This window comes from Lotus japonicus, chromosome 1 (genome assembly GCF_012489685.1).
Source record: "Lotus japonicus ecotype B-129 chromosome 1, LjGifu_v1.2".
Classification (NCBI taxonomy): domain Eukaryota; kingdom Viridiplantae; phylum Streptophyta; class Magnoliopsida; order Fabales; family Fabaceae; genus Lotus; species Lotus japonicus.
Window position 1 is genome coordinate 56,861,732 of NC_080041.1, and position 71,783 is coordinate 56,933,514.

The window sequence follows — 71,783 nt, forward strand, 5'->3', positions numbered from 1 at the left end:
TGGTGATATTCGCACCACTTTGTCCGGCCTTCCACCCCTCGCCATGAATCAATTCCGTTCTTGCCATTCTCGATTGCTTGCGTCACCTCCACCTCATGTAGCAACTTTGCCAATTCTTCGTTCGAGCACCTCTTTGGCCTCCCACGCCGGCGAGGACCGGTTGTCCGCCGCGGGCGTAGTCGTTCAATGTCCTCCTTTCTCGAACAAGGTTGCTTCCCTTCAAATTTCTCAACAAATGGCACGACCTCCTTGTCCTTTCGCGTACTATTTGCTTCATTTCTCCGTATCCGTTTTCCCGCCAGCGACACATTCCTTCGACCGCTTACCTTTTCTACCTTTACACGTTTCCTCTTGAATGCATCGTCCTCCTCTTCTAGAATGTAGGCACTCGCCCGGGCGCGAGCCTCTGTCATCGAGTGCGCTGGTTTCCGACTCAGCTTGCTGTTAAGCTTTCCCGGCAGCAATCCATTTTTGAAAGAGCGCGCGCATGCCTAAGGCTCCGACTCCTCGATTTTCACGGACGCATCACTGTACCGCTTCACGTATTGCTTCAAAGTTTCTCGCTCCATCTGTCGAACGTCATACAGATCCTCAACTGTAACCTGCTCGATCTTGCTTGTAGAGAACTGAATAAGGAATTGCGACGAGAAGTCGCGGAACTTTGCTATGGATCCCCGTGACAAAGTCATAAACCAAGCCATCGCTGCGCCCTTAAATGTAAATGGGAACATCCTGCACTTCACCGCGTCGGAAGCTGCGCTTATTGCCATCTTCATATTGAAATAAAGCAAATGATCCTTTGGATCAGTTTGCCCGCTGTACGCTGCCAACACAAGGCTCCTCATGTCATCCGGTATGGCCGCCTCTCTCACCGCCGCTGAGAACGGCTTGAACTTTGTGACGGCTTCAGCTTCCCTCACTTCTTCACCCCACTGCTTGAGGCGATAGTGCTCTAATTCCTCCTGTAAACAATCGCTTTGTTGTCTTATGTCGCCACCTCGTGCACGGTGCGCCTCTGCGCGGCGCAACCTCCTTCTTACGCGACGCGGTGGGAAACCGTGCCTCTGCTCTAGCTCCTCGTTGCGCCGTCGGCGACGTAACTCCATCAAGTTCCGTTAGATGACTAGAGTTTAACCGAAAATCCAAAAATCGAAGTAAAATTGCACATAAAATTAGATTTCTCTCAACCAAATCACAATCCACGTAGTCCGGGAATCGAAATCTACTGATCCCCACAGACGGCGCTAAATGTTCTATCCAAGAACATAGAGATGAGGTACGGTACCTAGAGTGAAAGGATCGTGATGTGAGAATCTAGAGAGAGTAAGAGCATAGCCGCTTAGAGAGAAAACAACTGAATTTCAATCTTCTTATTTATCAAATGAGCTAAAAGTCTTTTACATTTTGTAACCGTCGCCTATTTATAGATTTGGGGAATGGGCTTGGCGCCCCTATCTTCTCTTAATGGGCCAGTTGGACCTCCCGGGAGAAGGCTCAATTTCCTGGCTTGCACGTCGCCCTGGGCTGGCGCGCCTAGGCAAGGGACCCTAGGGTCTCGCCCAGTCCAGTTACTTTAGCTTATAATGAAAATCTATGATGATAGATGAGAGGAGATAAAAAAAAAGTGATTTTAATTAGAGTAGTCAAACATGAATCAACTTATGCTTTTCTCAAAATCTCTTAAAAAAAATTATAGTTAAAAATCAATATTTTTTAATCTAAACAAACGCACTTAAAATAGCTTAAATAGATAATTAGGTTTCTGCTTTTTCAATAGCATACTGAAACAACTTAAACAATATATAAGTGATTATTTTAAAGAAATAAGTGATTATTTCATGAAGTAAGCAATAACAAACAGTTTCTATGCAAAATGTTCAATTGAGTTCAATTTGTTTTCCTCAATCAAATATTAAACATACATGGTTATATATGTAATTAAAATCATGGTTCTGTTATATTAACTTGGAGTTACCAAACAAAACACACAGAACATTATTGTCCTGTTCCATCCTGTTCTGTCCCGTTTTGTTCTGTTTCGTTCCGTCACCAAACACTACTTTAGTGTTGGTGGAAGGGGAACAAAACGATGAGACAAAGAAACACAGTGGTGAGGAAACCACAAGTATCTGCAAGTGTAAGGACGATGGGTGAGGATGGGAAAGGCAAATCGATTTGTAGAACCAACACCTGAACCGCCGTCAATGGAGGAGGAGAGGCGATTAAGAGTCTACGACGTCATCGATGAGGCATGTTGGACGGAAAGATGAGCAATGAAGGAGAAGACATGGTTGGAGGCTGGCGACGCAAGAGAGGAAAAGCAGTAGAGTGGTGAAATGATTTTGTGAGCTAAAACTAAATTTGTGTTAGTGATATATCTAGTAGAAAAAGTACAAAGGCAGGTATATTATTTTTTAAAATTAATACTCGGGCCGGGTGACCCTAAGGTCAACCCTAACCCGACCCTACCCGACTCCGGGTAAGTAGGTGGACAATCGGTTTGAGTCCCTTTTTGAGTTTCGGGTCAGGTCCAACCCGACCATAAACGTTCAGGTCAGGCCGGGTCATCGGGTCGGATAGGGTCCTGAACACCCCTACGGTCTTGGACCAAAGAAAACACGATCTTCTTGGAACGACCAAACCTAATAGGCAAACCAAGGTACCTTGAGTGAGATTCCACTGTCTTAACACCCATCCTTTGCTGGATCGAAATTCTGACATTTTCAGCCACGTTTCGACTGAAGGAGATCTTAGATATCTCAAAGCTAACGAACTGACCGGAAGCTCTTTGGTAAGCCAAGAGAAGAGATGAAATAGAATCAGCATCATGAAAAGTATTATAGGTTGTTTGGTGTGATAGAAATATGAGAAGTATACCTCTCAATCTTTTATGTTGGTCCTTTCTCTAAGATGCTCATTCTTTCTCTTCTATCTCTCTTATCTTTCTATCACACCAAACAACCTATAATACTTCTCATATCTTTTTCCCTAGTCATCTTTTATCTTTTCTACTTATCTTCTTTATGTCTCTCTTATCTCTCTTTTTTTTTGCTAAACAAAACGTTACAAAACACATACCAACATAAAAGCGAAAGGTAGCTAAGTAGAGTCCAATCTAGATATACTGGGCCCATTAACTCCTTCCCCTCCCAAATAAACATGTTTCAAAAATTTGACCAAAAAAATAAAACACACATGTTTCAAAAAGAACACCAACATTCTCACCAAAATAAAATAAACGAACACCAACATTCAAAACAACCACAAGGACGCGGCGAGAAAGTGAAACACTTCCATGGCACCACACGATCTCCGCCGCCCGTTCAAGCGACCGGCGATCTCCGACCAAGAGAGGCGCAGGCAGCACTCTCTCCTCCGCCAGGCACAGAATCGCCTCGACGCTCAGCGCCACGCTCGCTTCCTTGCCTCCACCGTCTTCTCCCTCTCATCCCAAACCCCCGATTCCTCCGAAATCGAACTCGACCTCGTACCCGAACCCGAAAACCAACCAGAGCCTTCACACAAAGAACTCGACGTCCTCGAAGCCTCGAAGCTGAAGGGCTCAGAAGCTCGCAAATGGTTCTCCAAACAGCTCATGCACCCTGAATGGATGATCGATATCCCTGACTCGCTCTCACCTAACTGGTTCGCTCTCTTACCCTCAATTCAATTCACTCCTTCACACACAACGTTCTTACCCACTTCACTTCACTTCACTTCACTTCACTCAAATTTCAACATTTTTTTGGTTTGCATTTTCAGGTTCGTGTTTGCAAGGCCTTCTGGGAAACGCTGTTTTGTTGTTTCCTGCAATGGAACAACGATAAGCCGGTTGAGGAACGGTTCGGTGCTGCACCGTTTCCCTTCCGCGTTACCAAGCGGCGCAAGGAAGAAGGACTCCGGTTCTTCTCAGTCTTACTCTATACTAGACTGCATCTTTCACGAGGTTTGGTTTCCCACTACTTCTGATTCAATGTCGTGTGTTTTATTAGAACCCGGTTTTACTAGAGCTTATCTACTAGAAAATGCACAAATAAGCTCCAATACTCCGATAAGTGCGTTTTGGTTTGCATCCAAAGATAATGTTGGTGTTTTGTTTGGTGTTGCAGTTGGATCAAACTTACTATGTTATTGACATGGTTTGCTGGCGTGACTACTCACTTTACGATTGCACTGCGGAGTTCAGGTTCTTTTGGTTGAACTCCAAGGTTGCCGAGAGTGGTGCTTGTGACCCTCCTTCGCATTATCACAAGTATAGGTTCAGTTTGGTTCCCGTCTATAGTTGTGACAGGGATGGTCTTTATGCGGCTTATACCGCGCCTGTGCCTTATGTCAAAGACGGTCTTCTCTTTTATAACAAGTAATGACTCTTTTCTTTCATTCCAGGATCTCTTAATGCTAGCCATTTTGCCTGCCATTTTTTGTTGTTTTGCACTTTTTTTTTAAAAATTATAAGTAGCCTTTGGTTTGAAACCAAAGAGGATATAGCAGAACATATGGATGGTGTAATATTCATATTAAGAAAAGGGTATATTTTGGTTCAACTAGACAGGATAAAACCAAAGAGAAAAAAACTAAATAGATTAGATTGTTTCGCTATGTTTTGTTTGTATGCCAGATGCTATCATCATCTTGATATTTCAGGAAGAATGTGTAATAAGCAGATAATGTGAAGCCTTGGTCTTTATATTCCATCTTCCTTTTATGTCTAATGAAGCTTTCAGACATTTAATTTGGTTGCTGTTTGCACTTGTTAGGCTCTTTTGGATTTGATATCATTTTTATTTTTTAGGCATGCACACTACCAAGCAGGAATAACGCCTTTAGTATTAGTTTGGAAGGATGAGAACTGCAGTCAATATGTTATGGACACGGACAGTAAAGGACAGGTTCCGAACCAGCAGCAGGTGTTCTCCCTTGCTTCCCTTGCATCTTCTCATTACTTGGCTTTCCATGCATTTTCTTTACTGCATTGATATTCCAATCATTTGCTTTTTGGATTTCTAGCCCATGTGATTGGATAGTGGATTTATGGACCATTGATACCCGTTGTAAGGCACTCTATGGGTTAATTTTTTTCTTGCTTGATATTCATTGCAATGGTCTATTCTCTTGAAGCACACAACTCCTAAGGCAATACCAATGCAAACATATGCTTGCCCTGATATAGTTTTGCTTCCTACAGAGATACCGTGTTTGAACATGTGTCCCTGTAAACACTTATTTTGGAGATATCTTATTTGTTAAACTAGATCCTGTAACTACAGAACTAGGAGAGAGAACCTCACCCTCATATGTCATATCAGACTCTGGCTGTCTTCTAATTTTCGGTTGTTTAAAGTGGCATCTTTTCCCTCTTCCCTTCATTTTAGAATGGAAAGTTATACATTATGAACATGTAGTGCTAAGCATCTGGATATTATCCCACTTTTAACTAAGTGGCACTGAAGCTCTGCAGTAAATTTGTAACGGAAATAGTTTGATGAAAATTAACAAATTCATTATTAAAGGAAAGGCCTTAAAAATAAAAAAAGGGCATAGTTACATTCATTATTATAACTATAATAATTTATGTTTGATATCATTTACAAGTTTTCAGAGGTATAGACGGAGAAATGTCTGGTGTGCTGATGTTGCATGTAGTTTGGTTAAATAGGAGATGATGCTAGATTATATGATTGTTTGTGAATTTGGATTAGCATAACTTGGGGAGGCAGCTTCCCCTGATATTCTTTTTAAAGATTATTTCCTAAGAAAGTTGTTTTCAGACATGCTAGATTCTCAAGGCACAGCTTTTAATAGTATAATATAGGTCACATAGTTAATGAAACATTGCACTTCTATTTGGGAATGGTTTGTGGTAAGTATTTTTTTAGAAACCATGTAAAACTTGAGGCTGAGCCTTGGTGCAATGGTAAGAATGTTAGACCACATACAAATGACCATCCCCAAATCCCCCTTTCAATGGAGAATGCATTGTGGACTTGTGTGCCCTTTAGGCCTTTATAGATATGAAAGTTATTACAACTTTAAAGAGGTCTAATGTCTCCAAATCCACTCATTTTTCTTAAATATGTTTTTCTGGCTTTCCAAACCAGGTGGTTTTGGAGCTTCAAGAAGATGGAAAACTGACCACCTCTGATGATCCTCCAGTGGTATTCGGCTGTTTAGATGGAAGCTTTACACAGCAGGTTTGTTCGAAAGGGATTTTTATATAATAGTAAATTGGTATTCGATGCTTAATGTAGTTATGAGGCTTAAGTTCAAAAAAAAAGTTATGAGGCTTGTCCACTTAGAACTTTACATGCACTGAACTAATACAGATGGTTTACTGAAAAGTGACAATTCTCGATGGGGTAATATGGAAAACTCTGACATGAAATGTAGCAATTAATAAGTTTGTGTCTTAGGCATCAGACTCATTTTGCTATTTATCTTTTACAAAGTAATTCTATTGTAACTTTCTTGAATTTGCAGTCAGAATTGCTCTCAGGATGTCTACTACGGTTTGCAATTGGAGAGGCAGGATTGGTTCTAGTGGATGGGAAGCTTGAGAAAGCTGACCTAAATTATCTTGGCAAGGTCAATCGAGCTCGCGCCTCAGCTGATAGTTTCTCTAAGGTTGTGGGCAAGTATTGTAGTAAACCTTCTAAAACTATCTGCAACCTCTTGTTTTGTTTAAAGATTAACATTTTACTCTGGATGAATAGCAATTCAAAATGGAAAGTTTAACAATGTTGATGTAAATCATTTTAAGGCAATATAAATGACTAAACTAACAGTTTGGTTCTCCAAAGATTCACTTGACGTTAATAAAATGATTTTAACATAAATTGGATCTTCTGAAGATTTAAATTAACATCAGAATGATCCTGATTTTGATGTACGTCAGCTTAGCTTGATGACTGGTGTTTCTTTATGCTGCTTTTAATATATAGAAGGTTTATTTGATGTCAAAATCTCTGAAGGACCAGATTGATATGGTTAGTTTGACTGGGATTAGGTGGACTATTTGACTGTTAGGGCAAAGTCATATTCATTTTAATAATTAGTAATTATTGATTAGTGATGACTGTTGCTGCAGGGTTTTGGGTTTTGGTATTTTGAGAAAAAATTTCGATTAAGGTTTCAGATAAGTTTCTAATCTTTATACCATTAAAATGGATGGGCACTTTCCTTAATAAAGATCAATTAACATGTATCTTAGTTTTAGATGCTTTGTGGTTATATTTGGTTTACCCTCTTTCTTCTGCTTTCATCATTATCACTTATAATTGTAATATTTCACAAGTGCCTTGTGATTTTTTCATTAATATTTTACATTTTTCAACCTGTTGGCACTACTTTGTCATGATTCTTTTACATTATGGGTTATGAAAACTGCTTCATAATGGTAATTCGTGAGAAGTCTTGTTAAGCTTTCTCATTTATCTACAAGAGAAAAGTATCATTTTCCTGAGAAATTTTCCTTATTGTTTCCTTGTGCCTTTTGGTTATATCCATATGAAACTGACACCAACACTGCAAATGCTTCAGGGGTTGAATGGGTTGCTGGAGATAGTAGGAGAATTTTGTTATTGAATGTTTGTGCTGTTTCTATTCTGATTTACTGTTGTCTAAAGAAACCTTAATTATCAATTGTCATCATTAATTTGTCAAATGCAGTACATCAGAGGTTCACGATCACTAGTTTGATCATTAATCTTTGTTTTCAGTGGTTTTATTGTAATCAAGCTGCAAATTTGCACTTGCAGGTTATGTTCCAATATAGCGTTCGACACTCCCCCCTCAGAATTGACGACCTGTTGGGATCTGTCAGCTCTCCAGTCGATGAAGAAAGCAAACCTTGCGATATTGAGATGGATGGTTGATAAGGAATACAACACTTCGGAATTCAAATGCCAGTCTCTATGCCCTGTGTCTGTGTGAAATGTTGGAAATTTTCACCTTAATTTTTGGTTGACTATGATGCTATGTCCCTGAAGGCTTCTGAAAGTCATATCAAGGGTTCTCAAAATTGCTGGCTACCAGTCTACCTCAAGTGTTGAGATACTCAGACAGACGGATTAGTCGGAGTAGGAGGTGAGCATATGCGTGTTGTCCATCTTGTGCCTGGTTTATTTGATGCTGGTAGCTTGATAGAGTTTACAATTGCCAGCAATAATGTATTGCAGAGTGTAGCCATCTTGTGCCTGGGTTATTTGATGCTGGTAGCTTGATAGAGTTTACAATTGCCAGCAATAATGTATTGCAGAGTGTAGCATAATGATTGAATTCATCTCATATCCGAAGTTATCGGCCAGGTTTCCATTATTTTTCACTACTAAGCAATGGTAACTTGTATTTTTAAGAATTCTTTGGAATATTTCTAACTTGTAATGTTCAATTATATTTTAAATTTGTTGTTCCAATATAAGTGATCTTTCAGTGATTGGATGAATAATAATAGGCTAAAAAGCATTTTTGGCCCCTGATGTTTCAAGTTTGTGCAAATTCTGCCTCTACTCTATTTTTGTCGACGTTTCTACCCCTCATGTTTTCAAACAGTGCACCGTCTACCCCTCCGTTAGTCAGGCTTTCTCAAGAGAGGTTCCTGAGTGGATTGAAGATATGAGGATGAGTATATGAAGTTGATGACGATCAAGGAAATGATATAAATTAAATTTGCTTGATGTGTATATCAATTATGTATGTAACTGAACTGGTGGAATGCATGTTTTGTTACTTACAGGTCTTGAGTTTGAATCTCCTGTGCCCTCTTTTTCCAATTTCACTTGTAATTTCCACATGGTAGGTCTAAAAAATATTTTAAAAAAAGCCAAATCAGCTCATTCCATTAGTTTTTTAACTTCTGACTGACATAGGGGTAGATGGTGCACTGTTTGAAAACATGAGGGGTAGAAACATCGACAAAAATAGAGTAGGGGCAAAATTTGCACAAACTTAAAACATCAGGGGCCAAAAGTGTTTTTTAGCCATAATAATATTGTATTGACTTCACAATAACTAAAGCTAACTTATGAAACATGTATGTCTTCATTCTAATCAAGAAAATTGTTTTAATGTTTAATGACCGTTGATGGGAAAGATTGACTACGTTATTTTTGTCACATTTAGTCATTGATTTTAAAAGAAAAAGGTTTTTGGATATCTTCATCCAACTTTCTGTAAGTGATGCATTAGTTATATAATTGAGGTTGTTTCTAAAGAACAGCAGAAGCTAATTCTAAAAACTAATATTTGCAGAAGATAATAAATTAGAGTTATGTTGCATTGTAAATGATAATTTTCTTCTTAAAAGTATATACTTGGTTTCACGTTACTCATTTACATATCTAATGTGTTTTTTCATCATGAGAAGACGTTTGGATCTCTCATCAATAGAATTGTGTTGAGGCCAAAGTTAGAAGATCCAACTTTTGAGTTGAGCTGAGATTGTTTTTAACTCTTCCTACAAGGTATTCTTCTCTTGCACTTTAATTTCCATAACGTCTTCACATTATAACACCTCTCTCTAAATACAATGAGAGAACAAATTACACTCTTGAAATAGGAGAACATCCACTAGAAACACCTGACAGGAGAAACACTCCTTTCCTTTGTCTCTGTTCTTCTCTTTAAAATGGAACTCAAGCTAACCTCAAGCTTGAATTGCTTGATGCAAAAACGGATTCAAGGTTGTATGTTTATAGAGAGAGCTCCAAGACCTAAATAATTGCTCTTTTTCATTTCAGTGAACCACTCATTTGTCACGAAAAATGTAACTTTAAACTTTAATAATTGATGCAAGTGACACACAACCTGCAGTGAATAATTATGGTCTTGTACCACTTGCAGTGCTAGTGGCAAACAATTGTAGCAATTGAAGTTTATCTTTCTTTGAGATTGTTGATGTTATTTGTCACCAAAATGGATTCACTCATCCGAAGAGTAAAAAGTCTTCTCTTCAAGAAAATTCTGTTGTGGGGTGACTTGACCTCAAGTAGTTGGACACATGTATCCCTTATCTCCTTTGAACTCTTCTTTTCTACCACGTTGAACAGAATTGAACCTGCCATTGTAAGGTTCAAGTGGCAGCATTGTCGTCCATCTCTTTCCACTTTTCATCAGTTACGCCATGTCTACCTTCAATTGGTGCTTAGCTATTGTCCATCCTCAGGATTACCTTTATCTTCAATTTTCTCAAGGAGAAATTGCTCCTGTTGAACTTCTCCATCTCAAATTGTGCTGCTTTTTCACCGAACCGGTTGACATAATTTCATTGTGAATAACAAAATGTACATGAGCAATATTTCTATATTTTTACCACACTAGAATAAATCTATCATACGTTGACAATCACTGTAATATTTTACTATCACATATGTTAACAGTAATTGTACATCGCAACATGAATAAGGACCGACACCAACAACTCTAATACCCCTATTCGGTACCAAAGTAGTAGGATAATATCACACAACTGAATAATAAGAGACGAGAGTGTGTGAAATGACACACAATAGTTTACAAGGATAATCATCAACAAATAATGAGAAGCCTCATGCACTAATGGAAAATGATTTTCATTAAGTAGAAGAAATTACAACAACTCTCTCATAATACAAGGAAAAAACAAATTATACACTCTCTTATAATAGGAGAACATCCACTATGAGAACCTGATTACTTTCTTTTCTCTTTAAATTTCTTCTCTCTAAAATGGAACTCAAGCTTGAGTTGCTTGATGCAAAAACTAATTCAAGGTGCTCTATTTATAGGGAGAGCTCCAACACCTAAATGATTGCACTTGTTCATTTCGGTGAATCCTTCATTTGTCACAAAAAAGTGACTTTAATAATTGGTGCGAGTGGCATGGAACTTGCCGTGAATAATTGTGGTCTTGTATTACTTGCATTTGTAGTGGCAAATAATTTACCCACTTTCGGTGCTGACAAATAAAGACGAAGAACTCAGAGTTTGAGTGATTGGGAAATGAGAAGAAAAGTCACATTAAGGGTCAGATTTGAGAGGATGAGTTACAGTTAGGTTCAAATTTGAGAGAATAAAGTAAGAATTGCGAGTTAAGACTCATGATCGAGACTAGGATTGGTCAACTTAGGGAGGGTTTTGAAAAAAAAAACAATTATATGAATCATATTAGAAAAATGACTACCCAACTTAAGGCCACAAGAGTTGTTCAGTTATCATGTAATTAAAACAATCCTTATTTTAGATAAATAAAGTACTTGATCAGCCAACTCATAAATAATGTAATTTAGTTGGGTACACATGTATGATGTAATTTAAATTGCTCCAATTGACAAGGATACTAGAACCCTTCTAAATTTGAGGGTTTATTATACTACTACACACAGTATATCTGTATTAGCCAAACATTCCATGTCCACCTATAAATTCAAAGGGAACTACAGCAAATCCATTTTGATGCCATATCAAAGCCATTTCACAGTCCTAGAGAGGAAAGGGACTGCTCTGATCCGATCCTTCTCTTTCTGAGCCGTTCAGCGATGATGAAAGCAAGCTCAAGAGATTGTGAAGCATTGAGCCTTGGGTCACAGTGTGTGTGGTAACGTGAGCTCAGATCATCAAATGTGACCGTCCTCGACCCTCCAATGCACTCAGTCACATTCTGACCCGTCATCTCTAGATGAACTCCACCTGGGTGGCTTCCTTCTTGCTCGTGCACGTCGAAGAATGCTTTCACTTCATTCTGTGATGCAATTAAGTAGTATAATCAAACACAAATCAGCTTATATTTTTATTTTAAAATCTAAAAATATAAATTCTTTTTTGAAACAGTTAAAAGTTTTTTTCTTTTAATCTCAAAGAAGAAGCGCTACCATAATGGAATCGAAGGGGCGAGTTTTGAGTCCACAAGGAGCCTTGATAGTGTTTCCATGCATAGGATCGCTGACCCATGTCACAATTTGCCCCGCTCTGCGCACAGCCCTGATCAGATTTGGAAGCTTCACCCTCATATTTTCAGCTCCCATCCTCGTGATGATAGTAATTCTCCCTGCTTTGTTTTTGGGATTCAATATCTCAATGAGTCTCACAAGCTCATTTGGGTCCATCTTATCACTCACCTGCAAATACCAATTCGATTAAACTTAATTACTTATACTAAATTTTAAATGATCAATTGGTTTTAGATGAATGATATTGTTCAAACCTTAATTCCTAGGGGATTAGCAACTCCTCTTAGAAACTCAACATGGGCACCATCTAGCTGCCTGGTTCGTTCCCCAACCCAAACCATGTGAGCAGAACAGTCATAGTAGAGGCCAGAAGTTGAGTCCAACCTAGTGAGTGATTGTTCATATGGCAACAGCAAACACTCATGTGAAGTCCAGAAATCAGTTGTTTTCATTATAGGATGGTCCACAGTGAGTCCAGCAGCACCCATGAACCCGAGGGCCTCGTCAACTCGGTGAGCAAGCTCTATGTACCTGCCATGCCAACAACAGATTTAATTTACTAACATAATCAGAATCAATTCTGAAATTCAGAAGCTATTTTTTCCCATAATTGATTTTGCCTTCAAAATCAATTGTACATACCTGTCTCCCTGCTCGCGGTGCTGAGTGAAGTCTAAATTCCATTGGGTGACCCTTTGCATGGCGGCGTACCCTCCGGTCGCGAAAGATCTGAGAAGATTGAGAGTAGCTGCGGATTGACAATAAGCTCTGATCATCCTTTCTGGGTCAGGAATCCTCTCCTTCTCTTCAAATGCGTCTCCATTGATGTTGTCTCCCCTGTAACTTGGCAGCTTCACTCCCTCCCTCTCCTCGAAATTGTCTGATCTTGGTTTGGCAAATTGACCCGCCATTCTTCCCACCTATACAACAACTTACATTATTTATTAGTTGGCCTCAATCACATTGTTTCTGAATTTCTTTCCTGCCAAGAAATTTATAGGTTCAACTTGTGTTGAGTAGATATTTTCACCCCAGATTTTTACATTTCTTAGCTTCATTTGTACCTTTTTCTTACTCCTTCATTCAAATTTGTATTTTCCACAAGTACTCTCCAATCGTATAGAAAAATTGAAAGATAATAGAGGAAAAATAACAAAAAAGCTATCATTCACACCTAATTTTTTCTCATGAACAAGCACAGTTGGTGTAATGTTGTTTTATTTTTTCAAAATAGCAAATATATTTTTAATGAATAAAATAAAATAAGAAATCCGTTTAAAATACACATGTCATGCGATTGTGTATGAAAATTTGTAGTGTCAAACAACAATATCATTTTTTTCCACTTTTATTTTATATTTATCTTTCTCATTTATATCACTTATCACATTTTATACTTTTTATCTATTTAAAATATTTTATTATATTGAATTTGAATTGAAGAAGTTTAAATATTTCTTTCTCTTCCCCCGCCCCCCTAAAACACTTACTTAATTTGACTACTACAATTAAGTTGGACATTTTCTTTTTCTTTACACCAATCATGCATTAGTTACATTCCTAAAGTAGTCTCCTATCCCAGAAGTGGGATGGATAAACTAACGAGTAGATGAATAAAGAAAACAATAAATAAACAAATTAGTAATGAGAATTGAAGACTTTTAAACTTATAGAGACTTAAACCGAAGGGTAGGTAGAAAAGCATAGGTAATTGAAAGAAGGGGAATTGAAAAATGGACCTACCTTGATGACAGGCATTTGACCACCAAACATCATGACAACACCCATCTGGAGAATAACCCTGAAGGTATCACGAATGTTGGTGGCATTGAACTCCTTAAAGCTCTCAGCACAATCTCCACCTTGCAGAAGGAAAGCCTTTCCAAGTGCAGCATCCCCCAGTCGCTCCTCCAGGTTCCTTGCCTCTCCGGCGAACACGATCGGAGGGAAAGCTTCAAGCGTCTTCAGCACCGTGTCCAGGCTCTCTTGGCTAGGATACTCTGGCAGCTGAAGCGCCTTCTTCGATTTCCAGCTCTCAACTGTCCATTTCGCCGCCTCACGGGTGGTGGTTGTCGCGGTGGCTGGTTGTTGTTTCTTGGTGGAGACAGCAGAGTTGTCGACGGCTGAAATGGGCCTGGTCTTGGGCATGAGCCCGGGCTTGCCAGGAAAGGAGCATTGGCTGAGGTTGTTGGAGGAATAGAGAAGGGAATTGGTAGGGAGCAAGGACTTGGTCGGAATGAGAGAGTTTGAAGTGGGCACCGCCATTATGTTCAGTTAACCGGATTTGGTGAGAGAATTAAGAAGAGAAAGTAAGTGAAAATTAGATAGTAGAAGCGCGAATGAATTAAAACTCGAAAGGAAAAGATACGATGTTGTTTAGGTGGTTGAATGAGAGATCACGGGCTTTATAAGAGGGAGATGGGGTTTGTTAAGTTGAGCCCGTGCGTGAATGTGGTTGTTGGGGAAGGTTGTTTTCGTCAATTCGGAAAGAGGAATGGGAATTTATTACTAGTAGTTGTTGGGGGAAGGAGTCAAAGTTTGGTTGCTTGATTTGTTAATGTGTTCTTGTTTCACCAACTAATCGCACTTACTTGACTGGATGGCCTTCTCACGGGGTGGCTCCACTTGGGTTCAACTTTTGTGTTTTGTGTTATTCAAATTTAAATCTCATCTGAAGAAATGTGCATGGCATTATCGTGTTTTGTGTTGTCTGATTTCGAGAATTATTATATTCCGGAGGGACTAATTTAAAGGCGCCTTTAATATAAATGAAGAGAACCAACATATAAGGACAACATAGAGGTAGTTACTCCAATAATTATTTGTCCACACCTCATTTAGAGGTGAAAAGAGGTGGATGAAGAAAGAGATAGAAAGAAAAGAAAAAGTAAGAGAGAGAAAGTCTAAGATGTGATAGATAATAAGAGGAGAGAGATATAAATAAAAATAGGTGGAAATGAAGTATATAAATAAGAAGGTGTGTATATATCATTACTCGTAGTTACTCACTCCTACATTAGTACTAACGTATGTTTTGGATTATATTATTAATGTTTTAAAACTCGACTCGGTCATCGACTCGACTGAGGTACTGAGTCAATGAGTCATTGGTCGGACCAGTAAGTCACTGGTTCGATTGCTTGATTCGGTGTATTTTATAAAATTATAAAAATTAATAATATTAGCTAAAACTAATTAATAACTTCATTCTCTAAATAAATCATTATTACCATGATACAAATACCTAATTAAATAGCCAACAAGAAAGGTTTTACTACCACAAAATATTACAAATAAGTTAAAAATATCATAAGAAAACATAGGTTCTAGTTCTACACTTTAATCATAATAAAAAGTGCAAAATAACTTATTTTAAATTATTGTTAAATATGATATATATTATGTAAGACCCAAGTTTTTAAGTTTTGGATAAGTGAATAAAATACAAGAGTTTATTGGATGGAATAAATTTATGAAGGAGAAGGTTCAGGAAAAGTCCAAGGATTGTATCAAAACCGATAAAAGTTATAGCACGACTAACATTCGCCTAATCTTAGGTCGAAGACCCTAGTGAATAGTTAATTTAGACTTTAGGACACGATGGAAACTAATTCCAAAAATCTTCAGAGAAATATTAGAATTTCTCTTATTCGTCTATAAACAAGTATTTCGACGCGAAACCCTGGAACGTACGAACGTTAAATTCCAATCCTCGGAGGTTTGCCGAAACTAAAACCCTGATAGTTCAAGAAAACCTAAAATGAACGGTTGATGAAGACTTTTTCTATTCGGAGCTTCAAACGAAGATTCCACACGCGTACACCCATTTCTCTTCATGTTTTCAATCTTTCTTCAAAAGAAAGTTTTCTCATCCGACATTCACTGCAAAAAGTAACTTTTCGGGTAAAATAGATTTACACCGACTTTTGATTGTTTACCTTAATTCCAAGAAAATCTCTTTTGAGTTTTGGAATTCTGTCGCCAAAACCTATCTTAGAATTCACAGAGGAATGCGCAGGAAAAATATCGGAATCACTCTTATATTTTTATCTTAACTCTATGAGCTAAATCCTCCGATGTCTAAACAAATCTGTACCGGTTTACAAAATATCTTCTCAAAATATCTTTGATAAATATCTATTCATCCTTATCCGATCTTTGATAAATATCTACTCATCCTTATCTAATCTTTACAAAATATCTTTACAAAAATATCTTCTCAAAAATATCTATCCATCCTTATCCATCCACCAAGTCATCCTTATCTAAACTTTGCAAAATATCTTCCTTTTCCTTCACTATATATAGGTTGTAGCTAGAAAATGAAAATTTGGCAAAATCTCACCCAAAAACCCACCCAAACCCGCGAACACAAGGAGGAGAGGTGAGGAAAAAGATTTTCGCCGATTCTTGTCCGTTTGCTTCACAGTTCGTTGCTAATCGAAGACTACGAGGTATAGTTACTATCCCTCACTTTCGATCGTCATTTCCGTCAATTTTCTCTAGACTTTTCTGAGTTCAAAGTTTGGAGCTTGTTGTGAAATTGTCCAAATAGCTTGATTTCTCTGTCTAAACATCTTCCCTACGTGCCCAAGAGCACTTCTGTCGGATTAGTTTTTCCGTAATGTCGCCGGAATTCCGCCGGAATCAATTTTTACCTCAAATACCCATTTTTGGGGCAAAGTCTCAATCTTTTAGCTTAGAACTCTCGACTTAGCTTAGTGTCAATAGGATTAGTTGTCATAAACGTCGTTAGTATCATTTCTATCGGATTGGTTTTTCAAATTTCGATTTTTGATTTTCCGAGCTAAAACTCTGACCAAAATACCCCTGCTTCAGTTTTCGATCCGAAAATTTTTCCGAGTTTAGATTCGCCTTAGTTACGACTAATGATAACCTAGGAACCAAGTTTGATCGAAGAAAAATCGACCCACACAATTAAGGGAAGTGGCCGAGAGCACCCTCAAGGGGGGAGGAAATCCGACTTTTTCGAACACTTGTCTTAACGCGTTAGATTGTCGTACCACGGAGTTTGTAGTGTTCCGTGTACCCCTAGCACTGATTGTTTGCTGAGTTTCTGACTCATTGTGATTGATTTCTGTGAAATTGCTTTAAGGTTCGTTCGAGGAATTCGGAGGACTTGAGGAGGAAGATCGTGAAGGAAAGTTCAAGGAGCGAGCTGGAAAATCAACAGGTGAGGGCATCTCACTGAATACTAGATAATGATTTAGGTGTCGACGAATTCGACTTGATTTATGTGTTATGCACTTAATTGCTAAATGTCTGAAATGTTTTCTGAGGCTTCGGCCGATCTTGTTGAGTACTTGATGCCATGATATTGAGTGCTAAATGATTCACATGTTATGTGTTAAATGGTTAATCTAGGATGTGTTGGAATATGCTGTTTATGTTTATTGATTGAGCTGATTCATTTATGTTATTCCACTTATATCTGTGATACTGAGGAGTGAGGATTACGGGCAAGTCATGCCGAATTTTTATGAGATTTTTGAGAGATATTGAAAGGACGAACGGAGTTCGGGCCTTGTTATATTTTAATGGATCGAGACCTTCTCAGAAATTATTTGGGATTATGGGATCCCTGAAACTCATAGGAAGTATTATAAGACTAAATGAAACCTATTTTCTCAAGGAAAATTCATAAGACACTAATTAATCTCTAAAACCCTTGAACAATGATAACAACCTTAGATAAGAGCTTAGAGCTTGAATATTAGTTCTGAAAAAAATAAGAAGTGTCGTCGAGTCCAAGTCTTGAGGAAACTTACAAGTTTCCGAGTATGCTTATACTCTTTCGCTCGATGAGCAGTTTATTGTTTGGCTATCTAAAGTTTAGCCGGAAACTATGAGTTTCCAAGTACTTCGGTACCTTTTCGCTCGATGAGCAGTTTATTGATTGGCTATCTAAAGTTTAGCCCGGAACCATGAGTTCCAAGATACATTCTTTCTTATCTTGATTAATTCATTTTGTCGCAGAATCGACATTTACCTTAGGGTATTCTTTTAGAGACATTAAGTTATTTAGAACACGTGGCGACGTGTCGAGTGAGGACGGAGACGTTGTTTGGCTAATCACTTGCATTCATGCACTCATTTTGAGGTTAATACACGGCTTGATACCGGACCTCGGTGGATTCCAAAATGGTCATAAGACCCGAATTTCCATATTTAGGACACTACGGTGGTCCTTAGTAGTAGACGGAATGGCAGACCTACGGGTTCACTGCTGATCTGACTACTTTTGTGTGGTGTAAGAGACGCCCGAGCGGAATGGTCCCACTATGGCCGGTGTTAGGGCTGACTCGATGGTGTCCATCCTTCTTCCGGAATGCATCTTGTCAACTAGCATTGCATTTCATGCAACATACATACTGACTTAGTTGCTGAGTGTGATTGGTACTTGTTAATCCTATTTGATGCATGCTATTTGTTATTATCATCTTTTATATTCATTGTGAAATATGTAACCCTAGGAAGTTATCCCTAAACTTATAAGCCTAAGTGGCTATTACTATTTATCTTTACCTATTGAATGTACTATTACGTAATTCTTTGAGTTGACCCTCGCGCGTGCTACCTGTGTTTGGGGGGCTATGTATGCCCTTTATTGTCAGATGTCCATGGCGGACCGGTACGAGACGGTCGTCCCTTCGGGGGGGACCAGGTTTGAGATGTTGGACCAAGACACCCCGGGCTCATGGGTGGTCGACCCCGCCGGCCACCGAGCTATCTATTCGGGGCGAATAATGGAGGATCGCGTTGACCGGATGCCAAGCCTGACGCACAGAGTTTGGAGGCGCTACACTGTCAGCTTCAACTTTCCACCGGGTGTACACTGCGGACCTGGACTGGGAGTACCACCACCACCGTCGCCTTCGGACGACGAGGACCCCTCGGAGGAGGTGCCTGTGGGAGGGACTTCTTCAGGCACTAGTTCACCCACTGTCGCGGCTGCTGTTGACTTGGGATCGGGTGCAGAACCCGCGCGACCAGCTGTGGAGACCGATACAGTCATCGACATAGTCGTCTTGGATTCAGATTCAGACGACGATCTTGGGGATGCATAGTTGGGAGTGCGGTGATGTGCTCCTCTAGTTGGGATTAGTGTAGGAGTAGCGTCTTGGCTCTGATGTTCAGTCTTTCGTTTTGGGCAGGGTAGGTCCCCGACCTTTAGCTTTTCTTGTGGTTCTCTTCACGGGAATTACAGAGGGTTGGTCGGTTTAGGAGGTTTTGTTGGCTGACCTACTGTTGTAGGGAGGACTGTATTTGGAACTCTTGTCCTTTTGTTCCGGTTTGTACGTATTTGCCCACAGGCACTACTTTCGGTTAGTTACCCGTCACTAGAGGTTACTCGTGACGTGGTTTTGTTACTTACAGCGGGGGCTGTAATTATCTATCGTATAGTAGTTCTGCCATCTTTTGTTGTTGAGTTTCATTTCTTTCAGTTTCTAATTCCTTTATCAAAAAAAAATATTCACGTTTTTCCGCTTAAGTATTTCTTTTGGTTACTAAAGTGACGCCACCGAAATCGGGGTGTTACATTGTGGTATCAGAGCTTGTCGAGTCTTTCGGGAGTCTTTGGGGAATAGGTCTTCTGTGCTAGGTTGTGTGACTCTGTAAAGAGTAAAAATTGATTGTCTGCAAGCGATTTGTCGCTTAGAATTGATTGAAGTTATTGTTAATCATATTGTATAGTATGTTAGATGCTATCCGATGATGAGTACTAACTGTTTGTTTGACTAAGCATAGGATGGTAAGCCCTGACCGTATGGCGAAGGCAATAGCTACCATGATTGAGGCAATGATGAATCAGGCTACTGAGGACGCTTACAGACGCGCTGAGGGCGGCACGTGAGCAACCTCAACCGCTAATCGAGGCGTCCCAGTACCAGCAAAGTAGGTTGGACCGAGCTGGAACTGGAGGACCAGTGAGGTCAGGTTCTTAGGAGTACCGTCAGTTGGGGCCGTATCAGCATCCGAAGGGGAGGGGTTTTACCCCAAGATCTTTTAAGTCTTCGACTACTGCCACTCCAGGGGCAGGAAGCCAATCAGCACACCCTGAGGTGACATGTTTCAGGTGTGGAAAGAATGGACACTATGCTAATACATGTCTGGACCAAGGGCCTCGATGTTTCAATTGCAACCAGATAGGGCATTTGGCCGTGAACTGTAAGACGTTTCAGGCGGGATCGTCTGACAACAGGATGAAGGGCAAGTTTCCTGCCATAGCTAGAAGGGCAGAGAAACAAGTGTCATGTTACAGATGTGGGGAGACTGGGCATTTTGCTAGCAGGTGCTCAGCGACTGGACCGAGGTGTTTTAATTGCAACCGAGTGGGACATCTAGCCGTGGTTTGTGAGGCGCCCAAGAGGGGGGCATCGGTCAACACTGCTCGAGGAAAACGCCCTGCTGCCAAAGCAAGAGTTTACACCATGGATGGTGAAGAGGCTGAGGGAGCTGACGAATTAGTCAAAGGAGAGCGTAAGAACGATGGTAACTTTCTAACTATTCTTTCTCATTCTAGTATAATACGCTCCATTACTCTCGTAGCACATGCGACGCACCTATTTTACTTATATTGTTTAAGCTTTGACTTTATAGTTATTACGCCTAATAATACTTTATTTTACCGTTGCTCGTGTTTAAACTATAGAAGTTACACGAGGTTTAGAATAACACGTTAAGCCTAGAAAGTAGCCTTGCACCGATGCGTTTAACAAGAAGCTAGAAGCTGAAGGATGAATCTCAGAGAGATTCCGTATGGATAGTATACGTATGATGTCGAGAGTGTGTAGTTCCGTAGCGACATCATTGAGGATTTAATATCAAGATCTTTGTGACTACTGGATGTTAGGAACTCATCGACTGTTCCAGTGGGTTTTTCTAAATCTTCACCTTCGATGTATTAGGCCTGATCAACTTAATATTGAGGGGGTGATATTCGGAATCAGAACTGGCAATGGACATTGATAGATGGATTGGTAAGATTAATTTGATTGGATCAAGGATTAGTTGAGTTGGGAAGTAAAGTTCTTGTTAAGCAATTGATTTCCTTTGGGAAGGAGTTATAGTTTTGAGAAATGGATATTCATTTAAGAAGTATTGAAGAATTAAAGGACATTTGAGGTCCAAACTTGGTGAAAGTTTAGGTTTTAAGTCTATGAATTCTTGTCTTAAGTTCGTAGGACTCAAGGTTTGTCAGGTTTTGATCGAGAGACTAAGTATCAGATTGATTGGAGGACGATCTAGTTACGGAAATAAAGAGTTAGTATTAAGATGAATACTTGAGGTTGTTATATGTGGACAAATTTCTTAGAGTCTAAGAGTGAATGGAACTTTGTTATGGATTCCGATGTTGCATGCTGGGGTTAGCAAGTGATTTTTACTAAGTTGAATGAGGATCTTAGGGTTAAGATTGACCTTGGGAGGTGAAAATCATGTACGAATAAGAAATTTAGTGGTGTTAGCATTAACGATTGTAGTTAAACCTCAGAATGTTGAGGGATCGGATGATAAAATGACTAGTTAAGTTTCCTGAGGTACAGTTATGATTTGATCTTCTAGGGAATAAGTTCGGATTTGGGGGAAGTGTCAAGGATTTTAGGTAAGTGTAAAGTGGTTTGTGAATAAGTGAAGGTTGGTTTTATGGTTCGAGTAAGGGAAGTCTCGAAAAAGGGGAGATGACAATGATGGATTGTAAGATATTAGGATGATGATTAGCTTATAAGTTGCTGATGAATGGATGTTAAAAGGGATTGGGTCTAGCGATGCACGAGGTATTAAGACTCAAGTCGAGTTTTAATTTGAATGATGAATAAGTAGAAGATTGATTTCATGATGCGAATGAGGATAGTTACGAAGTTGGAACTGACGTTAAGGGACTAGTAGATTCCAAGGGAATAGTTCGTCTATGAGATATAGAGCGATCGAGTTAAGTTTTGAATCATGAGTAAAGATCACGAGGACAGGTTGAACATCACTCTGGAATGGCGGAGGTGTACTGGGTTTAAGCAGAATATCGGACGAACGAAAGTAAATGAGAAAGTGGTTAAGGCTGTGCGATTGCACAGAGTGCCAACCAATATTATTTCCAACATAGGCCCGACACGAGTGGTTGAGCCGGACGACATAGAGCTGAAAGATGAACTGTCTTTCGAAAAACGCCGCCAATTAGCATTGGTGACAATCATTTGGAGCAAGGACATAGGCGATGCTACATGGGAGCCTAAGGAACAGATCGAGGAACAATATCCGGAATTCTTACTGAACCATAAGTTTCGAGGTCGAAACTTTCTTTTTGGAGGGTAGTAATGTAAGACCCAAGTTTTTAAGTTTTGGATAAGTGAATAAAATACAAGAGTTTATTGGATGGAATAAATTTATGAAGGAGAAGGTTCAGGAAAAGTCCAAGGATTGTATCAAAACCGATAAAAGTTATAGCACGACAAACATTCGCCTAATCTTAGGTCGAAGACCCTAGTGAATAGTTAATTTATACTTTAGGACACGATGGAAACTAATTCCAAAAATCTTCAGAGAAATATTAGAATTTCTCTTATTCGTCTATAAACAAGTATTTCGACGCGAAACCCTGGAACGTACGAACGTTAAATTCCAATCCTCGGAGGTTTGCCGAAACTAAAACCCTGATAGTTCAAGAAAACCTAAAATGAACGGTTGATGAAGACTTTTTCTATTCGGAGCTTCAAACGAAGATTCCACACGCGTACACCCATTTCTCTTCATGTTTTCAATCTTTCTTCAGAAGAAAGTTTTCTCATCCGACATTCACTGCAAAAAGTAACTTTTCGGGTAAAATAGATTTACACCGACTTTTGATTGTTTACCTTAATTCCAAGAAAATCTCTTTTGAGTTTTGGAATTCTGTCGCCAAAACCTATCTTAGAATTCACAGAGGAATGCGCAGGAAAAATATCGGAATCACTCTTATATTTTTATCTTAACTCTATGAGCTAAATCCTCCGATGTCTAAACAAATCTGTACCGGTTTACAAAATATCTTCTCAAAATATCTTTGATAAATATCTATTCATCCTTATCCGATCTTTGATAAATATCTAATCATTCTTATCTAATCTTCACAAAATATCTTTACAAAAATATCATCTCAAAAATATCTATCCATCCTTATCCATCCATTAAGTCATCCTTATCTAAACTTTGCAAAATATCTTCCTTTTCCTTCACTATATATAGGTTGTAGCTAGAAAATGAAAATTTGGCAAAATCTCACCCAAAAACCCACCCAAACCCGCGAGCACAAGGAGGAGAGGAGAGGAAAAAGATTTTCGCCGATTCTTGCCCGTTTGCTTCACAGTTCGTTGCTAATCGAAGACTACGAGGTATAGTTACTATCCCTCACTTTCGATCGTCATTTCCGTCAATTTTCTCTAGACTTTTATGAGTTCAAAGTTTGGAGCTTTTTGTGAAATTGTCCAAATAGCTTGATTTCTCTGTCTAAACATCTTCCCTACGTGCCCAAGAGCACTTCTGTCGGATTAGTTTTTCCGTAATGTCGCCGGAATTCCGCCGGAATCAATTTTTACCTCAAATACCCATTTTTGGGGCAAAGTCTCAATCTTTTAGCTTAGAACTCTCGACTTAGCTTAGTGTCAATAGGATTAGTTGTCATAAACGTCGTTAGTAACATTTCTATCGGATTGGTTTTTCAAATTTCGATTTTTGATTTTCCGAGCTAAAACTCTGACCAAAATACCCCTGCTTCAGTTTTCGATCCGAAAATTTTTCCGAGTTTAGATTCGCCTTAGTTACGACTAATGATAACCTAGGAACCAAGTTTGATCGAAGAAAAATCGACCCACACAATTAAGGGAAGTGGCCGAGAGCACCCTCAAGGGGGGAGGAAATCCGACTTTTTCGAACACTTGTCTTAACGCGTTAGATTGTCGTACCACGGAGTTTGTAGTGTTCCGTGTACCCCTAGCACTGATTGTTTGCTGAGTTTCTGACTCATTGTGATTGATTTCTGTGAAATTGCTTTAAGGTTCGTTCGAGGAATTCGGAGGACTTGAGGAGGAAGATCGTGAAGGAAAGTTCAAGGAGCGAGCTGGAAAATCAACAGGTGAGGGCATCTCACTGAATACTAGATAATGATTTAGGTGTCGACGAATTCGACTTGATTTATGTGTTATGCACTTAATTGCTAAATGCCTGAAATGTTTTCTGAGGCTTCGGCCGATCTTGTTGAGTACTTGATGCCATGATATTGAGTGCTAAATGATTCACATGTTATGTGCTAAATGGTTAATCTAGGATGTGTTGGAATATGCTGTTTATGTTTATTGATTGAGCTGATTCATTTATGTTATTCCACTTATATCTGTGATACTGAGGAGTGAGGATTACGGGCAAGTCATGCCGAATTTTTATGAGATTTTTGAGAGATATTGAAAGGACGAACGGAGTTCGGGCCTTGTTATATTTTAATGGATCGAGACCTTCTCAGAAATTATTTGGGATTATGGGATCCCTGAAACTCATAGGAAGTATTATAAGACTAAATGAAACCTATTTTCTCAAGGAAAATTCATAAGACACTAATTAATCTCTAAAACCCTTGAACAATGATAACAACCTTAGATAAGAGCTTAGAGCTTGAATATTAGTTCTGAAAAAAATAAGAAGTGTCGTCGAGTCCAAGTCTTGAGGAAACTTACAAGTTTCCGAGTATGCTTATACTCTTTCGCTCGATGAGCAGTTTATTGTTTGGCTATCTAAAGTTTAGCCGGAAACTATGAGTTTCCAAGTACTTCGGTACCTTTTCGCTCGATGAGCAGTTTATTGATTGGCTATCTAAAGTTTAGCCCGGAACCATGAGTTCCAAGATACATTCTTTCTTATCTTGATTAATTCATTTTGTCGCAGAATCGACATTTACCTTAGGGTATTCTTTTAGAGACATTAAGTTATTTAGAACACGTGGCGACGTGTCGAGTGAGGACGGAGACGTTGTTTGGCTAATCACTTGCATTCATGCACTCATTTTGAGGTTAATACACGGCTTGATACCGGACCTCGGTGGATTCCAAAATGGTCATAAGACCCGAATTTCCATATTTAGGACACTACGGTGGTCCTTAGTAGTAGACGGAATGGCAGACCTACGGGTTCACTGCTGATCTGACTACTTTTGTGTGGTGTAAGAGACGCCCGAGCGGAATGGTCCCACTATGGCCGGTGTTAGGGCTGACTCGATGGTGTCCATCCTTCTTCCGGAATGCATCTTGTCAACTAGCATTGCATTTCATGCAACATACATACTGACTTAGTTGCTGAGTGTGATTGGTACTTGTTAATCCTATTTGATGCATGCTATTTGTTATTATCATCTTTTATATTCATTGTGAAATATGTAACCCTAGGAAGTTATCCCTAAACTTATAAGCCTAAGTGGCTATTACTATTTATCTTTACCTATTGAATGTACTATTACGTAATTCTTTGAGTTGACCCTCGCGCGTGCTACCTGTGTTTGGGGGGCTATGTATGCCCTTTATTGTCAGATGTCCATGGCGGACCGGTACGAGACGGTCGTCCCTTCGGGGGGTACCAGTTTTGAGATGTTGGACCAAGACACCCCGGGCTCATGGGTGGTCGACCCCGCCAGCCACCGAGCTATCTATTCGGGGCGAATAATGGAGGATCGCGTTGACCGGATGCCAAGCCTGACGCACGGAGTTTGGAGGCGCTACACTGTCAGCTTCAACTTGCCACCGGGTGTACACTGCGGACCTGGACTGGGAGTACCACCACCACCGTCGCCTTTGGACGACGAGGACCCCTCGGAGGAGGTTCCTGTGGGAGGGACTTCTTCAGGCACTAGTTCACCCACTGTCGCGGCTGCTGTTGACTTGGGATCGGGTGCAGAACCCGCGCGACCAGCTGTGGAGACCGATGCAGTCATCGACATAGTCGTCTTGGATTCAGATTCAGACGACGATCTTGGGGATGCATAGTTGGGAGTGCGGTGATGTGCTCCTCTAGTTGGGATTAGTGTAGGAGTAGCGTCTTGGCTCTGATGTTCAGTCTTTCGTTTTGGGCAGGGTAGGTCCCCGACCTTTAGCTTTTCTTGTGGTTCTCTTTACGGGAATTACAGAGGGTTGGTCGGTTTAGAAGGTTTTGTTGGCTGACCTACTGTTGTAGGGAGGACTGTATTTGGAACTCTTGTCCTTTTGTTCCGGTTTGTACGTATTTGCCCACAGGCACTACTTTCGGTTAGTTACCCGTCACTAGAGGTTACTCGTGACGTGGTTTTGTTACTTACAGCGGGGGCTGTAATTATCTATCGTATAGTAGTTCTGCCATCTTTTGTTGTTGAGTTTCATTTCTTTCAGTTTCTTATTCCTTTATCAAAAAATAAATATTCACGTTTTTCCGCTTAAGTATTTCTTTTGGTTACTAAAGTGACGCCACCGAAATCGGGGTGTTACATATTACAATAAATGACACATGTAATCATTATCACTTTGGGATTGTGGTTTTAAGTATTTTATGTGATAAACAATATGTTATTAGTGATTATTTTAATTTTTTATATATACGTACAATAGATTGTAGCATAGTTATTAAACTCGGACCGAATCTGCCGGTCGGATCGGTTCGACCGTGAATCAGGCGTCTGGCTGGTTCGGTCCTTATGTTGGAGCCAGTGGCGGACCTACCACAGGGCTTGGTAGGTCCAATGCCCTGGCTCAAAGTAAAAAAAATACAAATTTCTTTGGACTAGGTACGTTTTTTTGCCCAAAAAAAAATTAGAAAAAAGACAAATTTATAAGGAAATGCAAAGTTTAGGGACTTAATCATAAAATTTGCCTAGGCTTCCTAAAATTTCTAGTTCCACCACTGGTTGGAGCCGTCATGAATCCGGATCCTCTCCTGCTGGAGTTCCCTCCAGCCTCTCTCCATCAGCTTTTTCAACCACAAGATAAATCAAACGACTATCACAGATGTTGAAGTATGTACCTTTGTTGCACAAAAAACAAACAACCAAGGCCCAGTTTATTTATACCAAATGAATTTGTGAAATACTCCATAGTATATTGTTTGTGTTTTTTTTTTCTTTGTTATTAACAATTATTTTTATATAAAATTAGAATACTTTTGTATATTCCAGTCAGACTTTTTCAAATTAAAATAATTTATCGAACAATTTTTTTTTTAAGAATACTATCTTATTTAAATAATCAATAATTTGTAAGATATAATGTACTCTTAAAATTTGAAATATAAGCTCATTTAATTAAATTAAATATTATAGGAGTATTATAAAAAACCTAATTAATTGATTAAAAAGTGATAACTTTAAAGAAAAAGTTTTTTTTTTTTGAAATGAAGGAAAAAGTTGGAACAAACTCACTTTGAAGCTTTATTAATTGACTAGCTTTAAAGTAAATTTAAAATGTTTGATAAATGAGTTTACTTTAGTATCTTATAGATTTTTTAATAAGTTACTTTTTTGGGAAGCTCGAAAAAATAAATTACACCCTCCAAGAATTAACCTCTCAACCTGCCCCTACCCAACTCATATGTCTCTTAGCTCGTACCACTTAAGCTATCATTGGGGGGTTTTTAATAAGCTACTGGATGTAGCTTATAACTTATAGTTTAAAGCTTATGAATTTATTTTCATTTTTATCCTTATCATTTTAACAAAAATTATCGATGAAGCTTCTCCGCCGCTTCAGGTAGACCCGCTGGTTCTGCCGGAGTCTCACCTTTCTTCGAGTTTGGTTCCTGTGGTTGGGGGTGCGGAAGATGCAAGTTCTTCACTTGAGGAGGGGCCTTCAGTTGAGGTTCCAGTTCAGCAACCTCGCCGACGGGGGCGTCCTAAAAAGTTTCCCCCTGGTCAGAGACCTATTGTTCTGCCTCCGGTACTTGAGGAGGTTCAGGAGGATCTTCTCGCCTCTACACCCTTGGCGTCGGAGGCTCCAGATCAAGCTAGTGGAGGACGTTACTTCACGCGATCGAAAAAGACCTGGCTTCTTGGTAAAGTCTTGGGGCTAGAGTTTGAGGGGAACAACTTTGATGCTATTCGAGGTCTGAAAAAGGTATACGAGGAACACTTTATGTCTTGATTTATTTTGTTCCTATAGGGTTATGCTTGTATAGTCTTAGGGTCTTCTTTTTGACTTGTATCCCTTGGCTTGGTCTGTATTGCTCTTTTATTTACTGTCAAGCTGCCTCGTTTTTATTGGGGTTGTACTCTCTCCTTAAGAGTTTTTTTGTGGATAATAATATATAATCCTTTATATTTCAATTTTTTTTTTAACAAAAATTAATGTTTTTAGAGAAATATAAGTTTATAGAATACATTTTTTTTTAAAATGAAATGGATATTATGAATAAAAGCCTGAGCCAAAAACAACTCAAGGCATGAACAAAGTACAATCTGATCTGATAGAGACTAAAGCATCAAAATACATCTTAAGCTGTGCTAAAAACCCACCACCAACCCAGAAAATGACTAAGATGAAATCCCAAGAGAGAGTCTCATTAAAACCTTGACAAGAAAAATCCAATGGGATAAAAACCTAGCAAGGAAAAAGAGTACCACAATCTTGGGATAGTCATTCTGCAACTAAACAAATAAGCATTACAATCCTTGATGCAAATTATTTTCACTAGCTTAAACATGGACATTTAATTCACTAAATCCACTCCAAACTCAGCTCAGGGCCGTGTACAGACTTTTGGGGGCCTAAGGCGAAAATTATTTGGGTGCTTAAATATACTTAATATATCATATAAATTCTCATTTTTTATATTAATCTTCTAGTTTTTGAGCTACAACATTATTTATCAGAGTTTTATAATCAAACAATTATACCATTTCGCTTTCAAAAAATAAAATAGCTAACTCATTCAATCTATCTTGTAACATTGTTGACCTTAAATATGATTTAAGTAAGATTTAATTTATTTTCTGATAAATGAAAATATATTAAATAATATTAATGATGATATTGTTGTGACTTCCGTTTTTGGTTTGCTAATTTTTAGGGGTGAGAGAGGATTCTAACTTTTGTTAAGCTATAGCTGAAACAAAATAATTTGTTGTTTAATTGATTTTAATAATAGTTGACCATGTTTGATTAATAAAAAAAAAATTTGACCATGTAAATTTTTCCACCTTTTACTTGGGGTTTTTTATTTTGGTCGAAACCTCATACATTAAATGGTCGAAATCTATACATTATGATCTTTCCACTCTTTTCTTTTGTTTTGGTGTTTCCCGTGAAAAGCTGAAGCATATGTTGTGTTTTTTTTTGTTAGAATAGAACTTGGAGCCGAACAAGTGGGTATATTACAACTACTTGGGGCCTATATATAAGTAGTAAAATTTTATTTTTCTTTGGGGGGCTAAGGCATGGGCCTGAATGGCCTTGTGCTATCTACGGCCCTGACTCAGCCTCGTCGAATTTCAGCAGAGGAGCAACAACAAACAACAAAAGTAGCAACAGCAGCAGCCAAATTCATTATAGCAACCGCAGCAGCAAATAACAACAGCAACAACATCATACAGCAACAACAACAGCCAAATTTGTTACAGCAACAGCAAACAACAACAACAACAACAACAACAACAACAACAACAACAACAACAACAACAACAACAACAACAGCAATAACAACAGCAGCAAGCCAGCAACAACAAATAAACAACAGCAACCAGCAGCGCCAAATAGCGAAAAATAGCCATTCCAAACACCCTGCAAACAAGTTAAAACAGCAAAGAAATGGTTTCATAGCCTTGTATTACCCACATAAGACCAAACCGGCTCCACACGGAAGCACCCTTCCTTAGCCAGCTCATCCGCCTCCGCATTCCCTTCCCTTAATATATGAGTCACCCAGTTACAAGCCACCACTGGTAACAAGTAATCAATCATATTCAGCTCATTTGTGAGGTTCCAAGGCCTGTTTTTCGCCTCGCTTACCCAACCAACAACAAGAGTAGAATCACTCTCAATCTCCACAGCAAGAACCATAAATTGTTGGCAAAACATCAAAGCATACAAAATAGCCAACACCTCCGCCTCATCAGCTTGTCGCACCTCCACTTTTCTAGAGAATATCCCCAACACTTTCCCTTCTCTATACCTCAAAATTCCCCCAATACAGCACATCAAGATTGGAAAGAACCATCCACATTAAATTTCAAATTCATGCCTTGTGGCGGTTTCCACGGGACTACAAGCCTAACACCAACCTTTCCATCAAAATCTATTTTTGTGAATCTCATTGCAAATTGATCTGCGCCATAGAGACAATCCTTCCACCAAGCTTTTATTCAAGTGAACAAATAAAACATAAGAGACTCCCAAACTGCTTCTGCATCAAAAGGCTTATCATTAAAAATCACATTATTTCGTGCCATCCACACCACCCAACATATCACATATGGAATCAATTCCCACATAATTTTTGAAGTGCTCTTACGCAAAAGACCCAATTCGTGCTTCAACTCCAGTACATAAGGATTTAACATTATACAGTCCCATATTATCACGTTTCCAAATCAGCATGTCAACCTCCGCCCTCTCCCCCTGCTTTGGGACTAAACTTTGAAGAAGTGTTTGAAAATCATCATATTATTGACGTTCCCATGTCAAAAAATCACGCAAAAAGACTAGATTCCACACCCACTGATGACCTGCAACCATACCACACTCCATAACAATTGTCCGCTTAAGTGCTGCGAAAGTGAAAACGCGAGGAAAAACAAGGCTGAGAGGAGCAGAACCAACCCAATGATCAAGCCAAAATAACACACCAGCCCCCCTTCCAACCTGGCCAGCCAATCCGTCCATGAACACACCCTCAACAAGCCCACTCTCATGCCAAACAACATACACATCCGCCAATGGTTTTGACAATTTTTTAATATCAGACGGGTCTAAATTAAAAGAGATCAGCTGCATAGATAACCCATATTTTTTACAAACCACCTCCCTCCACAAAGCATTCCTCTCACGCCCAAATCGCCAAATCCATTTCAAAAGCATAGCCTTATTTTTCCATTCGAGAAAGCCAACACCTAAACCACCAAACCGAGGGCCTTTGCACAAATCCTCCCATGCGACCCACCTTATTTTATTTTCACCAGAAGAGCCTCCCCACAAAAAACGACGCATGATATTTTCCATATGCAAAATTATCCCTTTTGGTGCTCTATAAAGGGCCATATAATACAACGGGACAACATTTAGGACAGATTTAATAAGAACTAAGTGCCCGCTTAAGGACAGAAAGCGGGAGCTCCATGAACCCAATTTTGCTGCCAATGTTTCCAAGATTGGATTCCAAAAAGATAACCTTCTAGGATTACCCCCAAGTGTATTAGGATTTTCGGATTAATAAATGAGAGCTGATTCAGTGCCGACGGTCCATGAGAGCTACCATGCACGTGCAGGAAATCAGATGGCTGAAGCTTCATTATCTGACATGTGGCTTAATCATGACCGAGGTCCACTATAAGACCATGTTGGGAGCAATAATAGAAAAGAGAGAAGAGAGAAAGAAATATAACACAGGAGTTTTTAACGTGGTTCGGAACACAATGTGTGTACCTACGTCCACGGCTACACTAGGTAGTAATATTTCTTTGGTGTGTATAATGCTTACAATGAGGTGCTTATATATAGTAGGAGTAAGTCAACCTCCTCCTTATTCTAAGCGGTGTGGGACTTACAAATATACTACATAAGCGATGTGGGACTACAAATAGACTACATAACATAACAGACCATGGGTTGCATATTACTGGATTTCCCACTTTAACCAAGGACTAATCTTGATCCGACACGTGGCAAGGTTGTGGGAACAAAACCAAAAACGGAAAAGGAACGCTGGAGATGAAAAAAAAGCAAATATTATATTAGGTTTGTTTTTTTTTTGGCTTATAAAGAGAAGATAGAATAACATATGTGGGACCTGGGTTATCGAAGCGTGGTATGCTTTTCAGATTGTGCAGAGTTGGTTGATGTGGTTACAGGGACAGGGGATGTGAATCAGTTTTGGCATCAGGACATGATTCAACAAATCTGTGAGCTTCTCCATCGTAGCTGGAGTGCCTCAGTGCGTGGTATTCCTAGGGAGCGGAACATGGTAGCAGACGCCTTAGCCAAGTATGCGACTCGAGTTAGCTGCAGCTGGCGGGTGTGGAGATTGCCTCCGACACTTGTAGTGTCCTTGCTTTTCCAGGACGTGTTAGATTAGTTTGGTAGTTGTTTATCTTCCATTTGTAACCAAAAAAAAAAAGAGAAGATAGAACGTGATATAGAAGCACGGAACAACAACAACAGTATTGGCGGCAGCACACAAAGGAAGAAGAAGAACTTTGGTTCTTAATTGAATTTCATAGGTTCTTTATCTATTTCTTTGTAACTTTTATGCCATGCTTGGCTAAACCATTTTCTTTAGCACTTGAGATGTGAATCCTCTTTATTTTTATGTCTTGATATTTTAGTTCTTTGTATGACTATTGAGTTTTCAATCTATGTATTCGTTTCAGTTAATTTGTGCTTGAATCAATGCAAACTTTTTACTAATTCTTATAGGAACGAAAGTTATATTAAGAATTAGGGAACCACGGGAGCGAATTTGTTAGACCTTCCCTACTGCTTAGGAATAAGAGTAGAATCTAACAATGGTGACTAGTATAAGAAATTTTAATCTTCAATTCAAGGGTCTAGGTGCTCGTAACACAGACGTAGTAATTGAATTGAAAGTTTTGCTTAGCTATTAATTTAGTAAGTAAGAACATAGGCTAAATCACCATAGAGAGAACTCTCAATTTCATACAAACACTGTTTTGTTTAAGGCATAGATTAAATTGGTGAAACTATACTCAGGTGCTATCTTTCTCATATAAATTAAAAAAAATCTTTTTAATTGTTGTATTTTATTTCTGCGAAATTGAACAATTGAATCAAACCCCCGATCTTATTTTCTTTTATTCTCTAAATCATAGAATTAGGCTAAATCGATAACTGAACACAATCCCTTGGGTACGATATCTTTTATATTACTGCGGGCAAGTATGTATACTTGCAGATTGGCTTATCACACCACTTCTCATATCTCCTCCTCGAGCCACCACCACATCTTCTCTTATCTTCTCCTCGATGGAACGAGCATCCCCCACCACTTATCGTCTCTTCTCCTTGATAGACCCTAGGAGCCACCACCACCACTCCTCCTCTCTTCTCCAGATATGAAAGCATTACTTATCTAGATTTGTGCTTTCGTGCCTTCGCCGCATGCTTCACATTTGCCGCACCATGGACTCACATGCAAGAAGAAGATGGTAATGAAGATGACCAATGTTATTGTACATCTACTCTTTGTTAGCAACTAAACAATTTTTCTTCTTTGTTAGCATTTATTTAAGATTATTCTGAGTTGTTTTGCATGGATCTATGTGTAAGATCAAGATTTGGTCAGGTTGTACAACTCTTGGTTTTGATGATAACAAGTTTATATTTGTGTATGAACAATTATGGTACTCTAACATTTGTCTTTTAAGTATTTGACAAACAAGTTCTGACTCTGACTCAAAGACATACACATCAGAAGTTAAAGACCTAAGAGTAACCAATGAAACGCTTCTGCAATCACTACATTCTTCTGAACGGTAGTAAATGCTTCAGATGTTCTGAAGATTAAAGCTCTGATGTGGGCTCTGAAGATTCAAGTGCTAAAGTTCTAAAGACTAGAAGTTCTGAGTGAACGGTCCAGAAGCTGAAACTTGAAAATTCTGAAGTCCAAGAGTAAGCTGGCTCTCAAGACCAAAGTACTTCCAATTCTGAAGACCAGATGTTCAGAGTGAACGGTCTAGAAGCAGAAGTTCTGAAGGTCAGAGGATCCAAGCTTCCTTCTGACTCTGATCAATTGCTTCACAAGTTCAAACATGAAGCGTCGCCAAGATCAGAAGTCAACTAGGCTAAGGCAATGTCATTGTCAATAGTACAAAAGCAAGTGTACTATTCTGACCGCCTTACCTACAGTGTTCAGCCACAGCAGATTCTGGAATTTCTAGAATTGCCCTCCAACGGATAGATTCTTTCAACGTATACAACATCTCACCTTGGAGTATAAATAGGCTGAAGAGAGAAGAAATTGGCCAAGAAACTATTGAGTAATACAAGTGAAACCCTTCAAGAAAAATACCTTAGCAATATTTATTCATTGTTCTTATTGTGTTTACTCCTGCTTATTTAGAAGCAAATCTTTGTAAACCAAAACTTTCTACAAATTGTTTGTAGTTCCTTGAGAGACCAGTGAGGTCAGGATTCTTGAGAAGACTATGATGTGTGAGTCTTAGTGTTGTTAGTTCATAGATTCGTTAGTCACTGAGCAAGGTGTGTAGTGCAGTTGTAACAATCTTTGAATAGTGGATTACCTTCATTCTAAGAAGGAAGAAATCACCTTAACGGGTGGATTGGATTAGCTTGAGGGATTTATCAAGTGAACCAGGATAAAACACTTGTGTGATTTTCTCATCCCTTCATCTCTTGCACTTTGTGTTCTTTAAACCAAGAAGATTTGTAAAAATCTTAGAGGGAAAGTTTTAAAAAGCAAAACCCTATTCACCCCCCCCCCTCTAGTGTTTTTCATACCTTCACTATGATCTAAGATCTGTTTTCTTTCATATATATATATATAATTAGTAGTTGAGGAAATAATCAGGTACATAACCCTCCTCAAAGAATCAAAAAAGAGCCAACGCGCGCTAGGGAAAAAGAAATGTTGCAAAGCCTAAAAAAATACCCAAAGAACCGCAAAACCCCTAGCACAACGGAAAAGAGAAGAGCCCAAACCCGCCAAAAAGATAAACCAAAAAGGAGTTGCAAGAACAAAGTGTTGGAAAAATTGGGGATGAACAACGCGAACACCGAATCGAATATCAACCTTGGTAGAACAGAACCAGCAACAGCACGAACAATGCACCTTCACGAACCAGAATATGCAATAAAACAAGCTGAGTCGCGAAAATCAATTCGCTGTCCTTGAAAGTTTTATTTGGGTACTATCCCAAACACTCCCCGAGGATTAAACAGCTCATTCCGGCAATAAACCGGGTCACAGAACTAGCGAGATCAATTTCTCAATATGCCCAAGAAGTAAAGGAAGTAGAGGGGAGAGGAAAGGTGAGGAAATAAAGCTGATATGTGTATCTCTCCATATGAGAAATAGACTTGGTATTTATAGGCAAAGACTTTGTGAATAACAAGATAGTGGATAACATAAATGTGGGCGGCAACAATTAAGTAATGGGCGACAAACCTTTAATTAAAGGGTGGCAACACACTAAACAATGATGATATAATCTAGGTTGGAGGGTAGCATTTATTTTGGACGGTGAACACATGTAAAGTGTGTTTTGAACTTTTGAAATACACAAATTTCCAACAGAAAGCACAGACAACTTTACAAAGCTCAGAAAAAACCAATAAAATCCATAAAAACCTCGCTAGCACTCAACATCTCCGCTAAGGATCGCCATAGAGCCTTGGATGGTTGGAAATAAGATAGTCAGCCAAAGAACGAACGACTTCTTCTTCAGAACCCTCGGTGACAACCCCTACTTGTTTGGCAATTAAGAAGACCCTCTGAGCTCATGTCAAAGCACGATGGACATGTGTATTTTTCTGGGTTTCATCCTCATCCCCTCATGTTTTTTTACAAATTTTATTTTGGATGAGCAAAACGGAGAAACCAACCCAAGGTAACCGCGATCCATTCAATTCAAATTCGAGCAACCAGCCGCCTTGGGGCAGACAGTTGCGGCCTAGTGGTTTGTTGTTTGTTCACTCTACCAAAACTGATGTTTGTGCTTGATCCCGCTTGTTGGGCAGCCCTCATGTGCACATCGACGGTGAGTATATGCAAGATACTATGATGCTCAAGCTAGTAAGGCTAGAAGAGAAATAAAGATTATAGTTAAATAAATAATGTACGTACGGTATGATCCGGTGCTGATAGTGTACATATACTTAGGATTGTAACAGAATATAATATTAACATATAATAAATTAATAATTTTGTATATACATATATATTATGTTATACTACTTCCTTAATTAAAAATATTTATTCTCAGTGAGTTGGACTAGTGAAGGTTGAATCAATGTTGCGTATTTTTGTTTTGTTCCATATCAAAATCCAAGTTTGAGACATGAAAAAATGTTGATGCCTATGTATAATTGTGTTGTGAGTTGCGTGTATGCTGAAGGGGGACCACTGCTGTTATCATCATGAAGCATTATGAAGTACCTCACACTCAATGGCAAAATTGTATGCTCCTGCAGATCTCATCACGGAACGAGGAACAGGCATCAGATATGTGAAAGTGTGGACAGTGCCTTTGGTTGTGGTCCTGGAACCTTGCATCCCATTAGGACAATGATAGAAAAGAATCCCACTTCTTTTTCTTTGTTACTCTTTTTTACCATTTAGTTATCCTTCTCTGAGGTGAGGTAATTCTGTTAATTCTAACCAGATATGACCATTATATTAGTATTTAAAATAACTGAATTTACGGAAACTCGAACTCAAAAAATATGCTTAAGCTATATATAATTAACTACCCTTCTAATATTTATTCAAAAAAAAAAACTACCCTTCTAATATTGAGTACCAGGAAGAAATCAGAAAATAGATAAATTATAATCGAACTTCTCGAGTGTCATTACTTAATTATCAAAGGAAAATCCTAATTAATTAATTAATTTTTAACTTGTTTAAACTCTGGAGTTTTATGCTGGTCGGTCACAGGTTTCAGAGGATGGATTGAAAGCATAATAATCTGCGAGATCCGAAGACATAATCACATGTAATCATGTGAATGCTAGCTACAGTACAAAATAGAGGTTAAACGTAGGGGGAATACTATATATGGTAAAGAATTAGAAAATGTAATAACAAATAAATAATGCAAAGTATGAACAAAGATCCATCCCAGACATTCATTGAAACACTACACCGCTTTTAAAAATGCATGTGCTCTTATTTCACTTCTTTATTATACTTGATTGATGTGAGAATTGATATCGTAAGAAACACTTCACCAAAACATAGGGGATTTCAAGTCTAACCATTTAGTATTTAATATCACTTCTGCTCTCTGAGTTAAAGACAAACCTCTTAGTCACTTCAAACTTCCACTCAAATATGAATCCAATTTTCAGTAAATTGTTTCATTTTTGTCAGCTCATTTAAATTAGCATATAAAAATTACAGAATTACTTTATTTTGGAAACCAAAGTCCCAACGCGCACACGGTGCTTGTTTGGAAACTCGTCTGAAAGTGAACAAAAGCAAAAGCTAAAAAAAAATTACTTCTATCCATCATGATTATTTTGTTTGTGTTATTCACAAACTAGAGTCCATGCACATAGTCTCAAACTAGAATGTAATCTATAACGAATGGCTCTAAAATTTCAGGACCATATGGAGCTCATTCCCTTCCTTTTTCCTCATTTTATCTCTTTCCCCACAACCCGAGGAATCAAATTGTTTCCATATCAAGCTTGACTTCATGAGACTGTTTTTATGTCAGGCAAACACTTCAGAGAAATCTATGATTATAAACAAGTTACTCAGTTATGAAATTTTGATAGAATGATGAACAAACTTAACTTCTTCATTTCCAAGGAAAAACACATAATTCACACAGCACATAAAAGTCAAGTACAATCATTAGTTACAGAAAGTTGGAAAGTCCAGCAATTAAACACTAGTACACAGCTTATGGAGATGGAGGCCAATACATTGCTGCATCTTCTATCCCTTCATAAAACCCAAACTGAAGCTCATCTATCCTTCCTTCTTCATCCCACATCCCATCATAACTATCACTATCATCAACATAGTACTCACCCATACCACCATCCACAAAGTCCCACTCAGAAGCATCTGATACATCTGAACAATCATCATCCCATGCATCAATCCCATGAGCGTCAAAAACAAAAGGCCCTAAAACCTTCAGCTTTGGAAAATTCTGCTTCAGAAACACATCATCGTCGAGATGGACACCCCAACACCCTCTCTGATCGAAAAACTCAAGCTTAGGACAGCTTGAAAGTATTTGAAGAGCACCTGAAGTGCTGATTTGATGATAAGCCATTTCAAGGTGCTTGAGCTTAGGCATCGTGGAGGCAATTGCATATGCTTCATCATCTTGCAACGGCTTGCCTGCGGTGTCCAACGGATGCATGTTCCGGCACAACACTTCCAGCAGTTTGCAGTTCTTGCCTATCGTCTCGAGCGCAGAGGCACCGATTTTAATGCAGTAGCTCACATCCAAGAAAGAAATCATGGAAAGCCTTCCAGCAATCTGATCTACAATTGAATCACTCATGCTGCTCCTTGGCAACCGCAGTGTCTGGAGGGAGCCAGCACTTGCAAAAGCGTAAAAGGAGACTAGTATAAGAAAGATTACTAACAGAATTCAAAGCTAAAATAACCATCATGTGGGTATCAACTTAATTATCTTCTACTGCAAAATATATACAATGAGGGTATAAACTTAACTAAACAAACACCATCTATCTAATTTTAATGTGAACCTGCCGGATTTAAATTCACTTCAGGGGAATCCTGCATTCACACATTCAAGCATTTCTAGCTGTCAATATCACAACTTTAAATGTGAATTATCAGATCTTGATTAGAGGGCTCGAAATGCTTGAACGTGTGAATGCAGGAATCCCTTGAATGTAGGAAATCCAAATCCAAACGAGCAGCACAGAAACAATAAAAGAATGTGCCAAATTTATATCCAATTGTAAGACATTTTAGCAGTTAGCAGCAAATTATATTTATCCACAAGATTTCATCTAAACTCTAGCAAACTCCATTGCAATTGCAATTGGTCAAGCACTCAAGTTAATTAGAACAGTGCAGTTCTGCTTACTTTTCAGCAATGAAAGTGAACATCCTCTCAGATTGGAGACCAGAAACACTGAGACTGCGGAGCGATCCACGACTTCTTGTGATGAGCATCTCAAGCATCTGGTCAAGTTGCTCAGGTTGAAAGCGGTTCCACTCCTTAATGTCTATCTCTTGCCAGCAAGAAGGTTCAGTCACTGCTTTAGCCCATGATTTACAAACCCTAGGGATCACTGTCACTCTTTCTTGGAGAGAGAGATTGGTGAATATCACCCCAAGGGCATCAGGAATCAACTCATCCCAACTTCGAAAATCACAAGTTTCTTCCATTCAATCTATAAAAGAACAAAAAAAATTGCACATTTATTGTTTCTTGTTGAGGTTCAATACATAAATATGAAAATGCACATAAAAACATTAACAAACAAGGCAAATTGCACACTGAATGATCAAACTCAAAGAGACCTACATGTCACAGGCACACAAATGAACAGTTCAAGTTCAAAGATTCTTTGAATAACTAGTAAAGAAAGTGTCTTTAGGAAATGATTTGAGAAAATTGAAATCTGGAAGATAAAGAAGCAAGAAACCAAACTTGGTAAGTTGAAGATAAATGAAAAAATCTCAGCTTTAAATGTTCACCTCACAGACTCCCCAATCCCAGCTACAGAAAATTTAGAGAATGGAAACAGAGCATAGGAAAATGCTAACCATGACCAATAGTCCAAACCATTGACTGAAGATAATTGAAAAATCTCATTAAATTGAAGATAATTGAAAAATCTCAGCTTCACATGTTCATCTCACCAGTAAATTTTTTATTTTTTCCAAACGCAGAGCCTAGGAAAATGCTAACCATGACCAAGAGTCCAAGCCATTGACTGAAAATTGAAGATACCACACTTCAGAATTTTGGTAAGTGCTAAGAAAACTTTGAAGTAAGGAAAAAAAATGAAACTTTCAGTTTGAATTTAGCAGATCTTGAGTAAATAGAGAATACCCAAATTGATATTTTTCTTGGGGGAGTTGGGAAGAGAAGATAGGACAGTTAATATCTTTGGTAAATTAAGAAAATAATGGGTATGAGAGAGATAGATAGAGAGTACAAAAATTACTCAGATGCAGCAAAAAGGTGTGAGATTTACCAGAGGGAAAATCTTGAGTTAGGACACAGTGTTACTTCCAGGATCTGAGCTATGGAAGCAGTTACCGGCTAATCCGCCACATGCGCCGGGAAAAGGAGAGGAGAGAAAGATAGAGAGAGACAGAGAGATGAGAGAGGAGCTAGTACAATCTACCCACCTAACCCCACTTCAATGCAACCACCAGAAACAAGAACAAGAGTAAAGACTAAAGACAGAGTAGTATAGCCTAGCAAAGTACGTGTAAGCTAGAGAGAGAGGGTGTGAAATGTGAATGTGTTTTTGGATTTCCATTAAATTTAGTGTGAATTCACGTTGAACTTAACGAGTTAAAATTCTGCTGGTTTACATTAAGTTTAATCTGAAAAATTTTAATTTTCTGTTAATATTTGTTTTTTTATAAGCAAGAATTATATATTGAAATGAAGAACAATGATTACTTCAACCAAATATAGGTAGAAATAAAAAGAGAAGAATAAATTGAATTAAATTTAACAATAACCCACCACCTTCATGGAGGAAGGACTTTAGAAAAATGCCTCTGTTAATGTTTGTGAAATTACCTTAATCACAACACTAAGGAAATGAGGATGAAGTTTCTAACAATGGATGGAGGCCTTTGATAAGAGTTAAGAGTGGATGGTGCTGTGCTTGTAATTTGCTAGAAAGGAAATGAGGGTGTTTGACACTCTAGCTCGTTTGGTTAACTGCTAAAAATATAAAATATGAAAACTAAAATAATATATCTTGAGGTATTTTTGTTGAACTAACAAGATAAACCAAATAATTACTCACACTACCAAATAATTTGACCAGTAGTTTTGGATAAGACTCTTACAAAAATGGTATAGAGATCTGTTTGTGTAGAGAAGCTCAATTATTTGAGTGAGAAAGAAAAGAAGTAAAGTTCTATCCACGAAATGTGTTAGTAAAATGAATTGCGCGGTTCATAGAGAACTATGAACCAATAGTATAGACACTCATAAATATCATATTTTTCTCTTAAATTTTTACTTTTTTATCACATCACATCATATATTATATATTTAACTATTTATATATGACAAGAAGGTTTTTTTTTCTAGATGGTGAGTTAAAAAGGTCATTTATTTTGTTTCAAGGAAGTGTATAATTAAATATTGGATCCACAAACATGAAGTTGAGCCTAAGTTCTTATGCATTGCTCACCGGTCCTATTTTCCTTGAGATATGGAATTCATTACATTGTTTTTTTATTGTTTGAAAAAAAAGGAACCAAAGGTCATACTTCTGCCTGTATCAGGTTGGGGCTCCGCCATGTTTTGCCCGCTAGTACTGATATTTCTTGCCCACTATGCCTACAAGAAGAAAAATACACCTGCCATTAGTTCTTCGCTTGCTGTGTATCGTGGCGGGTTTGGATGATGATTCAGAACTGGTGCGGAGTTGAGGCAGGACTACCAATGGGTTGTTCAGAAACCTTTCTGCAATTTATGCAAGGTTGCGTGAATTCAAGAAGGAGGCGCAGTGCATGGGCAATTTGGGTTGTTGCAATTGGGGTTATCTGATAAAGAAGTAATTCTGTAATATTCAGAGGTGAGGAGTTTGATATCTCAAACGTGGTGGATATGATCCAACTCAAGTCGTGGTCCTGGCTAAAAGCAAAACGTTAGAGGGTTTTCCTATACTTTGATTGAATGGAAACTGAACCCGCTACAATGCTTGGAGGTGCTTTGAAGGGCAGTTGTGTTCTCAGTTCTTGTTTTAGGCCCAAGTGGCTTTAGTCTTTGTCTCTTTTTTCTCTTCTTCCCTCTGTGTTTCTTTTCTTCTGTTTTGTTTTGTTTTTTCCCTCTTTGTATTAAGGGTTGAGGCACACATTGTGCCTCTTTTAATGCTATTCTTGGGCTTATCCAAAAAAATCAGGTTGGGGCTCATAATTTTGAAGTTAATGCATTTTATAAAGTTTTTGATGACTTGTAGATATTAGCTATTATTTCTATTGGATGTTGGGGCACATTGAGTTATTTGATTATAATTTTGTTGTTTATCTTCGTAAATTATTTTTTGATTTTGATATCATAATTTGAAATTTCTTATTCAACTTAATTATCCCGAGTTAAGGTTGGAGCTGGACAATGAAACCGGTTAGCTTTTTTTTCCAGGGAGTTTCAAAAGTGGTTTATTAGACTTGTTTCCATAAACAAATTGTACTAGAGAACTGTTCATAAAGGAAGGGGAATAGAAATTTGTGAAATGCAATTTCTATATAATTATTTTTGCTATTGTTTTGATGGTAGTAGCTTCATTATTAGTCAAAGAATAAAGAAATTGGAAGGCCTTTTCAAAAAATCAGCCACAATTTTAGGAAAAAAATTATCTTGGAAAATTATGGCGGTCCAAACCTCAATTTTATATATATATATATATATATATATATATATATATATATATATATATAGGCTTAAAGGGTTCAAAGGCCCCTGAAATTACAAAGGGAATCAAATCCAGGACCTAAAAAAATTTTGCATCAAATTGGGTCCCTAGAAATTTTTTTTTAATTCAATTAAGGCCAAAGTGTGCCAGAGCCCAATTTTGTCCTAGTCAGCTTATCCACGTGGCTTTTTAATTTATTTTTAATTAGAAAAATTAATTAAAATTAAAATTTTAATTCCAAGTCAGATATATAAGCAGAAAAAAAAAACTTAATAAAATCCTAATCTAAATATAAATCCCTAATCTAAAAAAAATAATTAAAAACCTTATCATCATCATCATCATCTATTCATCATCATCATCATCATCATCATCATATATTCATCTTCATCTTCTTCTTCTTCTTCATTTGTATCATCATCTTCTTCATGTCAATCTAATCCACTCCCTTCCCTGCTCTCCCTCATCCCTCGTTCACTCTTCTTTCAATCTCCATCTCAAGAACAAAACCCAGACAAAATGGTCTTCATCTTCTTCAGCCTCTTCTTCTTCCTTTCTTAACCCCAACATCTTCTTCCTCCCACACCGCCATCCTTCACCACCACCAGAGAACCACCATAGCACCACCAACAATCACAGCCGGAAACACTTCCTCATGCCAACACGCAAATAGAAATCAGAGGTGCACCAAACAATACAATGGATTGGAAACATGAGGTGAAGACACCTCAAATACCCAAAATTTCCAAGCCACTATCATCCAACTATGAACACGGGATTGTCAAATTGGTGTTGTTGACCTGGGAAAAGGCAAGAAAAGAAGAATAACAATAAAAAGGAATGGAAAGTTGAAGAACAGGGAATACACCAGGCTGAATTCACGATCCTAACCGTGAAGTTCGTTGCGCCACCGCCTCAATCACAACCAACACCACGAAACCCAAACCCACCCTAGACCCCAGATCCGGTCACCCACACATCAGATTAAAACTCTTACCTTGAAACCCTCTAAACTCCACTCCATTGTCGCAACCAACCTCCCATTCACCCTCCCTTGGTGTCTCTCAACCCCAATCCCGAAAATGCTCAGATTTCTCCCTCGGAGTCGGAGGCGAGGGCGGCGATCTGAACACAGTGGGGGCCGCCAGCGACCATTAACTGCTATGTCGCCATGAGTACTTGAATCGCCGAGCACTCCAAGAGAATCACCGTCCATGGATTCTGATCTCACGACTTAGGGTTTTGTTTTGGTGAGGAAGTGAGGAACGACTGAGAGAGAGAGGACCAGAGGAAGAAGAAGCAGATACAGTTAATGTTTCAATGGATCTTGGTTTTTGTTGTATATCATGAAGAAGATTAGGTTTAGGTTTAGGGGAAAGAGTTAGAATAGGGGCTGAAGAAGGGTTGAGGATGAAGCTGAATTGAGGGGAATTACATTAGGAATTTGATATTATTAGTTTAGATTAGGAATTTTATTTAGATTATGATTTTATTAATTTTTTTTCTGCTTATTTAACTTACTTGGAATTAAAAAAAAATTAAAAAAGCCACGTGGATAAGCTGACTAGGACAAAATTGTGCTCTGGCACACTTTGGCCTTAATTGAATTAAAAAAATTTTCTAGGGACCCAATTTGATGCAAAATTTTTCTAGGTCCTGGATTTGATTCCCTTTGTAATTTCAGGGGCCTTTGGACCCTTTATATATATATATATATATATATATATATATATATATATATATATATGCATATTACGGCGATCCAAACCGTCATTTTATACAACTGTGGAATTATGAACTACAAAACATAAATTGCAAACAAGAATTTGTGGCGATTGAAACCATCGTTTATTCAATTAGTAAGTTATGGCGGGTGCAACACGGTTTCTCAAAACCGCCAATTTAGAGTGAATGGCGAATGGAATTACGACATAAACAAAAAGAGATTAATTTCTATGCACCGACGGTGTAAAAAGTTTTACACCATCATTCAATCACAACCTTCCATTTCCTATTTTTAGATATTCTTAAATTCAAAATTAATTGTAAGCTAACAAAATGGAGGGATGTGATTGAATGATGGTGTAAAACTTATTTACACCGTCGGTGCATAGAAATTAATCTCAAACAAAAAACCACCATTGTTACATATAGTAGCGGTTTAAACCGAAGCAACTTGCAAAAAACCGCTGCAATTTGCATCTTTTGTAGTGGATGATCGGGCATGGTGATTGCCATGAAAACGTCTAGTGACGTTTGCAGATCACCACAAAATTTAGGAAGACTGCCACACAAAAAATGCTTGTTTAGTGCTATTTTTGAAATAGTTTATGCTTGAATATTTATTATATATCTCTTGTTAGAAGTCCCACATTGGCTAGAGATGTGACCAACCAAGTGCTTATAAAGGGTAGAGCAACCCTCAACTCTTGAGCTAGCTTTTGAGTTGAGTATAGGCCTCCCAATTTCTAATATCTCTTGTTTTTATTTCTTTATGTATCATATTGATAAGATTATGTTTCCTAATTTTTTTTTTTGATAAGCCAACACATTGCATTTAACCAGCACAAGGGGTGCTAACCCAAATACAATGAGAGAAGATTCTGTCAAAAAACAGAAATCAAAGGTACAATAGGGAGAAAGCAGTAAACTAGAAAATGAAAAATATATGAAGGCAACCCGCAAAGGTGGATGGGTTTATGTATTCATGGTTTGAGTGGAAGGAGAATCCAGGGGTATGCATTCTTTCTTTATAGTGGTTGGACACACTATCTGGATGTTGGGGCGTGTTATGTATGATGGTGGCACACAATATTGCTGCGGTTTGTTACTGGGATGGTTTGGAGGCAATAAATCAGCGGTGGATCTTTGCTGCTAGATTTCTAGGAATAGGCTGTGAAGGCACAATAATTTGTGGTCTTTTTTGCGGGTTGCCTTCATATATTTTTCATTTTCTAGTTTACTGCTTTCTCCCTATTGTACCTTTGATTTCTGTTTTTTGACAGAATCTTCTCTCATTGTATTTGGGTTAGCACCCCTTGTGCTGGTTAAATGCAATGTGTTGGCTTATCAAAAAAAAAAATTAGGAAACATAATCTTATCAATATGATACATAAAGAAATAAAAACAAGAGATATTAGAAATTGGGATGCCTATACTCAACTCAAAAGCTAGCTCAAGAGTTGAGGGTTGCTCTACCCTTTATAAGCACTTGGTTGGTCACATCTCTAGCCAATGTGGGACTTCCATCATACATAACACGCCCCAACATCCGGATAGTGTGTCCAACCACTATAAAGAAAGAATGCATACCCCTGGATTCTCCTTCCACTCAAACCATGAATACATAAACCCATCCACCTTTGCCCTCAACCACTGCCATGCTCCTAATAACTTTAACTTTTGAATGTCCTTCTTCAACATAATTTTATTCGGAACTTGAAAGAGAAATAACTTTTAATTAAACATTAGAAATATTTCATATAATAACTTTGACTTTGACTAAAACTCATTTAAATATTACATATCAATATTATTACGTAATAAAATAATATAGTATTAAGTCTATTCAAAGTCAATTTAATATTTTATTAATTTGAATTAGTAGTCATGTATTGACGTTTGCTTATTTATGAAATAATTTTGAAAACTATAAATGTTATATATTTTAGCATATTAATTATGAAAAAAATCTTCCAATATTAATTAATATCAATCAATTATTTTTCTAGAATTTATATAAAATGATTCATTAATTCTAATAATGTATTGTAATTTTAATAATTTATTGACGTGTTTTGTTCATCAACAAATAAGTCAAACCTTACAAAATTATTATTTAGTTTAAGAATGACGTGGTTTGTTCATCAACTTCAGTGTTTTGTTCCTTGGAAAAAAATGTTTAATTTAGAACTCTATGTCAATTGAGTGACTTTTTCCATAGCTATTATTAAATTAAATGGATTCTTTGGGATGGTATTAACTGCATTAAAATTTCTTTGTTGAGTCAATTTGCTTAGCAAAGAGTATTAAATGCATTTTCATCTCTTTAGTGGTATGTACACGTCGTTTTTAGGTCTTGCCCTCTATATATATTTTTGTCTCCAGCCTGTTTACCACGTATTGAGCAGCTCACCCTCAAGAAGCTGAGTAAGAGGTATGTCCCTTTGTATATGCTTTTGTGTTCTTGTGGATTTGTTAGGATGAGTTTAAAAATTCATGTAGATTTTGTTGTTGCATTCACATGGTATTCTGAATAGGGTTTTCTCCAACATTTGAATTGGCAAGTACTTCAAAATGTTTAATTGATTATGTAGAATATTAATGTATTAATACCAATTGATGCAGGAGAAATCAAGCAATGATTAAAAGTAAGTCAGATTCAAGATACTCGAATAATCACTTACCTTATGATATTTTGGTGAAAATTTTCATGGTCCTCAATGTTGTAGACCTTGGAATTGTCTAATTAGTTTGCAAATCTTGGAAGAGTGCTAGTAGCGCTTTGGCATAAGGTTGATCTCTCTAGACTTAGCTCTAGATTTTTCTACATACCTAGCAACATAAGATCTTGGATTGCTAGCTATAAGCGTTCAACAGGCACAAAAATGGCTCAATTCTTAAATCATGCTTTGAGTTTGAGTGCTGGAAACATAAGTTGCTTAATATTTAATTTTTATATACCCTTAACTGACATCCAGTTAATCATAGCTGCTCAAATGTAAAATTTTTTTAAAGCAGAATGAAATATATTAATATATAGAAAGTGTTGAGAAACAACCAATCTCAATATGGGTAAAATAACGTAGCAACATAAACTAAATGACTCAACTCTTAAAGCATTCTCTGATTGTATTATGTAGTAAACAATTGAATATATTGTCCTACGCTCTAGTCTTTACATGTTGTCAAATAATTAATTATCAAATTCCATATTTACATTCTTGTGTACTAACTTTAAGGTGGAAACTACAACGTTATAACCACCAGGAAAATAATGCAAGAAGTGGCAGCCTTCACCAAATGGGCAACCGGAAGTGCTTCAAAAATACATTACGACACAATCAGATGAACATCAAACCAAATTAATATAATTACATGAAAATGAACGTCTTATTTTCTGTTTTCTACAGAAAAAGTGAATAGTAACTGAATAGTTTTCACCTTAAAGTTAGAACATAGGAATGTAAATATTGAATTAGATAATTAATTATTTGGCAACATGTAAAGATTAAAACGTAGGAGAATACATTCAACTATTAACTACATAATACATTCAACTGCATCTATGGATCACCCTCTCAGGGGCTTTGAAAAAGGAGAAATAGAAAAGTTGGATAGATGATAAAGTGCTCTTGATTAGGCATAGGCGACCCCCGAACGAGAGAGTTTTTTGACGCCATTTTGTTAAGTTCTTCCACAACTTATGAATGACTGGATTCCAGAACTCCAACCTTTTATGATTGCCCCCCACTTGAATTCCCAAGTAAACGAATGAGATTCTCATAGTTTTACGATTTAGGGGGTTTGCTAGCATTTGAGTTTCTCTGCATTCAGTAGAAATTCCCACAAGTTTACTCTTGTGAAAATTCACTTTTAAACCCGATGCTAATTCGAAACACCTTAAGATTCCTTTTAAAGGAACAAAGTTCCTCTCCATATAATAAAGTGTCGTCAGCGAATTGTAACATTAATACCTCAACCTCTGCTGAATCCTCAAACTTGTTTAAGCGAACAACGTGCCTCATGAGTTCGTTGAGTCCTTGCGCCACCACAAGGAAAAGGAAATGGGCATTGGGATTTTCTTGGCGGAGGCCTTTTGTCATTTTAAACTCGTCGCTTGGACTACCGTTTAAAAGTCTCGATACATATGCAGATTCAAGGCACCCTTTGACCCATGTGATGCATTTTTCACTAAAATTCAGTCTTCTTAGCATGTAATAGAGAAATTCCCAACGGATCGAGTCGTATGCTTTCTCATAGTCGACATTGAATGACATGGTTTTCTTCTTCCTAGCCTTAGCATCATGAACTAGCTCGTTTGTGATCACTACGCTGTCAAGCATCCCCCTTCCTTCAAAGAATGCAAATTGGTTCTCATCAATCACACTGCTAAGAGCCTGATTTTTGTTTGTTTGCAAGAATCTTTAATGCCACTGTCTTATATACACAACCAATATGGGAAATGGGCCTATAATCATTCAAGCCCTGAAGGGAATCAGATATGGGGATTAAGGCTATAAAAGAAGAGTTATACCCTTTGGGCCATTTACCAGATTTGTGAAAGTCATTCAAGACTCGACGAATGTCATTAGCAACAGGTGCCAAAACTCTTTAATGAATTTGAAATTTATCCGTCAGGACCTTGGCACTTCTTACCCTCACACTCCCATACAACATCTTTTTTTTTCTTAGGTTCCAAACTGTTCATCCAATTGCAGTTTTTCAGTCTTTGAAATTTTGCTGAAACGAACGTCGTCAAGAGTAACAAGTAGTCCATTTTCATTCTTGAATCTTGATTCCAAGAACTATTTAACCTCCAAACTCATTCCTACCAAGTGATTAGTTGTCCTCCTCTAGTTGATAATTGAATGGAAACAATTTGTGTTAGAATCCCCTTCTTGTAACCCTTTGCATCATGACTTTTGGTATAAGATGGACTCCTTAAATCTAGATACCTTATAATATTTTGACATTAAGTCCCGCCTCAAGGTATGATCCTCTTCACTCAAGCCCACAAATTCTAATTTCAGGTCCAGTTCTGTCATCTTCCCCACTATCTCTTTTTGGATTGACCCCTATTAGAATTCCCAAGTACACAAAAGAATTGACATCACCTTGCAATTAAGTTGGACTGGGCGAGCCCCCAGGGTCCCTCGCCCAGGATGCTCACTGATGACCCGGATTTAGTAGTGTTTTTAGGGTATTTTCATTGTAAGTTTTGAGTCTTTTTCGTTTGTCTCATATAGTGTTTCATGCATTCTCATGCATTTTTACTTTTATTTGTGCATTTGTATTAGTTTAGTAATTTTGTAGTTTTATAAGGGCTTTAGTTGCATTTTATTAGAGTTTAGGAGTCTTAGGCAATTTCCACTTGTTTTGGAGCCTTTGTGCAAAACTGACCTTTAAGTTTCAAGATATTTTCCAAGTATGTTCATCAAGGTTTCAGGTTGAATCAGCTGAAGAGGGAAGGTCTAGAGGCTTGGATAATTGAATGGAGGCTTAAAGAGGAGTAAATAGGAGTTAAAATGAAGATCAAGGGACTTTCCAGTGAGTCTGAGCGCCTAGGCACTCTGAATTGGCGCCTAGGCGCCAATTACCTTCCAGAGGCATTTTTTCAGCTCTGAATTGGCGCCTGAGCGCCCGGAACAGCCTAAACTCGTGATTTTTGCCTATAAATAGGATTTTATTCATTTTCTTTGGTAATCTTTGATATCTATTTCATTTTTATATAAGTTTAGAAGGAGAGGAACATCTAGGAGAGTGAGAGAAGGCTTCCAAGCTTGTAATTCAGGTTCTTAGTTGCCATGCTTGGCTAATCTCTCTTCTATTGCTTTGGTTTTCTTTGTAAGACTTTTCATATTTGAGTTATAATCTTAAGTTCTTTCCCACATGTTCTTCTTCTCTCCTTGAATCCCATTTTCTGAATATCAATCTAAGCTTGTATGCATGCTTGCTTTATGCTTTTCTATAATCAGAACGGAAGTTTGTTATAGATTAGGGAACCGATTTGGGATTACCCCTTCTATGCTTGCTACTAGGAATAGAGGAAGGGTTGGGTTTTGATGGCCTGAATTTGCATGATCTAAAACCTCATATAAATGACTAAGTACACAAGGAATTGGGCTTAGCTTTTAGTATGAGAGAATTGCTTATGTGAGGAATCAATAAGTGAGTAACTAGGCTATATCATCAAGGAGAGATTCATGAGTTCATGTTCTTAGAATGATGTTCTTAAATTGGCTAGTTGAGCAAGGATCCAAAGCATGCTCTTTTCTGAGTTTATGTTTATTTTCCCTTTTTACTACTTCGACGTTTCATCATCTCAATAAAACAAACCTTCAAACTCAAGGCTTAAGCTGAATTTTTTCACTCACAATCCCTGTGGTTCAATATTTAAAACCGGGTGGATTCGTACACTTGCGGATTGGCCAACACTCACACTTAAGAACGGGATAGACCCAGGTCTTTTGGGCCTCGCACCCCAAGGCCCAATCGGCCCATTTAGACAGATTAAAGGCACGAATGCCCAACCCCAAATCTATAAATAGGGGACGGTCACCAATTGTAAGGGACTCTTAGCTCATTTGGCAATAAGAACATTGAAATTCAGTTATATCTTCTCTCTCAAAACAGTTAAGAGTTCATCTCTCTCAGATTTCCGATCACACTCCACACACTCTAGGCACCATGCCTTGACTCTATGTTCTTGACGGGAACATAAGTATTGCTTCGTATTGTTGGATTTCATTACTTTCTATTTCCACTCCAGCTAGTATACGCATGTATAAGTTTAACTTAAGGTCTGACATCTTTTTAAAGCACCTCAAAATGCTTTTTACCACTATGATTTCAACTATTGTTGCTGATTAGCATCATTGAGGTTCTGAGTTTTTGTTCTTATTTTATCTGCTTAATTTGATCATTTAATTGTGTTTAGAATGCATTTGAAGAGGGCCCCATGTTTCATGGAAAAAAATTATCTCGTTGATAAGTTCCGTATATAGGACGAAAAATTCCATTCTTAAAAAGATTGAGTAAAAGCTCTGCCCTCTCTCCTCATTTTCACGCTTGACCTAGCCTCCTTGAGTGGCCGTCGCCTGCCACTGTGCGCGGCGGCGAAGCTTTGGATCGGCCGATCTGGTTCGTGCTCGCCTTCTGTCTCTCTGCTCCTTCCTCCGCCGGCGTCTTGCTCTGCGTTTGGTGTCGTTCTCGTCCGCCTCTTTTTTTCAGTCGCTCTCGCTGCTAGTTCGTTGCTGGGGTTGTGTTACATATCTGACTTCGTTGGTTCTTTTAGATCTGGCCTCTTTGGGTTCGGTGGTGGTTGGCTTGTTCGTGGGTCTATGCCGAACAATGTTGGATGTGGTTCTTGGGGCGTGCGGCGGTAAATCTGAAATAGAACCCAGGCGTGACTTCTTCACCCTCCCAATCGCTCCTTCATCGCTTGAAAACGTTGCACGCTCGCCGTGGGAGGTGAACCTGTTTTCCTTTTAGATTGCGGGACTCCAATCCTAGTTGCAATCCAGGTTGTGAATGGTGGCACCAGTAAATTATGCAAGCCAAGAATTATTCTTTTTTTAAGACCCTCATTTACTGTTAGAGTTTATATTTCATGTTAATGGAATGAGCTTGCTTATGGAAAGCTGGATTTATATGAAGCTAAAGGATTGGTGCTGCAATAGCAAAGAACTTTTCTTGTTGGCGTTAGAGAGACCATAAGAAGTCAAATTGGTGCAACTTGGAGTTATTCTCTTTGAGGACTCATACCTGCACTCCTAACTTGACCGTAGTCTTCATAGAATTGGATCTTTTTTTATGATTGGTTTCTACATTGTGGAAGCTAATTCATGAGGTGTTATTTACTCCTGGCTTGGTTCTGAATTTGGAATATGATATCACGTATATTCAAATATCATGCTTTGTGAATTGGTGTGTGGCAGCGTTCTTCTAGTTTTTGATGGGTATTGATTCGGTTTGGTGCCTTCGGAGTGCTGAGTGTTGTTTAGTCTCCCTCACCTTTTTGCAACTTTGGCGTCGGCGGAAGATCGGAAGATTCTTCCAGGTATGTTCGTGAGGTGTTTCAAGGTGGAGTTATGGCCGAAGGCAGAATGCAGCCGGTGTGACGTCGTTCATTGTCATAGTTCTGTTTTGCAGCTCGAGGTCAACGGTGAAGGTGGTGAAGTTTTGAGCCGACAGTGTGCGGATCGGGTCGTTGGTTTGTTTCCCTTAGGTTTTATACTTTCGCTTTTCAGTTGATGTCCTGTGATGATTTTCATCCGCTCCAATAGTGGGATGTGCTCTTTTTTTTTGTTTATGTGGCTTTTCTTTGCCCCATCTCGGTCCCTGACAGATGCTCAGTCTCATTGGCCGTTTACTACTTTATTCGGGTTTGGACCTTGTCAATATCGCTTGGGTTTTTCCTGCAATTTGTGCAGGGTACGTGTTTTTTAGGTGTGCATTTTTAATGTCTATTCTTTGGGCGCACCAGAGCAATTTGATTTCTATGTATTTCTGTGTATTATTGGAGGGGATTATGATTACTTTGTTCAATTCTGCTTATACAATCAACCATTCCATCTAATAAACTTTTTCTTTCAAAAAAAAAAAAAGTTCCATATATAGGACTGGTATTCTATTCAATTTGGTCATTCTTTGTGGTTTCTTTGAAATATTGCTTCTTGAGCATCTATGATCTTCATATAATTTTTTCTTGAGCAAAGAAAGTCATGATAGGTTGAAGTCTCAAATATTTATCTTGAGGTTCACACAAGGAAGGTATTTCTTTCTCTTTGCTATTTACCACTCTTATTAAATAACCTATTTCATACTTTTAGGTCTCAATACATTTCTATTGAAGATGTTTGATTTACACTAAAAAAAGAAGATGTTTGATTTGTTAGATGTTCTGATTATAAGTAAATTTTTATGAAAAAGATATGTTTCTTTTTTAGAACATTGTCTCTTGCAATTTGATATATTTTCTTTGAATGCCTTATTTTATAGATACTTTGCTGATTATAGTGTTAGTCATTTAGTATGAAAATAACTAGAAATTTAATTACGATAACTTATGACTTGAAGGCTTTGATGGATGAAGAAACACATAAGTTAAGGATTTAGTCATTAGATTAATTTAGAACAAAGCTTGAAGCTTAATGCAGTATTTAGTTTGATCAGTTATAATTCATAAATGTCATCCCCTTATCCTTTGTATGTGATTGTTTATTACTTATACATGGCTACTTATTCCGGATAGGTTTTGTAGTAGAAGTACTATAACTTTTTAAATATAAGATTATAGAATTTGAATCCCCATAGTTGAGAAAGCAGCATGTGATAGACAGTACAACGCCGCTGCTAAATTCCCTTAACAAGGATCAAATTCCGGTTATATTGTAATTTTTTGCTACACTAATACATTTTGTTTCATCTGGTAATGGTATCTTTAATTATAAATACTTAATTATCATATACAAGATCGTTGCATTATACCTTTAATTTGGAAGATGGCGGGTTTAAAAGACCATCTATTTTGTTTCAAGAAAGTGTATAATTAAATATTGGATCCACAAACATGAAGTTGAGCCTAAGCGTTTATGCATTGCTCACCATTCCTATTTTCCATGATATATGGAATTCATTACAATATTTTTTTATTGTTTGAAAATAAAGGAACCAAAGGTCATGCTTCTAGCTGCATCAGGTTGGGGCTCCGCCATGTTTTACCTGCTAGTACTGATATTTCTTTCCCACTATGGCTACAAGAAGAGAAATGCACCTACCATTTGTTCTTCGCTTGCTGTGTATCGTGGCGGGTTTGGATGATGATTCTGAACTGGTGCGGAGTTGAGGCAGTACTACCAATGGGCTGTTCAGAAAACTTTCTGCAATTTATGGAAGGTTGTGTAAATTCAAGAAGGAGGCACGGTGCGTGGGCAATTTGGGGTTATCTTGTAAAGAAGGAATTTTGTAATATTCAGAGGTGAGGAGTTTGATATCTCAAACGTGGTGGATAAGATCCAACTCAAGTCGTGGTCCTGGCTAAAAGCAAAAGGATAGAGGGTTTTCCTATACTTTGATTGAATGGAAACAAAACCCGCTACAGTGCTTGAAGATGCTTTGTAGGGCAGCTGTGTTCTCAATTCCTGTTTTAGGCCCAAGTGGCTCTAGTCTTTGTCTCTTTTTTCTCCTCTTCTCTCTGTGTGTTCTTTTCTTCTGTTTTGTTTTGTTTTTCCCCCCTCTTTGTATTAAGGGTTGAGGCACCTCTTGTGCTTCCTTTAATGCAATTCTTGGGCCAATCCAAAAAAAATCTGGTTGGGGTTCATAGTTTGGAAGTTAATGCATTTTATAAAGTTTTTGATGACTTGAAGATATCAGCTATTATTTCTACTAGATATTGAGTTATTTGATTATAAATTTGTTGTTTATCTTCGTTAATTATTTTTTGATTTTGATATTATAATTAATTTGAAATAACTTTTTCAACTTAATTATCCCAAGTTAAGTTTGGAGCTGGACAATGAAATTGGTTAGCTTTTTGTCAGGTAGCTTCAAAAGTGGTTTATTAGCCCTGTTTCCATAAACAAATTGTACTACAAAGAACTGTTTATAAAATCAAGAAATTGGAAGGCCTTTTCCAAAAATCAGCCAATGATCTAGACGTTTTCATGGTATTCACTACAAAGAACTGAAATCCATGAATGCTGAACTGGCTGCATCTAATACCATTGATAGTCCTCTCTCTTCATTTTCAAATATACCTCTGATTTCCATAAAATAACGTCTCGTGCCAGATAGCAGCAATCTTTCACATATTAATTATGAAAATAATCTTCTAATATTAATTAATATGAATAAATGACTTTTCTAGAATTTATATAAAATGATTCATTATATTAATTCTAAAAGTATTGTAATTTTAATAATTCATTGAAAATTTCAAATTATAAAAAATAATAAAATTCAATTTAAATGATACTAAGTACAAAGTTAAAGTGTTTGAAAAATGGTACCATAACATAATAATAATTTTAAAATTTATTTATCAATATCTTTCACAACTTACATATTCGCCTATAAACCTACCGCCGATGATTGATGAATTGATATAAGATTGTTCTAACTTAACTAGAGAATTTAAGTTTGAGAATACAAATGGTGGTAGTGAGAGGCGCTATTAAATCAAGTTTGATGTGGTTTGTTCATCAAATAATTTAGATCTAACCTTACAAAATTATTATTTAGTTTGAAAAGTTAAGTTTAGAACTTTATGTTAATTGGAGGACTTTTTCATAGCTACTATCTCCGTTTCTTATTAACTGTCCACTTTGAAGAAATTTTGTTGTTCCTATATATTTGTCCACTTATAATTTCAAGAGAGCATTAATTGATGTTTTTCCAAGTAATGTCCTTCAGGGAATGAAGAAAGATGAAATACATTCTAAAGGGTAAAAAGGAAAACAAATAATACTTTTCTAAAAATCAACAAATTAATTGCATTTCTTAATATGTGTGCTTCTTCTCTTTCTGGACATTTAAATAAGAACGGATGTAATATTATTAAACTAAATGCATTCTTTTGGAAGGTATTAACTGCATTAAAACTTTTTTGTAGAGTCAATTTGATTTGTAAAGAGTATTAAATGCATTCTTATCTCTTTAGTTTTTTTTGTTAGACAAATATTCTTATCTATTTAGTGGTCTACACTATCTCATTGAATGTACACGTCATTTTTAGGTCTTGCACTCTATATATAATTATGTCTTCAGTCTGTATACCACATAACAAGCAACCCACCCCCCAAGAAGCTGAGTAAGAGGTATGTCCCTCTGTATATGCTTTTGTGTTCTTGTGGATTTGTAAGGATGAGTATGATAAAAATCATGTAGATTTTGTTGTTGCACTCACATGGTTTTCTGAATAGGGTTTTCTGCAACATTTGTATTTGCAAGTACTTTAGGATGTTTAATTGATTATGCAGAATATTAATGTCTTAATACCAATTGATGCAGGAGAAATCAAGCAATGAAGAAGAGTAAGTTAGCTCCAAGATACTCGAATGATCATTTACCTTATGATATTTTAGTGAAAATTTTCATGGTCCTCAATGTTGTTGACCTTGGAATTGTTTCATTGGTTTGCAATTCTTGGAAGAGTGCTAGTAGTGACCGTGCACTTTGGCATAAGGTTGATCTCTCTAGACTCAGCTCTAGATTTTTCGACATACCTAGCGACATAAGATCTTGGAGGGCTAGCGCTAAGCATTCAACAAACACAAAAATGGCTCAATTCTTAAAGCATGCTTTGAGTTTGAGCAGTGAAAACATAAGTTGCTTAATATTTAATTTTTATATACCCTTAACTGACATCCAGTTAATAACAGCTGCTCAAAGGTAACAATTTTAACTTCTTCTTTATCTCTCTTAGGAATATATATATATATATATATATATATATATATCACATGCATTAGTAAATTATTAATTCTCTGTGTGCGAGCGTGCGCATGTGCGTATGTGATGTTGTTTTTGCGATGGTTTCTATCGATGTTACATATAACCTCTTAATTATTTTAGTATGCTATTTTGAAATTTGTCTTCTTTTATTTGTAGGACTCCAAATCTCAAACGATAAGTTTTACCATATAAAGGCCCCTTGACAAAACGTGCAATCCACACAGCAATGGCATCATGGAGGGGTCTTGAGTCTATGACTATTACCTCTATGATCAACTGTCGTTACCTTTTCTCTGCGATTAGTAAATGGTGCAAGAACATAGTTGAGTTGAAATTCACTTACGACTTTAAACAAGACCATGCTGATGCTTTGATTAAATACACCCCAAATTTGAAGGTCTTGAGTCTTCGGACCATATTGGTGGAAAAGAAAGCTTTGGAGGATGCACTCGATGGTTTGAAACATTTGAAGGTGGTAAATATATGCCATAGTTTCATTTGGGGTATAGGAGGAGATAACAATCCAATTGGTTATTTTAGTAGAAGTTATCCGAAGAAAAGTATGAGCGAACTTGTGATTTGTTTATCTGAAGGGTGGTATGAAGGGTGGTGCCTTAAGTGCACAAGGCATAAGAACGGGCTTGAAAAAATGCTATATACAGATGGATACTTAGAGGATATTTGGCGTGAGGATGAGATAGATTCTCTTGCGCATTAATTCATGCAACTAATTAATATGTTGAAGCTGAATGGTGCATGAACCGTTTATTTTGAACTCTAATTAAATCAGCTTTCCTTTTTCTTATGACATATATGTCATCTGCATTTTACTCATTTCTTTCCTTCTTAGAATGAATTTCCCATTTACATTAATGAACGATAAAACAAACTTGTATTTATAGAGCCAAAGTACTACAAGTGTGAGGAAGCCCCTTTAATAGGGCGTATGTGCGGACAAGTGACTTGAGCGTGTTGTCATTACTTGTTGATCTTGGTCCTCTTGTGGCCAAGCGGACACTGCTGGGCCAAGAGGTCATTACCGGGTCATTCTTCCCAGTTTTATGGAAAATGCTCTAATACGAGTCTTTTGGTCGATATAGACATACTTAGGCTGAATGGCTGAGAAGCAGGACAGAACAAGACCGAAAATGCAAAAAAACAAAGTGATACTGGACACTTGCATAACCCATGAAAAACAAAAGGCATAAAGAAGAAGCAGCATCAAATGAAGAAAAGTCAACACATAATATGAAAAAAAAAGCAGCAATGTGATAGTTCAAAAGAGGTTGATGCAAAGTTTAAGAGGAAAATCATAACCTTACTGCGAAGGGGAGGTGGTCGTTGCGATAGTTCCAATAGATGAAACTTAGTGACATATGCCATATTCTAGTGAGATGAAACTTATGCCAAAGTGTACGATCACAACTAAAATAGTTCCAAGATTTCAAAGCAATGAGACTATTGTGTAATATTCTTACCTAAATATCATATTACATGTAAATGTCCATTCGAGCAAAATACAATAATTAAAAATAAAAATGTTGAATGTACACCAAAAGGCAGGAGAAACATTGAAACAATACTTGGCCCGGTTTAGTGCAATCTCGGTGAAGGTTGAGGATTCCATGCCAGATGCGTGTGTTGGATCCATCAAGAATGGTTTGAGGTTGGGTTCACTTAACAACAAGTTGATTCCAAAACCGGCGAGTACAATGGCTGAGATTTTCTCGAGGCCACACATGTACATCTTGGAAGAGGAGGATGATGCACTCAAACGCCAAAAAGAAGAGAAGGCAGAATGGGAAAATTTGCGCCTCAACCACCGTAGTGAGGAGGATGGCATGGCGACTGATCAGCCGACAAAGGGTTGTGGAAAATATTAAAGATGGTGGCACGAAGCTAACCGTGCACTTAGAAACCTCGCACTTAAGGACCTTCCCTCATACCTGCCAAGACTTTGAACGTGTACAATTAGCCTATAAAGGCAGGTTCTATCATTCATTTATGTAACATGCTATTCATTCTTAGCATTGATTATTTCTTCTTAGACTAATGGAGTATCTCTTTGCTTTCATAGTGACTTGAACATTATAGTGTCTTTTGAAGGTACTCCCCTCCCTGTGCTCAAGGCCATTACAACCACCATCTCAGCCCAACTATAAACGCAGGTTCTATCATTCATTATGTAACATGTTATTCATTCATAGAATTAATGATTTATTCTTAGACTCATGGAGTATCTCTTTGCTCTCATAGTGACTTGAGCATTAGAATGTCTTTTGAAGGTACTCCTCTCCCTCTGCTCAAGGCCATCACCACCACCATCTCAACCCAAGCAGCATCAAAGTTTTGCCCACGAGCGTGGCGAGAAGAGAGCTCATAATTATGGGAAGAACCCCTTATCTCGAAGGTAACAATTTTCCAGACCATTCTCTTTCTAAATGCCTAATCAACCCAATTCCCTAATTGCGATTGAAATAGAAAATAATCTAAAGACTCTTGGGCATGAGGAAAATGAAAAAAAAAATTGTCAAAAGATATCGTTATATTTACTACATCTGAAGTTGATCAAAGTAGCACAAGAAGGGGGGGGGTTGAATTTTGCTAACGAAATAAAGATTTCTCATCCTCGTTGGTATCGTTTGGTGCAGCGGAAGTGTAAGAGCAGAAGAGTAGACAATGCACACAGACAATTTTTTCCTGGTTCACCCCCAGAAAGATAGGGCTACATCCTGTCCTTGGCAGCGCCAAGATTTCACTAAGAATAAGTATCAAGGACTTCTCCTTACAAGTATTCGACAAGACTTCTCCCTATGAGTATTCTTGTACATGCCTCTGCAGGCATAACATGTATTATTGTACATGCCTCTTCAGGCATAACGAGTATTCTTTTCCCACTACCTCACCAAGAAAAACACAAGTATTATTTCTCACTGCCTCTCCAAGCATTAGCGAGTATTCTTTCAGCACAACCTCTCCAAGCATTGAGTATTAGACATGACTTATCCCAGTATTCTTTCATTGCCTCTTAATGCATTAAGTATTAGATAGGAGTCCTCCCAAAAAGTATTATTGTACATGCCTCTCCAAGCATACTGAGTATTGTTGTCTATGCCTCTTCAGACATAACAAGTATTCTTGTACATACTTCTCCAGGCATAACGAGTATTATTTTATGACTGCCTCCCTAGGCATTGAGTATTCTTTTACCACTGCCTCTCCAAACATTGAGTATTAGAAAGGACTCCTCCATTACAAGTACTGTACATGACTTTTCCCAAAACAGTTTTTCTCAAGATTGCTTTCTTCTACTCTATAATCTCTTCTTGAAAGAGGGATAGTAAATAAATTAGGTTCATGAATTATAAAGTACTAAGGTTTGACTCTTAAGTGAATACTTTATGTTCAGTTACATGATAGAGATAGAAAGGATTTGACTCTAAAGAATATCTACTCTACATGTTGAAGCAGATGATGATAAATGATATGATCAATTGAGGTTCATCATCGGTTTATGATTGTTGTGCTCTGAGGCTTCTTTTCACGCTTAAGTGATTTGAGCATAAAGCTCAATCCATGACAGCCTAAGCACTACTTCTTCAAGTCTTCACTTCTTCCCTCTATACTCCTGAATCTTCTGTGAGTAAAAGATAGTCGTTGCGGCCCGTTGGAGCGTGTTGTTCACAGAACTTCTGTAATACCCCGATTTCGGTGGCGTCACTTTAGTAACCAAAAATCAAATAAAGCGAAAAATGGTGAATATTTTTTTTTTCATTTTGATTTAAATAAAAGACATGTCGAAATAAAGACTCAACCCATAAACGATAAACATAACTAATGTACAAATATATTTACAGCCCCCGCTGTAAGTAGCAAGCCACGTCACGAGTAACCTCCAGTGACGGGAAGAGTGACAGAAAGTATCTGAAAGTAGTGCCCGCAAGCAAATATGTACAAACCAAAGTAAAGGTCAAGTATTCGAAATACAGTCCTCCATACGAAAGTAAGTCAGCCCAAAACAGACTAAACAAGACCACCTAGTCCGACCAACTCTCTGTGATTCCCATAGAGAGAACTAGACAAAAAGCTAAAGGTCGGGGACCTACCCTACCCCAAAATGAGAACATGACGACCAGAGCTATGACGCTACTCCTACTCTAACCTCCCTAGAGAAGCGTATCTCAACACTCCTCATCCAACACGCTGGCATAGTGGTCTTCTGAATCAGAATCCAGAACGATTAGCTCCCTGTCTACATCAATGACCTCCCTCGCTACCGACCGAGTCTCAATCCTAGAGACACCCGTCTCCGCGTCCACCACGCAAACGAACACGTCCTCCTCCATCATGTGCACCAGCGGCACAACACGATAACCACGGGAGGAAGCCAAAGTCCTCAGGCAAAGGGTGGCAGTAGTGACAAGCTCCTCTACCGGCATCGCAGGTCTGGAACCCGATCCAGTATCAGTACGGTCAGCAACGGTGGGAGAGCTCGATCCCGAAGAAGCTTCTCCAACAGACTCCTCCTCCGAGGGGTCCTCGTCGTCAGATGACGACAGTGGTGGCACTCCTGCACCAGGTCCGCAGTGCACGCCGGATGGTAGGTTAAAGCTAACAGAATATCGTCTCAATACTCCCTCTGTCAAGTGTCCCAACTCGCTGATGTAAGGCCCTATACTCAATTTGTACCATTCAAGTGAAAAAAATGAATAAAAAGGAAGGTTTTGACAAGGTTTGAGTTTTGACAGATTCTGGCTGTCACTTTGTGCGAATTTGTAGAGGGTCTTAACGACCTCATCTGGGAAAACTTCCTTCATGAGAGTTGTAGCCCTTTAAGTTAAGAAAATTCTCCAAGTATTTTCAGGTCATTCCAATCTCTGTAGCCCGAGATATTCACGTTTTAGTGACTGTGGCTCTGGCTGTACAGTGCCAGCGAATTAATTGAAACATTTTTCTTTTAATTCCGATTTTGCTCTTGATTTTAATGAAAAGGGGTTGGGTTTTCATTAGGTTCTGACCTGATTATGTGATTAATTAGTGGGTCAAGGGTCTGTTTTGGTTTGGGCTTAAAAAGAAAAAAAAACAAAACCCTAGCCCATATGAGTTGGCAGCCGGTTTTGTTAGAGTGTTGAGGGAGGGGTGGGGGGGCGGGGAAATCCTTATTTTCTTTCTCATTCAGAATTAGAAGTGCACCCCCGACAATATTCACGTAACACACAGCAAGGAGGAAGAGAGAAAAAGAGAGAAAGAAAGGGAGAAGAAGCGCGAGACCGAGAGAAAGAGAAGGGGATCGGTTGGAGGGGAGAAGAAAGACCTTGAACAGCAAATCTTGACTCTTCTTTCCATCACCACACTTTTGTTTTTCCATCACTCTTGTGCAAGGTAAGGGCTGGTTTTAGGAAGGGTAGTTTGCCTAGGAAGCCTTGCCATGATTTGCCATGAATTAAGTTGTGATCTAGAGGGTTTTCATGAGGGTTTGTGCATGAGTTGCTTGCTGGAATTTTGCCATATGATGCTGTGCTTTGCTATACACTTATCACTATGATTGGTTTAGATCTTGATGCCATGTGAAATTTACATGCATGCTTGCAAAATTTGCCATGCCAAATTACTTGTTATAACATGAAGGTTGATATGTGATTGCTTCTGAAAATTTTTCATGTTGATTGTGTTGTTTGGGGCTGTACTAAGACTCATATGATCAAATGGAAGGAAAAGAAATTTTTTTGAAAACCCTAAGCCTTGTGTGATTTGGGAGCGAGCATCAACTTGATGCCGCTTAGCATGTTTAGAAGGCTAAACTTAGGAGAGGTCACCCCGACCATGCTTTCCTTACAAATGGCAGACCGATCCCTAAAAACACCATATGGGATTGTTGAGGATGTGATGGTGAAGGTGGACAAGTATGTGTTCCCCGTGGACTTTGTGGTGCTGGACATGGAGGAGGATGCAAAGATTCCTCTCATTCTAGGCTGACCCTTCTTAGCCACTGGCAGGGCGAAGATCGATGTTGATAAGGGTCAGCTCATTCTCAGAGTTGGTGAGGACAAGGTAAGATTTTCGGTTTTCAATCCTAATTTGCAAACTAACATTAATGATGGTTTTGTTTGTGATATGATCAAAAGCTTGTCCAGGTCTTCAAAGGAGACCCCCAAGGTTAGTGAAAAAGATGTTGAGCTTAATCAAGCTCTCATCAAGCTTGTTAGAGAAAACAAGTATGGGGGGTCTAAAGATGAGAATTTCCAAGCCCACACGACCCGATTCACACAAGCTAGTCAACTTGTAAAAATGGAAGGTGTGACTAGTGATGAGCTCAAGGTTAAGCTCTTCCTTCACTCCTTGAAGGGGGGAGCAAAGATTTGGTACGATGGTTTAGATGATGCCCTCTCTTGGGAGGAGTTGTTCCAAAGGTTTTGTGCAAGGTTCCTACCTTGCACATGTGGAAGAAAGATTGATGGTAAGGAATTTCCTTCCTAACATCAAAGGAAGGAGAGTCCACCTAGGACTATAACTTAGGGCTGCTTGGGAGACAACCCAAGTCTTGTTTTATTTTGCTTGTTTGTTTGTTGAATTTTGCAGGGAATGAGAGCCTGAATTCTGGAGTAGGAGGTGTATCTAAGGCCGCCATGGTAATTGGTAAAAGAAGGTCGACTCTTTCCTTTAAGTTAATTCATGCATTTTAGCATATTTTCTCTTTGTAGAACCTTTTGTTTTTCTGTTTGATCATGCATAGTAAGTTAGAGTCGTTTTTGGGTCTTTACTTCCCTATACTCACATGTTTTTGACCTTAGTCATGCTCTCTAGCTTGTGCTGGTTTTTGAAAATGTTTTTATGAATACTTGAAGCTAATAGGACCACACTCAAGATGCTTGAAGGTTTAGACTTCCTTAGGGACCAACCACCTTATACTTCACCAAGCCAACATTTCAACCCTTTGAAGTCTCATTGAATTTGTGCATGTTTAAACTTGGTTTCTCTTGAGTGAATGATATCCAGAACCTATGAACTTCTTGTGTGCTCAGTGCACTAAATATATCTCTCATTCAAGGAATTTTAGATCTATATGCTTCTCATAGTGGACTCTACACTCTTCTTTGTCCGAAAGTTGCATGAAGTGGATTGTTGTGTCTTTCTTTTGGAACCAGCTGTGGTTGCTAAATCCCCCGGTTTTCTTTTAAGTATTCCTTGTTCAGCACTTGTGTTGGGAGCATTTCTTGCGCTTGAGGGCAAGCGAGTGTTGTTTACGCTCGAGGGTGAGCTGTCGTTGAGTATAGTGGTGTGATGACCCTAGTTTAATAGTGTTTTTAGGGTCATTTCTTAGTTTGTTTTGAGTCTTTTTGTTGATTCTCATGTAGTGTTTCATGCATTCTCATGCATTTTTATCTTTATTTGTGTTTCTACTTTGTTTTGGTAATTTCATAGTTTTATAGGGACCTTTCATGCATTTTAAGTAAGTTTAAGACTTGCATATATTTTCTACTTGAATTGAGGGTCTTTTGTGCTAATAATCTCTTGGAGTTCCTAGATATTTTTCCTTGCTTTGTTCCTAAGTAATCAGGTCTGAAACTGCTGAAGAAAGAAGGTCAAGAGGCTTGGAGAATTGAAGGGAGACATAAAGAGGAGTTAAGAAGAAGTTCAAGAACCTTTCTAGCACGTAGAGAGCGCTCAGGAGCTCGTGTTGAGCGCCTGAGCGCCAATTGGGTCGCTGTATATTTCATGCTAGAGAGGAATTGGCGCCCAGGCGCTGGGAATTGGTGCCTAGGCGCCAATTGCCTTCCAGGGGCCATATTTTGAGCTGGAATTGGCGCTCTGAATTGGCGCCTGAGCGCCCAGACTCGCCTGTTTTGCCTATAAATTGGATTTTAGACATTTCTCTTGGAACCTTTTGTCATTTTATCATATTTTCATAAGTTAGAAGAGAGGGTTTGAGTTCTGGAGCTTGAGGAGCTTTCTCTAAGCCCTATGTTTCAGGTTTCATCTTTATCTTCTTGTATGGATTTCATAGCCATGTTTGGCTAAACCCCTTTTGCTTTGGGTTCTTTGTAAGACTTATGATGTTTTAATCTTAATTCCTATTTCTATTCATGATTCCTCTGAGTAAACCCTTGAATCCCATATCCATGCTTTATGTTTCAAGTTAGAACATGTGCTAGCTTTATGCTTTTCTATAATAGAACGGAAGTTTGTTATAGATTAGGGACTTGTTGTGGGATTACCTCTTCTATACTTGCTACTAGGAATAGAGGAAGGGTTGGGGTTTGTTGGCCTGAATTGCCTGCTTAATGCCTTTAGCAAATGTTTAGGTTATCAAGGAATTGTGCCTATCTTTGGCTTGAGAGGATTGTCTATGCGAGTGTAAGACCTGGATTTGCAGAACAAGTTAATTTCCGACTCACGCGTAGAATCAGTGTAAGCGTGACAGGAGTTCGATGTTTGAGAAAGATTTATGAAGAAGAAAGTTCAGGAATTGCTTGAGGAATGTTGCGTAGTCGCTTTAGGAATTAGTGCGAGTCGTCTGCACACCTGCCTTATGGCGAGCGTGTCCAGAATAGGCTAATTTCGCTGTTAGAGCAACGTATTAAGTAAGATTTCAAATCCTTGGAAAATTTAAAGGTTCTCTTTATTTTTCCTTCGACCAGCGTTTCATTTCGGGACTCTGGACTGTACGCACGATAGTATTCACTTTTCGGAAGTCCGACGACGCTAATTTATTTGCTTCGAAACCCTAGATTCGTGCGATGGAGGAAGACTTTTTCTATTCGGGACTTCTAACGAAGTTTCCGTCCGCGATGCCAGATTTGTTTCGACGTTTCCAATCTTTCTTCAGAAGGAAGTTTTGTCGTCTGACCATCACAGCAAAAAGTAGTTTTTTTTAGATATCGTTTTTCCCAAATGTTAGAGATTTGTTTTGAGTTCAGGAATTCTGACGCTAGAATCTCTCTTAGAATTCATCGGTGAACGTGCTGCAAAAATCGGAATCGCGAAATTTTCATTTTCCCGCGATTTCACCTGCTTATAAATAGCTCAAAAATTCAAAATATCTCATTTTCTTTCCTTCTTGGGGCCGCGAGTTAGGGAGAAGAGAGGGAGGAGAATTTTTCGCCGAAACTCGACCGATCTTCGCGCAGTTCGTTCCTACTTCAAGGTACCGAGGTAACTAGCTTGATTCTTACCTCTGATTACTGTTTCTATTGCGTTTCTGTAGTCGTTTCTGTGCTCACAGTTTTGAGCTTTTTGTAAAACTGTCCGTTCTTCCTGATTTCTCTGTTGGGGTTTGTTCTCTACGTGCTCAAGAGCCTAAAACCTCCGTCAGTATTCGCCGATTGTGATCGAGTTGTCCAAGATCTGAAAAACTGTATAAAAACCCTTTTTGCGCACATTTCGAAACTTTACTGTCGAAAAGTCATAATCTGACTTTGTTCCTTTAGGATTTGTTGTCACGGATGTCGTTAGGATCATTGCTGTCAAATTTGTTTTCCGAACTGATAACTTTGAGGTTTTGAGCTTTTATTTTGGACCAAAATACCCCTGAACGGCCGTATTTTGATCCGATTGTCCGAAAATTGTTCCGACAGTTTCTTTGCCTTAGTTTTACCCTAAAAATACCCTGTGAATTGATTGGATCGAATAAAAAGAGCCGGAGCTCTTTTCCCTTAATGGCCGAGAGCTATTTCCTTGGGGGGGGGGCGTTTTTCGTTTTCGAAAACTTGTCTTTTCGTACCCGATTGTCGTATTCTGAAGCTTTAATGCTTTGTCTATCGTTTATGTGTTGTATTGTGATAAAACTAATCGATTTTGTTTGGATTCTGCTTTGTTTTTCTCCGAGGTTCAGTTGAAGGAACTTTGGAAGTTTCAGAGCATTTGAGTGAAGGAACCCTTGATCACGAGGCTGGATCAGCTCGAGGTTAGGGCAACTTACTAATAGCTATGGCTGCATGATAGGCGTCGATGAATTCGACTTATGCTTTACTTTGATGTTGATTATGTTGATGAATTGATGTTATGATGTTTTACACAACTTGTGATGTTGAGATGTTGATGAATTGTGCGTTTTGACGCGACTTCGGAGTGGGGATTCATTGATCTGGTGATCTTTGATATTTCGGGTTGGATGTACAACCCTAGGCAAGTTCAAACCTGAGTTTTGAGACTTAGCCATTTGTTCGTATTCTTAGACTTTCCCCGGGAAATCTCTTTTGGGTGGTTGGTCTTTGGAAACTTAGAATAATTAGACTTTCGAAAACTAGAGACTTTGGGAGACTTAGACTTTGAGGAATAAACTCATAACTTGACTAATCCAATTCGGAACGTTTTTATTAACGAATAAATATAGGGAACTAAAGGGAAAATAATTGCGAAAGACGGGGAAAAGTCGACTTTTGTTGTGGGTTTTGGAATTGGGGAAAGCCACTAAGGTGAGCTATGGTGATGATTGAAAGTCTCCGAGTACTTTAGTACTCTTATTGTTGGGGTTGTGTTGTATTGACCGACACTAACCCTGGGTTTCGACATTGGGTTTTGTTGTTGGAGTTGTGTTGTATTGACCGACACTAAACTCCTGAGTACTTTAGTACTCTGGTTGTTCGAGTGGTGTTGTATTGACCGACACTAACTCTTGGGTTTTGTTGTTCGAGTTGTGTTGTATTGACCGACACTAACTCTGGGTTTTGGGTGTTGGGGTTGTGTTGTATTGACCGACACTAACTCCGAGTCGTGTTGTATCGACCGACACTGACTCTGGCTTTGATTTTGGGTTTTGTTGTGGGAGTTGTGTTGTATTGACCGACACTAACTCCGAGTTGTGTTGTATTGACCGACACTAACTCTTGGGTTGTTTTGATTTTGGGTTTGAGCTAAACACTTATGTGGTGAGGACGATTCGATGTTTGGCTAACCATATTGCATCAATCGGGTGAATAACGGGAATGGTTCACCTGTGCATCTCATGGAGAATAACGGGAATGGTTCACCAATGCATTAATGATGAATAACGGGAATGGTTCATCATATGGTGAATAACGGGAATGGTTCACCAAGGATGAATAACGGGAATGGTTCATCCATAGTGAAGAACGGGAATGCTTCACTTGTGGCGAACGGGAACGCGTCACAATCCGGATCATGATTGCATTTCACGCATACATTCATTCTGACTGGAATCGTGTGCTGTTTGATTTATTGAAGCATTGTTAGAGCCAATAACATGCTAGGATTGTTTATATATATATATATATATATATATATATATCAACATATATATCAATACCCCATATCACATGTTGAGTGTATATCTACTTATTTTCGTGAGTTGACCCTAGCGCCTTGGCTTTGGTTTCATGTTTGTGTTTGGGCGGTCGGCCTGCTGCCAGATGTCGACGGTGGATTGGGTTTCGATGGTCTCTCCCTCGGGGGGGATCAGGTATGAGTTGGTGGACCGTCATGCCCCCACCGCTTGGGTGATCTATCTTGTGGGTCATCGGGCGACGTATCGGGGAAGGGTCATGGAGGACCGGACTGACGAGCGTGGACGTCTGACGAAAGGAGCTTTACGACGCATGGAGCTGAGCTTCAACTTGCCGACTTCAGTTCGCTGTGGACTCGGTACTGGGAGGGTAGGTTTAGGCAGGCGTCATATTTTGTGTAGAGCTCTGATTCGTTTTGCTTTTGGGACAGGGTAGGTTCCCGACGCATGACTTTTGTGTGGTTCTCTTACTGAGGGATCACAGTGAGTCAGTTGGACCATAGGGGTCTTTGCTTAGGCCATTTTGAGGCCGACTTTCTCCTAGTGGGTTGTAATTATAAACCTTCTCACTCACACTTCTGGATCTGTAAATATTTGCCTACGGGCACACTACTTTGGAGTCACTGCGAGTGCGCGTGACGTGGAAGTGCAGCTGAGGCTGTACATGTTTATATTTGATGTATATTGGTTAGTGTAGTGTTTGGGCTATGTCTTTATTTCCTATTGCTTGATGTAAAAGGAATCAAACGAAAAAAAAATTACCTGTTTTCCGCGTAGAGTTATTTTTGGTTACTAAAGTGGCACCCAGAAATCGGGGTGTTACATTGTGGTATCAGAGCTTAGTCGAGTCTTTTGGGAGTCTTTGGGGAATAGGTCTTCTGTGCTAGGTTGTGTGACTCTGCAAAGAGTGAAAATTGATTGTCTGCAGAGCGATTTTCGCTCTAATTGTTTGCGTTACTACTTGAACCATATTGAATGGTTTGTCTCGTGCTACCGTATGGTTAGTACTAATTGGACGCTTGATGAGATATAGGATGGTGAATCTTAACCGGATGGCGGAGGCAATAGCTACACTGATCGAGACAATGATGAACCAGGCTGCGGAAGACGCTTACATGCGCGCTGAAGAGGCTGCACGTGAGCATCATCAACGACTGATGGCGACGGCAATGTATCAACAAAGAGGAATGAACCGAACAGGAGCTGGGGGACCAATGAGGTCAGGTTCCCAAGGCTACAACAGAAGGGAGAGCTATCATCAGTGGGGACCATATCAGCGTTCCGAGGGGGAAGAAATCTTATCTCAAGAGTGTACAAACCAACAACTGCTGATACTGGAGAGAAGCCAGTTGGTGACAAAGGTGTGACGTGTTTTCGTTGCGGAAAGTTTGGGCATTTTGCTAACAAGTGCTCAGTGATTGGACGGAGATGCTTCAAGTGTAACCGAGAGGGGCATCTAGCTGTGAACTGCAAGACACTTCAGGAGGGAACATCTGACAGTAAGATGAAAGGGAATGATGCTACCGGAGGGACATGAAACAAGATTTCGGGGAAAACAGTGGCGTGTTACAGGTGCAGGAAAGTGGGGCACTACAGTAACAAGTGTCCAGACGGGGGATCTCTATGCTTCAACTGTGGGGAAAGCGGGCACTATGCCAGTAGGTGCAAGATCAAGGAAAGTCTATGCTTCAATTGCAACCAACCGGGACATTTCTCCAGAGATTGTAAGGCACCCAAGGGCGAATCATCAGGGAATGTTGGGAAAGGAAAACGACTTGCTACCGAGGAAAGGACTCATACCAAGGAGGGGGCTAGAGCTGAGGAGTTGAACGAGGAAGAACGTGGGAACGATGGTAATATTTTAACTGTTCTCTTATTCTAGAATAACTTGCTCCTTTATCTTCGAAACGAGTATGACGCGCCTAACTTGTATTTACTACTTAGACTATGATCTTATGATTATTATCCCTAGTAGGACCTTATTCGAAGTTGCTCATGATGTAACTCTAGAAGTTACACGAGGTCTAGAATAGCACGCTGAGCTAGGAAGTTGTTTTACCGATGCGTCGATAAGGATGCTAGGACCTCAGGGAAATTCCTTATGGGTACGATACGTAGGATTGTAGGGCGTTTAGTTTGGAATCGGATTCGTTAGAGTGTTTTACCGTGGGGAGCGCCAGTGCTTTTAGTTAAGAAGAAAGACGAAAGGTCGAGATTGTGTGTGGATTATCGACAACTGAACAAGGCGACGATCAAGAACGATACCCGTTGCCGAGGATAGATGATTTGATGGATCAATTACGAGGGGCTTCCGTATTTTCCAAGATAGACTTGAAGTCAGGCTAACATCAGATCAGGGTGAAGATTGAGGATATACCGAAGACTGCTTTCAGAACACGTTACGGACACTATGAGTACCTAGTGATGCCGTTTGGAGTGACAAATGTACCTGCTGTTTTCATGGATTACATGAACCGCATCTTTCATGAGTTCTTAGATCGGTTTGTGGTGGTGTTTATTGATGACATATTGATATATTCGAAGGACGCAAAGGAACATGAAGGACATTTGCGCCAAGTTTTACAAGTGTTGAGAGAGAAACACCTGTATGCGAACCCTTCCAAGTGTGAATTCTGGCTGGAGGAAGTCAATTTCTTAGGTCATGCTATCTCGAAGGAGGGCATAGCTGTGGATCCAGCGAAAGTGGAGACTGTTTTGGCTTGGGAGCAACTGAAGACGGTGACAGAGATCAGAAGTTTTGTGGGTTTAGCTGGATATTATAGACGCTTCATTGAGGAATTTGCCAAGATTGTTGGACCTTTGACTCAACTGACGAGGAAGGATCAACCTTTTGCATGGATTGAGGCGTGTGAATCAAGTTTTCAGACACTGAAGGAATGGTTGACGACGTCACCTGTGCTTATTTTGCCACAACCGGAGGAACCTTATGAAGTTTATTGTGATGCTTCGTATCAAGGCTTGGGATGTAATATCAGGATATTTGTGACTACTGGAGGATAGGAACTTATTGACTGTTCCAGTGGGTTTTTCTAAATTTCCACCTTCGATGTATTAGGCCTGATCAACCTAATATTGAGGGGGTGATATTCGGAATCACAACTGGTTATGGACTTTGATAGAAGGATGTGTAAGATGAATTTGAATTGACCGAGGATTAGTCGGGTTTGAGAGGAAAGTTCGTGTTAAGTAATTGATTTTCCTTGGGAAGGAGTTGTAGCTTTAAGAAATGAATATTCATTTAAGGAGTGTTGGAGAGTTAAAGGATATTGGTGGTTCAAACTTAGTGAAGGTTTAGATTTTAAGCCAATTGATTTTATCCCAGACGCGTGAGACATGAAGTCTTGTCAGGTTTTGATCGAGAGACTAAGTGTTGGATTGATTGGAGAATGATTAAGTTACAGGGAGGAAAATGTTAGTATTAAGATGAATACCTGAGGTTGTTATATTTGGACGAGTTTCGTAGAGTTTAAGAGTCAATGGAACTTTGTTATGGATTTTGATGATGCATATTACGGTTAAAAAGTGCATTTTTACTAAAGTTGAATGAGAATCCTAGGGCTAAGGTCGACCTAGTGAGCTGAGATTCATGTACACATAAGAGATTTAGTGGTGTTAGCGGTTACGATAACAGTTAAATCTCAGAATGTTGAAGGATCGGATGGTAAAATGGCTAGTTAAGTCCCTTGAGATATAGTTATGATTTAATCTTCTAGAGGATAAGTCTCGATTTGTGCGAAGTGTTAGGGATTTCAGTAAGTGTAAATAGGTTTGAGTGAGGGAAGTTTTGAGGAAGAAGACGATAATAATGGATTGTTAGATATTAAGAGGAGGATTATCTTATAAGTTGTTGATAAATTGATGTTGAAGGGGATAAGATTAGTGAAGGACAAGAAATAAGGACATAAGTCGAGT

At 38.6% G+C, this 71,783-nt stretch overlaps 5 protein-coding genes across 7 annotated transcripts; 2 read left to right on the forward strand and 3 right to left on the reverse strand.

The window, feature by feature from the left end:
- Positions 1-3,218: 3,218 nt before the first annotated feature.
- LOC130731086 (uncharacterized) lies at positions 3,219-8,431 on the forward strand. The gene is made up of 7 exons (XM_057583275.1): positions 3,219-3,645; positions 3,763-3,946; positions 4,110-4,360; positions 4,793-4,907; positions 6,099-6,191; positions 6,478-6,621; positions 7,755-8,431. The coding sequence occupies exons 1-7, from the start codon at positions 3,296-3,298 to the stop codon at positions 7,869-7,871; spliced, it is 1,254 nt and encodes a 417-aa protein (XP_057439258.1). The 5' UTR covers positions 3,219-3,295; the 3' UTR covers positions 7,872-8,431.
- A 2,752-nt stretch (positions 8,432-11,183) lies between these two features.
- Positions 11,184-14,314, reverse strand: LOC130731076 (phospho-2-dehydro-3-deoxyheptonate aldolase 1, chloroplastic-like). The gene is made up of 5 exons (XM_057583265.1): positions 13,665-14,314; positions 12,564-12,841; positions 12,176-12,452; positions 11,844-12,089; positions 11,184-11,713 (listed from the first exon to the last, which is right to left on the reverse strand). The coding sequence occupies exons 1-5, from the start codon at positions 14,184-14,186 to the stop codon at positions 11,447-11,449; spliced, it is 1,590 nt and encodes a 529-aa protein (XP_057439248.1). The 5' UTR covers positions 14,187-14,314; the 3' UTR covers positions 11,184-11,446.
- A 15,411-nt stretch (positions 14,315-29,725) lies between these two features.
- Positions 29,726-30,109, reverse strand: LOC130739623 (uncharacterized). The gene has a single exon (XM_057591976.1). The coding sequence runs from the start codon at positions 30,107-30,109 to the stop codon at positions 29,726-29,728; it is 384 nt and encodes a 127-aa protein (XP_057447959.1).
- Positions 30,110-37,608: 7,499 nt separating this feature from the next.
- LOC130731134 (F-box protein FBW2-like) lies at positions 37,609-40,233 on the reverse strand. Of its 3 annotated transcripts, none has more exons than XM_057583337.1 (4): positions 40,025-40,233; positions 39,687-39,760; positions 38,905-39,214; positions 37,609-38,389 (listed from the first exon to the last, which is right to left on the reverse strand). In XM_057583337.1, exons 3-4 carry the CDS (start codon positions 39,207-39,209, stop codon positions 37,735-37,737), a joined length of 960 nt encoding a protein of 319 aa, XP_057439320.1. In that variant the 5' UTR covers positions 39,210-39,214; positions 39,687-39,760; positions 40,025-40,233; the 3' UTR covers positions 37,609-37,734. The 3 variants fall into 3 exon arrangements, with proteins under 3 accessions (XP_057439320.1, XP_057439329.1, XP_057439312.1); XM_057583346.1 differs by lacking the exon at positions 40,025-40,233 and adding an exon at positions 39,880-39,897; XM_057583329.1 differs by lacking the exon at positions 39,687-39,760.
- A 16,601-nt stretch (positions 40,234-56,834) lies between these two features.
- Positions 56,835-57,326, forward strand: LOC130739639 (F-box/LRR-repeat protein At3g48880-like). Its single transcript, XM_057592000.1, has one exon. It carries the CDS (start codon positions 56,835-56,837, stop codon positions 57,324-57,326), a length of 492 nt encoding a protein of 163 aa, XP_057447983.1.
- Positions 57,327-71,783: the final 14,457 nt, after the last annotated feature.

Excerpts from the sequence above, each read along its gene's own strand:
- LOC130739639 (XM_057592000.1), top strand. The coding sequence starts at position 56,835 with ATGGCATCATGGAGGGGTCTTGAGTCTATGACTATTACCTCTATGATC.
- LOC130731086 (XM_057583275.1), top strand. The coding sequence starts at position 3,296 with ATGGCACCACACGATCTCCGCCGCCCGTTCAAGCGACCGGCGATCTCC. Across the intron at positions 4,361-4,792 it reads GGTCTTCTCTTTTATAACAA|GCATGCACACTACCAAGCAG; the intron begins GTAATGACTCTT and ends TTTATTTTTTAG. Across the intron at positions 6,192-6,477 it reads ATGGAAGCTTTACACAGCAG|TCAGAATTGCTCTCAGGATG; the intron begins GTTTGTTCGAAA and ends TTGAATTTGCAG.
- LOC130731134 (XM_057583329.1), bottom strand. The coding sequence starts at position 39,209 with ATGGAAGAAACTTGTGATTTTCGAAGTTGGGATGAGTTGATTCCTGAT. Across the intron at positions 38,390-38,904 it reads TTCACTTTCATTGCTGAAAA|TGCTGGCTCCCTCCAGACAC; the intron begins GTAAGCAGAACT and ends CGCTTTTGCAAG.
- LOC130739623 (XM_057591976.1), bottom strand. The coding sequence starts at position 30,109 with ATGTGCTGTATTGGGGGAATTTTGAGGTATAGAGAAGGGAAAGTGTTG.
- LOC130731076 (XM_057583265.1), bottom strand. The coding sequence starts at position 14,186 with ATGGCGGTGCCCACTTCAAACTCTCTCATTCCGACCAAGTCCTTGCTC. Across the intron at positions 12,453-12,563 it reads CACCGCGAGCAGGGAGACAG|GTACATAGAGCTTGCTCACC; the intron begins GTATGTACAATT and ends TTGGCATGGCAG. Across the intron at positions 12,090-12,175 it reads CTAATCCCCTAGGAATTAAG|GTGAGTGATAAGATGGACCC; the intron begins GTTTGAACAATA and ends TGGTATTTGCAG.